Raw genomic sequence first — 71,920 nt, forward strand, 5'->3', positions numbered from 1 at the left:
CAACATCATCAAACAGTCCTTTTAAATTTTCTTTCTTCATACTATGTTCTCTGGATGATCAAACATAGATTTTTCTCCAATATATTGGTTTTCTGTGTTTCAATCAATGCTTGAAGCGAATCCAATGTATTCATGTTCTAACTTGAAATACAGATATTGTTGGTCTGATAACAATATATCAGTGTGCTCGGCTTGGGTGGACCTACCTTTGCGATCAAATATGAATGGATTTCCGTTCAGTTCAAAGATATGAAAAATTAGTCATAGTTTATGTTCTGCACATACTACAAATAAGATTTTTTTTCTATGTATATACAATACAGCCATTTGTGATATAATATTTTTTATATGCTATTTGATATTAATGTGAGCTTGATTATGCTATACTTTTGTGTGTACCACATGGGAGTGCATTTTCCAAATGTGTACGCGATTCTTGGTTTCTTGCTTATCGTCCTGAGCCACGCTTTGTAATTTATCACGCAAAACGTTCTTCTTCTATATGCTCTATTTTAGTCTGTGCTTAATAATTTAATTGTATATCATATAATTCCGCCGCAACGCGCGGGGTATTATCTAGTATTCTTAATGAGTGAGACCAGCGTATATGATTCTACTCCGTTTGAAAGTGAGAGAAGTACAAAAATTATTGAGCCATTTTCTTTTTAATATTTGCCTTCATCAGTGGTGGAAGGACGGGGACACAAACGCTTCCCTCACCAACCATGAGTACTTTTTTACCCTTTCAATTTTCTATGCCAAAATAATTTGAGAACTGTCTATGTCTTTCAATATTAGCTATATACCTTGTGCTTAAAGTGTCAAATATATATACACACATACACACACTTTGTCACATTGGATCCAACTAAATATTTTAGTTGCAGAATTTTGACTTTTGCTTTCTCATTTGTCATTCCATGTGTACTCAGTAGCCCGTATTTTTAATTTAGGTATGCACCTTTCTTTTAAAAAATCACTTTGAAAAATTATGAATAAAATCATAGCACTTACAAATAGCATGCAGTATTTAATATCTACAAAATTTCATAAAAAATATGAAGTTTTGTGGTCTGTGAATTTTATTTATTTATGTAGACAATATTTTCATTGTTACAATAAGTCTGCTCAAGTAGTTTACCTTTCTTCCATCTTATTATTGTGCTCATCTCTTTTTCTCTCATAGAATGCATGCATATTGGTATGGGTGGAAATGGATTCGATATAAAAGAGTACAGACTTATTTTCTTTTGAAATGGATACCAATACGAATACGAACTGGATGTGTTAACAAATAGGAATAAGAGTATTACCATTCCAATTTATATAGTGGCAAGATATTTATGATACTCTCGCATATATAGCATATCTAGTTATTTCATTTTATTAAATTTATCTAAAGTAACATGAATTCAAATTAAAATATGCGTAGTTCATGTCAGCATTGGCAAATGCCATGCGCAGGTGCAGTGGGTTAGAATCAAAGAGGAGCTTCATGGTGAGTGCGGTGCTCGATGTGGTGGCTGCAATCGTGGTGATCACCAACTTACTATTTCCTCAATCTAAGGTGATTTCTTGTTGGAATAGAGTAACCAATATACATATATATATGGTACCACGAGCATTTGGATAGAGACAACTTGCACGCCCCTAGGCCTTGTCATTACAATTACCAATGGAATCCTGTTCTCACCATATTATGTGACCAAGAAAACTTAAATAATATCTATTGACCAAGGTTAAGGTTAGGGTGGAAAATCCGGTGGGAAAAGACTTACTAATTAAAGAGATATTCGTATCCAAAGTAATCATTACAACAAGTTCACGACATAGCCCACAAGAGGACTTATATACAACAACGACTCCAATGAGCCAACAATACAAATGTATACAATGCAAAGATACAAATCATACGGAAAACCAAATACGTCCGAGTACAGAGAAGAGTACAAATAGGACTAAGAGTCCTGAAGATAACCGATGGCGTCCATAACCCTGCCCATGCCAAGTCGGAAGGTAACCTCGCTAACGTCGTCGACTTCATTGAACATGTCTTCGTACCTGCCCAGCATTAGTATTGAAACAACAGATGCTACAACAAACAATACACAACCAAGACATATATCCCCTTCGCTCATAACGAAGAAACAATGCACAGGCACTCACACATTTGACAAATTTTAGCCATTTATTGCTAAAGTTGTTCTAACTTACTACGCAAGTTATTAGTATTGAAACACCAAATGTAACTTGTCTATGATCGAGTCATACAGCTCCAAATCGTCCATAACCGCGGACATGGCTTTTCGAAAAGATTTAACCCTGCAGGGGTGTCCGAATGTGCCCACACGCACGTTCAACACCAAAAGCAATGGCAATAAGGTGGAGCATCACGAATCACACTTTCGTTCACGACAACAAAGTCTAGGAAGCCACCTAACTAAGTTAAACCTGTGACGAAGTCTGGCCAAATATCCGAGATAGACCTAGCTGTTTGCGAGAACGGCCTTCGCGGGAAAGAGCGCACACATGGGAGAATAACCCACTTCAGCATGCGATAAACGCGCAGGACACAAACCTATACGTGCGTACAAGAACAAAGGGATACAAGGCACACATTGGCTTCCCCAAAAGTAAAGAAGGAACAAGATTGCATACACGTAAGAACCAAAAGGAAACATCGCGAACTAGTTGTGGCCACTGGACAAAGCTGTAGAATCCGGCAGTGGTCGAGGGAGTCCCACTATCCCCACATGTGGTTAGAGCGCTCAGCCTCGAAATAGATAACAAGAACTCGGGTCCTAAGTTTCCAGGAAACAAAAGTGAGCTCTCATAAAGCCAAAGGATATGACCCACTGATGCCACCGCTTAGCAATTAAACAACTAAAGTAACCATGATACCCTTCAACAGATTATAACCATGTAGCATGTAACACAATCCCCAACGGATAACCTGATAAGATAACTATGACGACATCAATAACGGTAATAAGATGTATCAACGGTACTAAGCATGCCTACGACTCGCAAGGCAGACCCGATAACCAAACAACAGCTTTAGGAGGGATGTGGTGGCAGTATGGGCTGCTTAGGGTAAACAGGTGGATAGGACACGTGACAATAACGCAACTCAAGGCTAGAATAAGCATAAACCAAAAATAGGTAAAAGCCCCTGGGGAGGATAGGGGAGGGAAATGCTTGCCTGGCAAAGATTGTCGAGGAACATCCACAGAACTTGTCGTAGCTCGCATCAACTCAATGTCCTATCCAAGAAGAAGCAAAATGCTACAACAAACAATGGATGCACAACTTACTACTACAGCAAAAGAATCAGCATGATCAAGATATGATATGCATGGCATGACAACAATGATGCAATGTAACTTATCCAAATTAAGTGGAATCAGAATCACGACAATTAATTATTAGGTTTGAGTTGTTTTTCTACCAGCAATATTAAATGTTGATTAGCATGGCAAGACATGGCATGGGTGAGCTACACAAAATTAAATGGAACCGGGACAAAATAACAAGTTTCACACATTCCATATTTAATTATTAGGTGAATCACTATTACCCACGGACAACCACAAGATATGCGATGCGATGTAACATGTATGATTTTGATGCAACAAAATAGATGCCACATGTATAAAATAGGGTAAAATAGGGATAGGTTAGGTTCACACTTTTCGGTTTGGGAAAGGAAGTAGACGACTTCAGGTTCAACATTATTCAGATCCGGGAAGAAGTCCTTGAGTCCATGATGGAGGCCTTCGGGTTTCCGGTTGCGGTTGTCGGTCTCCTTCCCTGGCGAGGCAGCACTTGGCATGCGCATCTTCGGAAGATATCGTTGATGACAAAAACACCGGGCTACTGTTGCCGTTTGCGTGCACCTGTCCAAGGGGACACTACTAGAAAAAGGCCTAGCCACAATATCCCTAGCAGTGGAGCACCATGGTAGTGGTGCGCAACTGCTATATAGCAGTGGCACACCACTTCCAGGTACTCCACTGCTAGGGAAGATAATAGTAGCGCACCATGGGAACCATGCGCCATTGCTATTTTTTTCCTGATCACCCCCTACCCACAGGCTTACCAGTGGCGGCGCACCATGGCATGGTGCGCCACTGCTATTTGAGATAGGAGTGCGCCACTAGTAAGCATGGGCATGGGTTTGAAAATGGGCAAAATTTGACCCCCTTACCAATGGTGCACCATGGCATGGTGCGCCATTGGTAAGGGGGGCCAAAATTCTGCCCATATCCCCCCCCCCCCAAGTGGATTGCCTTTTTAGTTTTGAAGAAAATAAAAGAAAATGATAAAAAAAACTCAAAAAAATAAAATTCTTCAAGATGTATATTTGTTATGTCATCTAGTTGTAAGGAAAATTAACAAACATGAATTTCGACTTTTTTTGCAAAATGGCGTCATGTTTCGGTAAAATGACTTTTCTGGTTGCATACGGCCTCCGATGAAAACATTTTTTATATGAAAATGTATCTACGGAAAATTTTGCATCCGATTTCAACGGCCTTCAGCCGTTTAGTGATTTTTTACATTCCTCAAAATCGAAAAGAAAACAAGAGTTTTTTCAGGTTTTAGTTTTCAGGCAAAAAATTAAAAAAAAATCTTAGCAGTGGCGCACCAACCCTTGTGGTGCGCCACTGCTAACCTTCCCGCCTCCAAAATTCGAATCTACCCGCACCTACCCCGACTACCCTCCTATATATCCACCTCCCTCCTCCACAGATTCCTCTCCTCGTCCTCTCCTCCATCCTCTTCTCCTCCATCCTCTTCTCCTCCTCCTCTCCTCCATTCTCTCCTCCTTCCTCTCCTCCAACCACTCCAGCCTCCTCTCCTCCAAGCACTCCGGTGACCCTCCCTCCTCTCCGGTGGCCCTCTCCTCCATCCTCTCGTCTCCTCCATTCTCCATTCTCCATCCTCTCCTCCATCCTACATCCTCTTCTCTCCTCTCCATCCTCTCCTCTCCTCTCCTCCCTCTCTTCTCCATCCTCCAAGCTCTCCCATAGTACAAAACAAAAAAGAGCAACAAAATGGTGCTAGATGAACGGGACAAATAATTTGGAAAACAAAAAAAGCAAAAAACAAGCAAAAAAAGCGAAAATATGGTGCTAGATCCAGATCCAAATCCAAATCCAAATTTCAAAATTTTACTAGTGGCGCACCTTTTTTGGTTAGTAGTGGCGCACCCTTTTTGGTTAGTAGTGGCGAACCAACGTGTTAGTAGTGGCGCACCATTTGGTGCGCCACTGGTATATGGATTACCAGTGGCGCATCAAATGGTGCACCACTACTAACACTTACCAGTGGCATGGTAGTAGTGGCGAACCATGGTGCGCCACTGCTAACCCTTTTAGGTGCGCCACTAATAGGCATTTTTCTAGTAGTGGGAGGCAGGGGATCGAGTGGCGCTGGTGGTGGTGCGCATGCAGCGTAGGCAGGCACGAGGCGGATAGGGCATGCACGCAAGCGAGCAGAGAGAGGCCGCAGTCGCAGGTCAAGAACCTGCAAGAGCGCCGGCAGTAGGGATTGAGCAGGGCGGGCTCCGGTGCAGGGAGGCGGTGCTCTGATGACCAGAGGAGGAGGAGGTCGCGCGCGCTCACGCACATGGCTGGAGCGAACGGGGCTTCTGCGGGGAGGAGCTCGAGTTGGCGGCGGTCGGAGAAGGGGATGCGCGGGCGACGGTCACGAATGGGAGACCGGAGGTACTGCTGGGCTAGGTCACGTGCATGCTTGTGCATAGAGGAATGACATGTAGAGGTGCTCTCATGGGTGCTCAGGTCGAGGGCATCCTTGTGGTGGCGCTCACGCTGCGGGACGGCGTCGTCCGGCGGCAAAATTGAACAGGAAGGCGGGGCCACGGCCAGTAGCGGAGAGGTTGGACGGCGTCGTGGCATCGCGTGACCAGAGGATGGGGCAGTGCGGCTAGAGGTGCAGGGAGGAGAGCAGGAGGGTGGCGAGGAAGAGGTCCGGCGAGCGCTGCGCGGCGGCGACCGGAGACTAAGGAGGGCGTCGCGGTTGAGCGGGTGGGGAGAAGGAGTGGATGAGAGGTGGGAGGACCAGAACAGAATTAGGAGAAGGTGGCGGGGCCAGAAGCAAAAGGACCGGCGGCGGGGGTGGGAATGCAAAAATGCGAGGGAACCCTAGGGTTCCCTCAACCGGCTGGGCCAAATTGGCTGCGCACGCATGGAGGCCGAGCTGGGCTAGAAGAGGAGAGGGAAGGACTGTTTGGGCTAGGCTTGGTCCGGTGGGGATCTCTCCCCTTTTTTTATAAAACGTTTTCTGTTATTTTATTTGCAAACCCATTTTGTAAATTGATTTTCAGTAAAAGGAAAAGAGATCAGAAAATAATGTTTTAATTTGAGACAAGAAGAGGGAAATAATTTTATCGATCAAAAAAAATAAAGTTTAACAAAAATAATTTTGGGATGCAAAATATGGATGATGACATGATGATGTGCAAAACAAAAACAACAAGCAAATCTAATAATCAATCATGGCTCGTTTCTGTGGATTCAAGTTTGACATATTATTTTATTATTATTATTATTTAGCACTTGCTTTTACATTTTTTTTTTTGGGAAACAAATGCACATAAAGAAGTTTGCATGTGATTTTTTTCTGTAGAGCTTGCTTTTGTATGTTTTACCGGGAAACAAATGCAACCGGCCAGGAGCCGAAAATCATTTTTTGGATGCAACACAGACTACAAGCAGTTTTCGATAAAGAAAGGGCCTACCTCCCGGCGTCTACATTTTTTGATGCACACAGCCATAACTTTATTGATCAATGTCAAATAGCGTACAAGGGCAAACAAAATGATAAGACTCAGCGGGGAAACTTATAACCCAGCCTACCACCTGATAGACAAAAAAAAACAGACTATAAGCATGACCACCGAAATGACCAACCAAATTAACATACACAATCAGTTTGAGCACCCTGAAAGTGCATAAGCTGGGTACAAGCAAGCAACATCTACTTGCCAGCTAGTGGCCACTATAGGCACCAACAACGTACGTGACGACTTGATTAATTGTAGCCAGCCACAAGGGTCAAGCTGCACTTTCACACGCTTCAAGCACCCCAGGGGAGGGACCTATCGTTGTTAGACAACGAAGGGGTGCTGCTGTTCGGCTTCTTGCGAAGGAAAACATCAGTGAGGACAGTCTTGGACTGCAGAGAGGCCTTCACAATCGCTAACCCCTACAAATGCATTATGGAAAAAACACAACACGTGATTGATGATTTCATAAATAAAATGAGAACGGAATATGCATGTGGATTGAGAGGCAGTGATCAATGACGAATATATGCATGGTTACCTCCTCGTACCCGATCTGCACGGTCTTCTCCTGGAGTGCGCTAAGGTTCCTTACTGCGACGGTGTTGAGCATCGCCATGTTGGAGATGTTCGACATGGGAAAGATCATGAGATCGTCCGTCACCGTGTACGTCGCCATGCCGCCCTGCACGAACCCTTTGGCTTCTTGGGTAACAGTTCCGGATGACACATACCGGGAATCATAAATCATCTGGCTTCCACAGGCAGGGCAGCGAGCACCTCTGTCGTTCGTCACGTAGTTTCGGCAGCTGCTGTACAAACCACCACGGTCACATCTATAAAAACTCTTCGGAGCCGAGGGCGGCCCCGGCAAGCATAAGAGGGAGCTCTTGGGGCTCGCCGCAGGGGATAGCACGGTGGGGCAGAGGAAAGCCTCCTTGGTTGCGCCAGGCTCCATGTAAGGGTCGCCAAGCTTCTCGATACTGGCGTAGAGGTTGGCGATGCTGCCGACCATGGACTCCATCCCCAGCAACTTCACGGCTGTGCCGGAAGGCATGGCGAGGAGGGAGAAGAGGAAGTCGACCGTGTCCTTGCCGGCCTCCGCGAACACCACGCGTGGGCGCGGCGGGCTGGAATCGACGAGGAGCTTCATGGTGAGCGTGGTTGCTGCCATGATGGAGATCACCAAATTGCTATTTCCTAACGCTAAGCTTATTTCCTGGTGGAAAGGAGTAACCAATATATATATATATATATGGTGCCATGAGCATCTGGATATAGACACGGCGCACCCCTAGGCCTTGCCACTACAATTTCCATGGGAATCATGTTCTCACTCTATCGTCTGACCAAGAAAGCTTAAAGAGTATCTCGTGACCAAGGATAAGGTTATCTACTCGCAAAAAAGAAATGGATAAGGTTAGCGTGAAAAGAATTTTTTTCAAACAGATAGAGATCCGCATCCAAAATAATACAACATTTTGCTACAAAACATCACAATATTAATCGTGACAGTAAATTTTCGGTAGTAATTTACCATCAGTTCTTCTAAATACGGGAAACCAGCATATTGGATTCTACTCCATTTGAATGTGAGGGAAGAACCAAAACTTAATGAGTGAATTTCATTTAAGTATTCTCCTTTATGAGTGGCAAAGGGAGGTGGACACCGATGATCACCCTGTGAGCCATACATATTTTTACTCAAATTTTTTGCTTCACCATAAAAATTGTGGTTGCAGCTATAGGTGAGCTTGGGCTTGGGTGTTGAGGTTTCATCTATATCCACCTTCCAACTGCCCTACAAGGCTACAACTACAACGATATAATAATTATGGCAAAAAAATAGGGCTATAAAATTGTTATAGAAATTTATAACTATAATTCCACACGTGAAAATTATATTTGATAGATATAATAATTTTGTTATAGAAATTGACCATATTTTCTTCTTTATATACTGATGTGCCTTTCTCTCTTAGAGTATATGATTCTATTCCATTTGAAAGAGAGGAAACGGACAGAAAAAAGAGGTGGTTTTCTTTTTTCCTGTGCTCATCCGGCTTCCTTCCCAAGATGTTATTGTTCTATTTGCAGTTGGGCGAACGGCACAAAGGACTGCTTTGATTGTAATAGGGAGGTTATACATGATGTGCTTGGCAGATCCGCTCATGCTTGTCGCTGAGCACACGCAGAAGACGTGTGCCGTCTGTATGAAGACTCTACCTTCGCCCTTTGCCCTTTGCCAGAAGTTCATCAACTTTCATCCAGATTCTTGATGCTAGCGCTTTGTTATTGCCAGATCAAACTATTTTGTACAGCTCACAAAAAATGATTTTTTGAAACAAAAAATTACTAGTCCACGTAATATAAGAATTTCCACACCCACGTTGTCTTGCAATAAAAGAATTTCATATGATTAGTGAATGCATCACAGGTTACATGCATGACCAAAATGGTGAACCTGTTTATATTTAAAACAAATATGGATTAATCTACCTGAATGCATCATACACCACACTAATTTGCATAATTCGCTAGTATATCAAAATCTCTTAAACTGAAATTCCGGTCGTGTCATTGAGTCCACGGTTTGAACCTATCCTGATAACTTCATCATATATGCCATTTAAGTTAGTTGGTTATACTACCATGCACACTTTACATCATTCACTGGGGCATATTTATGGAACATCATTTTAGTAACCTATCCATTCATGGCTGTTAAGACCCTCTCATGATGTAAAAGTTTGTGGAAAGAAAGGTGGGAAAAATAAAGTAAACAAAAAGGAAAAATGGAAAGAAAAGTGAAAATCTTAAGAGAAGTGCTATTTTATCACCATATCTTCTCTTTCTTAATAGATGGCCACATTTTGCTGGTCTCTCAGCGAGCCACGTCACCACATCACCGGATTAAAAGTTTTGCTCCCGCATTGCATTGTCGCCCGTCATGTTCGCTGGTCGCTCTTCCTCTTCCTGGCCTGCACGATAGGCCCACTTCAGTATACCTTCGTCCCGTAAGACAAACTGGGCCTAACATGCTCGATCCAAAGGCCCGCTACGCCCCCTCTTTCTCCCGTGGAAAAGTCTGGCTGTCGTTCGTCTTCAGTAACGCTGCTCGCTCCACTGCCTCCGTGTTAATGATCCTCCCACTGCGACCTACGCCCTCCTCGCTACAAATGCTCGTGAAACCACAGCATGATGATCAGCATTCATCGGTCATCATTGCCTTTTAAATACACAAGAAACTGCTAGGTTTTACTGATCTGGTGCCGCTCAGATCATGGTGGTCTCCAGGTTTAAAAAGCTCCCATGTCCTCCATTGATCCGGCCTCTCGCCGTGAGCTTCACTGCGCCTTGCATCGCCTCATCTTCCCCGCTCTACCCTCACCTTTCTCGTCGATCTTTGCTTTACCCGTGCACGGTCGCCGTTAACACCAGTCGCGCGTAGCCGCGCACTCAATCATCCTAATGCAGCCACCACGAGCTGTGTGCAAGATGTAGGCGAAGTCAAATCGCTCTCCAGTGCGGACATCCTTGCAATGATTGGTCCCTCAACCGAGGCGTGCACGCGGTGGACTGAATTTGAGCAAAGACTATATGGCTTCGGTCCCCATGATCGTCTAAACTTCCTGAAGGCGCACGGTCCAATCCTGTATAGGTGAGATTGCATCTGCTTGGTTTTGGTTAGAATCAAATTTATTCATATTCGTTAGTTATGCTTTGGCTGTCCTCTGGTGATACTAATGGTTCAGACTAGATGTACACTGCAGGAGGTGTAGCTCAGTAGCTGTCTCAGATTAATTGCTTCAATCCCGGTAATACACCTTCGTCATACTCAACTGCTTCTTCTTGTCCACCTACAATGGCGCTTTCCTCTCCCTGATCCGGGGCACCCCAAGGTTTATATTAATTCCTAAATTAGATTGGAAAGCTAATGTTCTGTGCTCTTCCTTTGTGAGCAAAGTGAAAGAGACGTGCACATATCAATTGCCGGTAAGGTAAGACATTGTAAGTTGCCTTCTTTAACTTCAGTCTTCCTTTCTAGACCTGCATATCCACATTATCCCTGCTCTTGGCATGACCGTCTGATGTTTGCTTGCCACAACCAGTTTGGTGAAGCATGTGATGAATGTCATTTCCCCTGTGCATCTGAACGTATGATTTGTTCCATCAGTTCGCAGTGCTTGGTTACCCCATTTCCCATTTTTTGTGGGTGCGTTGTCTTGGAAAATATCTCGAATCTTCGTAGGTAAGTTTTATTATTCTTTTGCCAATTTATCGAACAAATATAAATAAACGGAATACCTTTATTGGTGTACTCCGGTGTAGGAGAGGACATCAGTTTAGGTTAGCTGCATCTGATTTTTTGGTTTCGCGTTCAAGCACGATAGAGAAGATAAGCTACCTCGGATGGAGGCTGCATGTGGTAGGTTCTCAACTGGAATTTTTCTGACGTAAACTAACTGGAATTTGGGTGAGTGCGTGTGCATATCTTTATCTTCTTTGCCGGTAAAAATAATAAGCTTACTGTACCAGATGGAGTATTAAGTCTTCGTACCCTCTTATGTTACTATTTGGTGTTAATATACCTCTGTTAATTACCCAATTTCTTCATCTTCCATCTGAACCCGCAGACAAAATAGGCCGCAGGCCAGCAACTACAAAAGTCTGTACAATCCGTTGTTTGTTTAGGACAAGAGGCAAATCTGCTTCACACAAAAATAATACCGTCAAATGAGCATGGATGCCTCATAACACTCGAGTATAATTGGGAGAATATGTTGAGTTGGTAGACTAGATTAACAATTAGAAATTATTACTGTACTTTTGAAACAAAAAATTGTAACATATAATATTTTCATCCTTTCTGTCATTTGTATCTCGATCTATATGTAACGTTGACTTTTTGTTACAAGTTGAAGCAGCCACACTGAAATTTAATAATAATAGGTCAGGTGATATGTTCCTTTTTATTCCCTTCCAATGTATACCTTTATATATTCATTTGATCCTATTTGATGCCATTTTTTACGGCATCTATCATGTGCCTTATTCTTTTCAGCTCACAGATATAGTTTGTCAAAATTGGCATATTTTCACTCAAACTCGCAATCGATCTATTAATTAAAAATTCCCGCAGCAACGCGCGGGGCCTTCATCTAGTATTCTTAATGAGTGAGACCAGCGTATATGATTCTACTCCGTTTAAAAGTGAGAGAAGTATAAAAATTATTGAGCCATTTTCTTTTTAACTAGTTGTTGTGGGTATACTTCATGGGTGTACCATCGACAGTGCCTAGATCCGGCAAGCCCGGGTGGCCCACAGACGGTGATGAGGCATGTGGCCCATCGGGCGGCCCAGTTGCTGTAGATCATGAAGGAAGAAGTCCAGCCCAGGATCAGCAGGCCGGATCCGTACCGACCTTAGGAGTAACCCGGATCCATGGAGGCCCATGAGGAACCCGGATCCAGTACGACGTGTATGGAAGGCGGATCCGTGACGTGCACGGCAAGATATTGTACCGTAGCTAGGCTATCTGTAATCCGGCTAGGACTCTCCATGTAAACCCTAGATCCGAGCGCCTTTATAAGCCGGATCCCGGGACCCCTAGAGGGACAACCACAACTCATTGTAACAACGCGAAAGCGCCCAGATAATTCCAGATAAGCAGCAGTAAGCCCTGTCACCGTGCAGGTGTTCCGAAGCTGGGTAACTCGCGTACCACCGTCCCGAGAGCACTCCGCCCTATGGCCCCTACTTCTTCTCCCCCTCGTGAGGATCCCTCCTCCGGGGTACCGTCGATTAGGCAACGACAGTTGGCGCCCACCGTGGGGCATGTGGCGTACGGAGGCCGGGAACCGGGAGGGTTCCGCCATGGGAAGCTACGACGACACCATCGCTGTGGGGCGCGTCCTTTACGCCGGAAATCTGCCGATCGTCCCTCCGGATGAGTGCTGGATTCCGGCTAGGACAAACCCCGTCAAGCTCTCCATCGTCCCAATTGGCGGCATACACATCTTCATCGGGGAAACCGTCGATTCCAACGGAAACCCACTGGTAAGTAACGCAGACGCGACCGCCGCAGAGCTGGACGCTGTCGCGAAGATCCGATCTAAGACGCAGGAGCTTCCCAAGGAAGATTCCGCCTTGGATCTGGAAATTTCAAAGCCCACCCAATCCGCCCCTGAGCAGGAAACAAAGGTGGAAGACCAATGCAGATCCGCCTGGGTCTCCCAGGTGTTAGAAAAGCAGAGGTGCCACTTCGTACACTTCTTGGCCCATACCGCCGGAACCGCCCCTCAAGAAGACGGAGCTGGTCCTGAGCAGGAAGAGGCACCGGAACACAACGTGGATCCGGATCAGGCTGAGCTTGTCGGAGAGAGCGAGACTCCGGTTGAAGAGTCGATTTTGGGCAACCTGAGCCCAATTTCCGGAGATACCCCCTCCATGGAGTCTGATGACTTCGTTCGCAAGATAAGGGAATACGGATACAGTGATCAGCCAGAAGTCGACTCCGCCCAGCCAAAGCAGGTCCTCGCAACGATAGCGGCGCGAGGACAACTGGATCTGAAGAACCAACCAGCCAATCTGACCCTCAACCATCCCAACAAGGATCTCCAATGTCTCGGGTACGACCCCAAAGGGATTCTTCCTCGGAGAAAATCCTGTCAGCAGAGGAGGTGGCCGCGCGAGCAGTTCTTAACACACCTATAACCCCGGGCGACGCCGCAGATCTGGAGGCTCTAGAAACCACCAGAAAGGAGATGCTGGCCACAGCCAAGAAGCTCGCCGATACCGAAGCTGCGTTAAAGGTAGGGAGGGCAGATCATGCAGCCTGGGCGGAAAACTTCGACAGACAGGACCGCGAGATTGCTGCCACACTCGAGCAAGTCAAGAGCATGAGGGCTGAGTGGGAAGTAAAGATGATCTATGCGCAGGCGGAGGCCGATCGAATTGTTAGAGAAGCAATTCCGCCTCGCAGGATACCCTTCAACACGCCCGCAGAGCACCAGCCGCTGGAAACTCCAAAGGACAACATGCTAAAAGCTGCGGAACTACTGCAGAAGAAGGACGAAGAGGTCGATATCAACTATCTTCGCACACTCGTCGCTTCAGCAATGCAGCAGCAAAGCAAGGCGGATACTTCGCGCAGGTTGGAATCCAATCCGGATATCTGTATATCTACCGCGCAGAAGGACGCCCGCGCTGATCGGCGACCCGATGACGAATCACACACCGGATCCTCGGAGCGCAGAAGGAAAGCCAGGGAACACCCAAATCCAATCCCCGTACCATCAAAGATGCCACCGTCAGATCCAAGAAAGGGAAAGGATGCGATGTACTCTGGATGAGACAAATACCGCAACCCCTCTCCTCCGCCCAACGGTTACCCGCGACCCCCTCGCCGCCGTAGTCCAGCCGGAAACACCAGGCCCCCAGGGCATGGTGGGATTGTTATCCGCGACAACGTGCTGCCAAGAAACAGAAACAGGGAGCGCTCGCCGGAACCTCGCCGGAACCAGAACATTGTTCATGAGCCCGAGCCCAGGAGGAGTCGGAATGAGGACCGCGGTCCAGAACCTCGCCGGAGCCGGGACCCAGAGCCTCGCCGGAGCCGTGATCCGGAGCCTCGCCGGAACGACCAGGGCAGCCAGCGCCAAGGCGAAGGCAGCCACAGGAGCCGGAGCCAGCACCAGGAAGGCCGAGGAGATTCAGATGGCGGAAGCAAGAGGTCAGACCGCCCACCTCGCAGGTCTCCCTCACCACCACCTAGCGGTGGCGGCGGAGGTGGAGGCGGAGGCAATGGCCGGAGATCTCGCTCTCGCTCAAAATCTCCTCGCCACGGCTCGCGCGACGCGCGGGACCGCCTTAACGAGTACAGAACCGACTACATTGGTCCGAAGTGCTTTGGCAGGATGATTCGAGAGGAACCAAAGCCAAGGATGAACCTCAAGCTACCCGGAAATCTGAAGCATTATGATGGCACCGAAAGGCCGGATACCTGGATTGAGGATTACTATAATGCTGTAACCTTCGCCGGAGGAACCCCTAACATCGCCTGCCGCATGCTTCAGTTGTACCTTGTAGGTCCAGCCCGGATCTGGCTCAGCGACCTTGAGAAGAACTCCATCTTTTGCTGGTTCGACCTGAAGAACGCTTTTGAGAAACACTTCAGGGGCACCTACAAGAGACCTGCCACAACAAGCGACCTGCAGGCATGCATCCAGAAGAAGGGCGAAACATCGAGGAACTTCCTCACCCGATGGTTGGCATGCAGAAACGAGTGCGAGAACGTCGACAACCGCACAGCAATGCACACTTTCATTGGGGGCTTGCAGCGAGGAGGGTTGCTGCGACACAAGCTAACTTGCATGGTCAATGCAAATCAACTGACGTTGGACGACATGATCACCATCGCCAGCGACCACACTGCCGCCGATGACGACGCAGGCGGTGACCTCGCAGCCACAGCAATCCCCCTGCATCAACAAAAGAAGAACCGTGACAACGGCGGTAGCAGCAGCCATAAGCGCAAGAACCCTGATGACCAGAAGAGTGGCGGATCCGAGATGGTCGCCATGGCGTTTCAACGCGGAGGTCCAGGAGGCGGAAGAGGACGCGGACGCGGAGGCGGAGCCGGCAGGGGTCAGCAGCATACCTCCGAGGTCACTGCAGCCGGATCCCGCGCCCCGCAAACCTATGAGGAGTACAGAGACATGCCCTGCCTAGCCCATCTAGATCCGGTTACAGGGAAGTCCACTCATACCAACCGCAACTGCAAGTGGGTCAATGATCTAAAGAACGACCCGGAGGCCGGATACAAGCGCGCCCGGAAGCACCGCCCTCGCGGAAAAGGTGGCAAGGGCAAGAACAAAGACAAGGAGGACGATAGTTCCGAGGCGATGGATGAGGATGATAACTCGCCAGATCCCAAGGCAGGAGCCGCAGGTAAATCCAATCCATTCGACAAAAAGAGCGTGGGGGCTTACCACACTTTCCTCGGAACCCCAACAGTACGTGCCTCCAAGTCAGCTACCCGGATCCTGAACGCCATAGTTCCGGCTGTGCCGCAGTACGTCAGGTGGTCGGAAATTCCGTGCACATTTGATCGGAAGGATCATCCCGCAATTGTGCCAAAGGAATGCTACGCCTTGGTTGTAAGTCCCCGCATAGACGGGTATGACTTCTCCAAGTGCCTCATGGATGGCGGAGCCAGCTTGAACATCATGTACCTGGAGACTCTAGAGCGGATGAACCTCACCAAGGAACAGCTCAAACACAGCACCACTGAGTTTCATGGTGTGGTTCCGGGTAAGAAGGCAAACTCCCTCGGCAGCATCACACTTCCCGTGGCTTTTGGCGATGTTCATAATTTCCGCGAAGAGAAGATCACGTTTGAAGTTGTGCCCTTCAAGAGCTCCTACCACGTCATCTTCGGCAGGCCCACCTACCACAAGTTCCACGCAAGAGCGTGCTACATCTACAACAAGCTCAAAATTCCGGGTCCTAAAGGTATGATTACCGTATCCGGAGACTACAAAAAGGCTCATGAGTGCGAGTTAGGCGAAGCCGCCTTCGCAGAGTCTGTGATATCCGGAGAAGAGCTGAAAGGCTACAGAGCCGCGGTGGATCCGACCGAGATGCAGACCACCAAGAAGCAGATCTCCGAGCAGAAAACCTCCTTCAAGCCCGCGATAGAAACCAAGAAGCATGACCTCATTCCAGGTGACTCTTCCAAGCAGGTTTCAGTCGGAGCCAACATGGACCCCAAATAGGAAAGCGCTCGTCGAGTTCCTCCGCGCTAACATGGATATCTTCGCATGGCAACCTTCTGACATGTCCGGAGTACCTAGGGAACTCGCCGAGCACTACCTCAACATAAATCCGGGGGCCAAACCAGTGAAGTAAGCTATGCGACGCTTTGGAGATAAGAAGCGCCGCGCCATAGGAATGGAACTAGCAAAGTTACTAGAAGCAGGTTTTGTAATGGAAGTTATCCATACCGATTGGGTCGCAAATCCCGTCCTTGTACCCAAAAAGAACACTGAAATACTAAGAATGTGCATCGATTACTCTGGCTTGAACAAACATTGCCCGAAGGATCCGTTCCCCTTGCCGCGCATTGACCAAGTCATTGATTCGACGGCGGGGGCGGAACTTCTGTGTTTTCTTGATGCGTATTCCGGGTATCATCAGATCCGGATGAAGGAATCCGACCAAAAGGCGACTTCATTCATTACCCCGTTCGGTACTTACTGCTATGTTACTATGCCCTTTGGTTTGAAAATGCAGGTGCTACCTACCAACGCATTTACGATGCAGCGGTGCTCGAAGGACCAAATTGGCCGGAACGTGCACGCTTACGTCGACGACATCGCGGTCATGACCCGGAAAGGATCCGACTTGATCAGCGACCTCACAGAAACCTTTGACAACCTCCGTAGGTACAAGATGATGTTGAATCCGCTGAAGTGCGTCTTTGGCGTGCCAGCCGGAAAACTCCTTGGCTTCATAGTCTCTCACAGAGGCATTGAGGTTAACCCGGAAAAGATCAAGGCAATCCTGTGCATCAAAAGGCCAACTTGTCTCAAAGATGTGCAACGACTAACTGGTTGTGTTGCAGCAATCAGTAGGTTTGTTAGCCGTCTTGGCGAGAAGGCGCTACCTCTGTACAAGTTGCTGAAGAAAACAGACAAATTTGTCTGGGACGACGCAGCTGACGCAGCTCTTCGAGGGTTGAAGGAAATTCTCACCTCCCCACCTATCTTGGCAGCTCCAGCAGAGTCAGAGCCAATGCTCCTTTATCTGGCAGCTACCAACAAAGTCATCAGCCTCGTCATCGTGGTGGAGCGAAAGGAAGAAGGTCATGAATATGACGTCCAAAGACCTGTCTACTACATTAGCGAGGTGCTGACGGAGTCAAAACAAAGGTACCCTCACTTTCAGAAGCTAGCCTATGGAGTGTTCCTGGGTAGCCGGAAGTTGAGGCACTATTTCCAAGAGCATCCAGTAACAGTCGTGAGCAAGGCTCCGCTGTCTACAATTCTCAACAACGCTGACGCAACAGGACGTACGGCTAAATGGGGCATCGAATTATCCGCCTTCGACATCGCTTACAAGCCCAGAACTGCGGTTAAATCCCAAGTCTTGGCAGATTTCGTCGCAGATTGGACAGAAGCTCCGGATGCAAGTCTGGAGCCGGAACCAGAAACATGGATCATGCACTTCGACGGATCCAAGCAGCATCAAGGCTCAGGAGCCGGAGTCACCCTGAAGTCCCCTACCGGAGAAGAACTGCAGTATGTTCTGCAGATCCACTTCGAAGCTACTAACAACATGGCGGAATATGAGGCCCTACTACACGGTCTGCGCATCGCTAAGGAAATTGGGATCAAGCACATCATATGCTGTGGAGATTCCGACCTGGTGGCACAACAAGTAGCCGGAACCTGGAACGCCAGAAATTCCGTCATGGCGGCCTACAGAGACGAAGTTGATGAGCTCGCCAAGTGCTTCCTCGGATACGAAGTCAAGTACGTCAGAAGAGACGACAACACAGCGGCAGACATGCTATCCAAGCTCGGATCCGGCAGGAAACAAATTCCGCCTGGCATTTTCCTGGAGCATCTCCGGATACCCTCAGTTAAGGGCGCTAACCCGGAAAACCCAGAGGTGGCAGTGTCTCCGGCTAGGGAAGTGATGGCTATCATTCCGGCTTGGACACAGCCTTTCCTGGATTACCTCATCGATCAAAAGTTGCCAGAGGACGAGGTCCTCGCACGACAGATCGTCAGACGAGCAAGAACCTACACAATAGTTGATGGACAGCTCTACAAACGAAGTGCAGCAGGGGTATTTCTTAAATGCGTCTCCAATCAAGATGGCATTGAAATCCTCAGAGAGATCCACGCAGGGGATTGCGGGCATCATGCCGCTCCCAGATCACTCGTTGCAAAAGCTTTTCGGTTAGGTTTCTATTGGCTTACAGCTAAAGAAGACGCTGATAAAATAGTCAAGACCTGCCGAGGTTGTCAGTACTACGCTACTCAACCAAATGCTCCAGCCCAAGAGCTGAAGACCATACCTATCACCTGGCCGTTTGCGGTCTGGGGGCTCGATATGGTTGGTAAGTTAAAAAGATCATCTCCTGGCGGTTTTGAGTACCTCCTGGTCGCTGTTGACAAGTTCAGCAAATGGATCGAGGCTAAGCCAGTGAGAAAAGCCGACGGTGCTACGGCACTAAAATTCGTCTGCAGCCTCGTGATGAGATTCGGCATCCCACACAGCATAATCACAGATAATGGCACAAACTTCGCTCAGGGAGAGTTAAGGGATTATTGTGACACAATGGGGATCCGACTGGACCTTGCATCGGTGGCTCATCCACAATCTAACGGTCAGGTTGAACGGGCTAACGGTCTAATATTATCAGGAATTAAGCCGCGCCTTGAAGAACCGCTGCGACGAGCAGCCGGAGCTTGGGCTGACGAGTTGGAAGCTGTTTTGTGGAGTTTACGAACTACCCCTAACAGATCAACAGGGTTTACCCCATTTTTCCTGGTATACGGATCCGAAGCCGTGCTTCCCTCCGACATCATCCACGACTCACCGCGAGTTTCCGCCTACAATGAAGAAACAGCTGACGAGGCCAGACAGCTATCTGTGGACCTGATCGAGGAAGCTCGGAACTTAGCTGACCAGCGTTCCGCCATCTACCAGCAGAAGCTCCGACGCTATCACAGTCGTCGAGTTCGGAAACGCTCCTTCATGGCAGGAGACCTGGTCCTCCGCCTTCGACAGGTGAAAGACCATAAGCTGCAATCTCCATGGGAAGGACCCTTCGTCGTTAGCAAAGTGCTTCATAACGGGTCGTACTACCTTGTTGATTTCCGCGAGCTAAGGGATAGACCTGCTAACTGGCACCGGAAACGCAAGCGTGAGGATCCGGATGACATCTACGATGAAACAGATCGCCCTTGGAATATCGCACAGCTACGTCCTTTCTACACTTAGCATATTTTTTCCGAGTTATAAACTCTGTAATAGTTATACATGATCAATGAAATAAAGCTTATGGTTCACTCTTTGAGTCTTTTACCTCCTTTACTTGTTCATTTTAGATCGTGTATGTTTTTTCCGACTAAAACCGCAGAGCTGGATATTTCCGCCTAGGCGTGTATGAAAGTTGTGATTTTCAAAATCGTCCTTTAGGACGTAAGCTTAAGTTTTCTGATTAAGTTGTTATCTGTTGCGAACTCGTGGATTCCTAGTAGCGATTTCCGGCACCTATGCTTGGGGGCTTGTTTCCGCGGTTATGGACGGACTGCCATTGGGCTTCGTCGCCGCTGGCGAGCGTTTCCGGCTAAGGTTTTCCGGCTCGTGGAAGGTCAAGCGGGCAAGCCGGAAAATAACGAAGTCAGCACTTGCTTTCCGACACAAAACGAAACATGCACATAATATTTAACGGATAGCAGGATAAGTGTTTCTGCCCCATGCATAATCGTTTCGTTCCTAGCTACTTAAGAATTTAAAGTCTTATTACAAACCCTCGCTGGGGCCAAAAATGATGCATTGTTTTTCCCGCAGGAATAAAAGTTTTCACTCCCCCTTAGCCGGAGAAGTCTTGCCCTCTGGATCCTGTTCCTTGGCGCCTTCGGCCGGAGAAGACACGTCTTCTTCAATTTCTTTCTCTTCAGAAGCAGCGGTGCTGGTCTTGGGTTCCTCTTGGGGAGCATCCTTGGAGCTGGTCCAGGTAAACTGGGTTCCGGATTCCGCAGGTCGCGCCTTCGCCTCGAGTTCCTCTTGAAGTTCCGCTTCTAAGGGCTCGTCCGCAGGGAGGACGACCTTGTCGTAGAATTCCTCGTGCCGGATCCTGCGCGCGATACGGGTGTCGTAGCCGCTCACTGCATCAAGCAGCGCGCCGACATCCGCATCCGGAGGAACGCCCGTGGTCACTTCATCAAGTTCAAGACCCGGAGTATGTGCTAGGCACATGGTCAAGGCCATTGCAGCTGCGCCTCGGGCTGAAGATGCTTGCAGATCTGTCACCAGCTCCGGCAGAACATCCATCTTACCAATAAGCTTGCGCACGTCGCAAGTGCGGCTCCTCTTGATGTTCAAGTTATAGCATATCTTGCGGGAGGCGGAGATGAGATCTTTGCAGTCATCGCCCGCGAGTTGCAGAAGGTCGTCCCGCGGGAACAAATTCCGGCGCCGTTCCGGGTACCCAAGCGGCTCTGCATAAAAGATAATCAGGATATAAGCATGCAATTTGAGCGCAAAGTAAAAAAAAAATCGGAGCAAATATCTTGATAAGGTTCTGATATCATACCCAAGATGTTCTCATTGAGCAAGTCCCAGTGCTGCTCCGCCGTCTCCATATATTTCCGGAGTCCATTGAGCTCTTTTTGCTGCCTCCTGATGGTCTCGCTATCAGCATTCTTTTTCAGCTCCAGCTCGCCCTTTTCCCTGATATGCTCGGAGTTTCTCTCCGCCAGCTGCTTTTCGGCCTGCTCCCTTTTAAGTTCCGCCTCCTTTAGTTTCGTCTCCAGCTCTTGGTACGAGGAGCGCAGGTTCTCAAGTTCAGACGAAGCTGTTGCAAGGGAGGAGGATGCGCCTATAATAACATAAGTTAACAGCAAATCTAAAGTCGGAATTTGGTTAATGACGAAGAAGGCGGAAACCAACCTTGGGCGTCCGCCAGTTGTTTAGCCAGTTCTGCATTTTCATCCTTCAGGGTCCGGATATTTTCCGCCTGACTCAGAGTAACGCGGCGCTGCAGGGCAATGTTCTTGTGCAGCTCGTAGTGCAGCGCCTGCTGTTCCTGTAAAATTTAAACAGTGCAGGAGTAAAAATTCCGCCTGTAGAAGTGGTTTCTTTTAAAGCATCATTGCCGGAACTTTTCCGCCATAATGCTTGGGGGCTACTAGTCCATTCTAAAAAACTTTCCCGGAAGTAATCTTTCTCTAAGCATCTAAGCGCTAACTACTTTTTGAGTTTCCGCCTACATGCTTGGGGGCTACTGGGGAGTACCTTTTGCTTGCAGATAAGTTGATCGCAGAACTGGCCAACGTTTTTCTTGAAGTCCTGGATTTCCGATGTCCTGGAATCAGGCTTCCCCCAGGCGTTGTTCAGCATGGCGTTGAGCAGGTCTTGTTCAAGCTCCCACTTCTCCGCTTCAGTCAGCTTGTTGAAAAACTTAGTGGCATACGCCTTGGGGGTGGAAGTGGTGTCAGCCGGATCTCCAAAGTTCTTCGGAAAAACGACCATGTCGCCAGCGCCCTCTCCAGCTTTCTCGGAAGAAGTTACTTCAACCTCTCCTTGGCCTTGTTTTTCCGCCTCTTCTTGGGCAGGGCCTTTGGCCTTAGGATCTTCTTCGCCCGCATGCCCGCTGCTAACCGGAATTATTTCCGGTGGAGTGTTTGCGGCAGGTGGGGGAGATGGATCAGCCTGAGGGGGCGACGGTTGGGGAGTTGGGTGGGAGACGCTTGGTGGAACTGGAGTAGAGGGACCAACAGCCGGAGATTTCTTCATGTATTTTGTGATGGGCTCCTGGCTGGTGGTCCGCGTGGCAGCGGTTTTCGGATTCCTGCAAACAAGTGAAAGGGTTTAGACAAGAGATAATTTCGCTAAGTTAAAATTGCGTCATGCTCGGAAACTTACGGGGCGCCGGGGATGATGGGGTGTGTGCCCTGGCCAGCTGTCGAGAGCATTCTTAGACGCGCACGCTCCGCTTTCCTTGAGTCTAGCGGAGGTGGTTTTGTCGTCTTCGGCTTCTTGGCGGAGGCCTCGCCGCTAGCTCCGGCTTCAGAGCCGGAAGCTTTGGCGCGGGGACGCTTTGTAGGTCGAGGGGCCGCCTTGCGGGGTGCCTGGTCCTCTTCCTCCTCGTCGTCTTCCGGAGCCTCCTCCGCCGTGTCGCCGGTGACGGGGACGCGAATGATGGTGCGGAAGTTTTCCTCCGCCAAAGTGTTGAGCTGGAAGGAAAATGAACAAGAGTTAGAGTTAAACATCAAAAACTTGGGAAGTTTGAAGCAACGGAAAGAACAAAGCTTACCGGAGGACACTGATCGTTCGTGTAAATATCCTTGAACAGTTCCGGGACCTGTTGGCCCCTCGGAATCTTCACCAGCGTCTTGAACCTTCTCTTCAGAGAGTCGGCCGGAAGATCGTGGCGGGTAACCCGGAGAAGATCATCCGCCCCAGTATAAGCGCACATCAGGCGCGCGTTGTAGCGTAGAGGCTGGATTCTCCGGGAAAACCAGCTAAGTGTGAGCTGGGCTCCGGTCAGTCCGTCGTGGACTAGCCAGGAGATTCTCCGCGCGGCCTTCTCCAAGATCGGAGTCAGGGCGAGTGAAGGGACGAAGCTCCAGCTTGCAAGTTCTTCCGGAGGTTCGTTGACAAACTGGGGCAGGCCTTCGTGGACTTCCGGGACTGAAGCATTCTTCTCATAGAACCATCCGGCATTCCAGTACCGGACGGATTCATGCGAGTCGTGGGGAGGATACATGCGGTTAGGGCGGAGCATAAATGTCATGCTTCCGCAGTTCACCATTGCTTTGTCCTTGGTTTCTTTCTTCACCCGGAAAAAGAATTGCCACAACTTGACATCTGGCCGGATCCCAAGATGTCCTTCACAGAGAGTCACGAAGTTGGACAAGAGAAGGTATGAATTTGGGCAAATGTTGTGGGGCTGGAGCCCGTAGGTGTTGAGGATGGAGAGAAAAAATTCCGAACAAGGGAGTGAAAGTCCGCGTTCCACCCAAGCCTTGGTCATGACAATTTCTCCGGCTACGGCTTGGGGACGTCGGAGTCACGAGTGAAACCCCAGTGTGTGGAGATCATGCCCTCGTTCTGGAGCTCTCTAAGCTCCACGTCGGTGGTCGCGCAAGGCCACCATTGACCCCGTTCTCCTTCGCGGATCCGGGCCTTGGACGCCCTCTTGTTTTCCGCTTCCTGCACCTTTGCTGCCATCCGAGCTTGTCCCTCGAGTTCTTCTTGGAGCTCTTGGAGGGTAGGGATCCGGCCTGGAGCGGTGCTGGAAGATGCGGAAAAAGGTTGAGCTAGTCTGATGTCGGAAACATACGGTGGCAGGAATGATATGGGATCCGGGCATATGGGTTCTATTTGGTTGGGATCCGGGCTACTCGAAGAGCTACCAGTACAAAGTGACGATTCGAGTGGCATGCTTCCGGCTGCACCCATACAAAGTGTTTGAGTACCCGGATCACTAAGTCTATCTTCTACACTAGGTTGTCTTCTACAAGGCCGGCGTACTTACCGCTAATGGCGCGGTGGCTCGACGGAACTCCGGCGAAGATGAGGTCGCCGAACTTGAAGGAAATCGTCCCGCGTGACCACGAATCGGCGGCGGAGCGAATTTCTCGTTCAAACGTGGGCATCTTGGCGCGAGGGGAGCCTTGGTTCGGCGGCGCGCGAAGTTCACCGTGGCGAAGCTCGCCGGAATCGAGATCTGGCGGGCGGAGCGGCGCGAGGAGGAAGACGATGTGGTGAGAGGGGGTGAAAAGAATGGATTTTTACCGGGCCGCGGAGTATTTATAGGCCGCGCTCGGAGATTCGGGATCCGGATCCAACGGTGGAAACTGAACGGTCACGCCGTTGGATGGATGACACGTGTTTAGGTCAACTGCGGTAAAACGACGTGGAGGTAACTTAACCCTGCACTCCCGAAAATTCCGGCTGAAGATTTGCATCTGCGAAAATTTAGCGCGGGAAATGAGGAAGTTGTGCGCGGGAAATGTGGAACTTCCGTTGTTAAGTATGATCTGAAGATGAAGGATTTCCGGAACCGTTTGAGTCTTTTAAGATTCCGGGTAATTCCGTGAAGATAAGTTGTCTCTCATTCAAGCAGGGAGTAACCCGGAAATGTTCTTTGGAACGTCGATGGATGAAGTCCCGCGGGATGGGAGCATTTTCCGGCTATAAGTTGAAAAAAGAAGAAAATGCAAAGTTGGAGCTCTTCAAGTTTCTCCGCGTTACCAACGTTTGCCGAAGATCATGATGGACCAGCAAGGCGGAAACTGCAGGCGAAACTCGGAGAACTCTGGGGGCTACTGTTGTGGGTATACTTCATGGGTGTACCATCGACAGTGCCTAGATCCGGCAAGCCCGGGTGGCCCACAGACGGTGATGAGGCATGTGGCCCATCGGGCGGCCCAGTTGCTGTAGATCATGAAGGAAGAAGTCCAGCCCAGGATCAGCAGGCCGGATCCGTACCGACCTTAGGAGTAACCCGGATCCATGGAGGCCCATGAGGAACCCGGATCCAGTACGACGTGTATGGAAGGCGGATCCGTGACGTGCACGGCAAGATATTGTACCGTAGCTAGGCTATCTGTAATCCGGCTAGGACTCTCCATGTAAACCCTAGATCCGAGCGCCTTTATAAGCCGGATCCCGGGACCCCTAGAGGGACAACCACAACTCATTGTAACAACGCGAAAGCGCCCAGATAATTCCAGATAAGCAGCAGTAAGCCCTGTCACCGTGCAGGTGTTCCGAAGCTGGGTAACTCGCGTACCACCGTCCCGAGAGCACTCCGCCCTATGGCCCCTACTTCTTCTCCCCCTCGTGAGGATCCCTCCTCCGGGGTACCGTCGATTAGGCAACGACACTAGTTGAATGTCCGTGCGTTGCTACGGATCTCACTTAAATTTTATACAGAAATAATAATGTTTTTCTTTAATAAAATTATAAAAATCGACATCATATGCATAGAAAACAACAACCTAACATTTATATCTTAAGACTGTGTAAAATGGGCAAATAAAATAAAATATACATCCTCAATAAAGTTTGTTCATTTTTTCATAAATGTGTATATTTCGTGCAATGCCACACCAATGTTGCTTTTTTGTATCTTCTTCGCCCATTGTTTTGGTGATTATATACTCATTATGCATTTTTTTTTGTATCTTCTTCCCTATCCTCAGCATGCACAAGAAGGGGCACACCTTCTTCCTCATTTCATCCCTCTCATTTCCATCGGCTTCTGCTCTTCCTCTTTTAACATAAATTTATGTGATTGTTTACGCTGATCATGATTAGAACTTCACACACCAAGTCACATGTAGATGTGCAACCAAGAAGATTATAGCGCACCACCTCGAAGCTCTAGTACCTGCCGACACCAAAGTCGAAAAGCACACCTAGCATCTGGCATCCACACCACGACGTGCTAGCTTTATGCATAATGAAGGGTAGCAAGTATATACTCCGTTAGTGATGGTACTTGGCAAAAATAACTACATGAAGTACCGTATTTTCCACAGGAAATCTTTGCATAAGCATTTTGTGAAGATATCCAATACAAAAATTATTATTATTATTATACCATCAGAAAAATAATCTCAAAAATTAAAATATACATGTTATCGATATTTTCTTGAATGCCCTGGATACTGGTTGATAAGTTGGGTCTTAAATCTTTCAGAAAGAGTGTCCCACTATTATTAAAGTCCAAGGATTTAAACATTTATGTAGCTCGCGATATAGCTTCATTAGGTAAGATCACTTCAAAAGTAATATAACAGAATAAGTGTGCAGATTTATTATGTAATGCAGGACTGGACTATCAATAAAAAAAAGAAGCTGAGTTTTAGTTCATACCACTTGAATAGCTGCACAGGAATCTTCTTAGCTTGTTCATCACACTAATATCACGTTTCTTTATCTAGGACCAATTCATCCTAATTGGTCCATGGATGACCCGTGTGCATAGTGAATAAGATCTGAGACATCATACACACAAAACTGGATTTATACAGAGTAAGCAGTGCAATATTTTGCAGATGAGCAAATCGAGGTGTAAAACAGCGATGCTAATAAATGGATAGATGAGTTTAAAAGAAAAGACAGAAAAGTGTCAGTAGTAGTAACACTTTTTTTTTTGGCAATTTAGCAGCATCCCTGTAAGTCTGAAAAAGAACACCAGACATAATGAGATGAATTCAGAATAGCTTACCGTTTGAATAAGCAGAAATTTCATACATTTGGAAAAGCACATTTTTTTCTGTGAAGTGACCGACCAAGTAGCCTGTAATGGAGTAGATCCATGTAATTACCAATTCCAGCCCCCGCTCAGCCGCAAACCATTGTTTGTATTCCTGTCATTTCTCTCGTAGATGTGCTATACTTCTTCATCCTGCAGTAAAAGAGAATGGATCAACTAAATTGTATCCTCACATCACAACCCCAAAAGTTAAATCATGCACATCCGCTCAGTTATCCGATCTCCTGAACTCTTGACACTATCACGAAGTTGCCTCGGGGTCGTCAAGAAAATGATGGGAGCCGATGGCAAGCGGCCTGCCAGGGCAAACGAACTGTGTGGCGGAGCGGATAGCAAGCTTACTTGAGGACCAGATGGAGACAGTGTCATCAGAGGCAGAGAAGCTCCTCTATGTACTCTGTGCCGAGGTTCTCCAGCTCTATCAAACTATCACGCCCTCCGAACGCCGTATGTCGACGGCCTTCGACTTCTGGGTCGATGTCGCGGCCATGGCCGGCCACCTGTGCATGGAGTGTTCGATTCAAATTGAGCCATGGCCGGCCATCTGACCCATGAATGCACATATACAGGAACGGTGGGCATCCATGACCGATGCTCACCCTGGATCGCATGAAAATGGAAAAAAATAAGTACAATCCCATCTTTTAATATGGCATATCATACTAACTACGTCTAGGCTATTCATGAGGAATGTGTAAAAATCAGTATTAATATTCTTTTTGATGATGGGATGTTAAAATGGCGATTTTTTTTTAAATAATACGAATTAATTATTTAATTCCAGGACTATCACGCGTTTTCAAAAATCTCCAAAAGTGTGACTCGGTCGGCCTGCCGCAGGCCGATCGGACAGCAGCACACCGACTGGGTGTCGGCTGCACGTCCACCCAAACTGGTCAGACTCGTTGGTCGATAGCTGACCAACTGGACAGCTAGAGACCAACTGGCCTCCTACAAACCAACTGGCCTGCTAATATCTGATTATTTGCATGAATGTATTTTGCTTCGTTTGCACGACGCTTAGGGTTAGCTGAAGACACTTATGGCGCCATTTTTAAACGTTACAACATACTGATACATAGTTCATACATAATGTCTGATACATAGGTGATGCATACATAAATGCCTGATACATAGATACATAAATGTCTGAGACTATGGACGGCGTCTGGGGTTTCGTGGGGCTGGCGTAGCACGGGGTGTCCAACCAAACCTGTCCGGGGCCCTGGTTATGCGAGCAGGGATCCAGGACCCGGACTCGGGGTCGTACTGCGTCTCCTGTGTGGGCTCTGGTGGAGGAGTCTGCATACCGACATAGTTCTGCTGCGTGCTGTAATAGTCCATGTGCTCAGGATCCTGATCACTAGCTCCCCATGAAGGATTGGACGCAGTGTGCTGCGTGTATCCTGTGCCACGAAACATAAGTGATGTCAAACTAAGTGGAGTATAGTCTATATGAAACACAATAGCTAGAATATTACATACCCTGCGTGTATCCTGCTCCTCCCATGAAAGGGGCCTGCTGCTGCTGCCACTCGTCGAAAGCAGCTTGCTGCTGATAGTCACCGAACATACCGCGCTGCTGGTACTGAAAGTCGTCGACGGAAGGAGTGTGGTGCTGCCACGACGAACCTCCTGCCCGGTCAGGAGGTGGTGGTCTGAGTGTCGCCGTCGGTGTGAGACGTGGTCGTCGCTGCTGCTGTGTGGAGGGCCGCGGTGGAAGGAGGTGGCGCCGAACGACATCGGAACTACGGCTGCACGTGATAGCCGAGTAGATCCCGCGTAGCTTGTCCTTCATCCTGTAAGTCTGCAGTCAGCTGACCCTGAAAAATCATGGTAGCACATAAATTGTAGAACCCAATAGATAAACGACAAGTATGATGGTGGAATAGAAAGTAGTACGTACCGCGTGCTGTCGACCGCCGGCTGTGGACTGAGTCGGGTACATATCGTGCATAGACGCATGAGGCGCCTCGGCTGGATCAGTCGGCGGGATGAGGCGCACTCGCGTGGCTGCAGTGTACCTCTGCAGATATGCGTCAAACTCCTGTGGATCAAACTGCTCATCGTTCGGCCAGACGTGTGTTGTCGCACCATCCCACTCAGCAACATACGAGCCAACGCGCTGAAGCCACCATGTCGAGGAGTGGTTAGTACCCTTCCTGTTGTACCTGCAGAAAATAATTGTGTTAGTTAGCCGAACCATGATGAACAATCTTAAACTTAGCGACGCTCAGAACTTACTTGTGGACGTAGGCAGGGAGAGGTGCTATCCAATTGGATTAGGGTTTACCCTTGTGGCGTGAGCAGCCTCTCCAATTGTAGCAGCACGAACAACACGCAGCAGCTCAGCACCAGCACCAACCCGCAGCAGCAGCTGAGCCCCTTACACCACCACCAACCTCCACCACTTCATCACCATTGCTGCTAAACAGCACCACCAATTGTCTCCAAACCCTAACCATCTGTAGATCAGGCTTCCCTCAACTAATAGCAACAAAATGGTGAAGTTTTGGTGGCTAAATCAGTGGAAATCTGAGAAAAACAGAGTGTTTTTTCGAGCTGTTCTTCATGCTCCCGTCGAACAGGGAAGAGAGGGAGGAGAAAGGAGGAAGAGGAAAGAAGAGGCCGGGGCGACGCGTCTGCGGGCGGGCAGGTAAGGCCATGTTGAGGTCGGGTCGCTACCGACCGATTGGTCAGCAACTGCCCGACAGGAGCTGTCGGCTGCCTGCCCACCTCTTCCACTATGTTGTACTGTAAGGGAAGGGGTGCCAACTCCTCTTCCACTATGTTGTACTTTATTAAAAAATCCGAGAACGAGGCGGGAACATATGGCGGGAGAAAAGAGTGGTGGCGGGAGATAGTGACGGGAGATACGGGCGGGAATTTTTTTACCGAGTGTGCCGTAAGCGGGAGATATGTGTGGGAAAATATTTGCCAAAGAGGTGGGAGGAGTTATGTGCGGGAAAATATTTGCGGAAGAGGTGGGAGGAGCCCTAAACTAATCCTAAACGTAACCATGCAAATATTCCTAGCCCGGTCGGTCGATAGCTGACCAACTAGTTTCTATTAGGCCGATCGGCTTGTAGCTGACCAACCAGGCCTGTTGTCTGACAAGCCAGCGGCGGCCGGCACCCTATCGGTCTACTACAGGCCGATCGGCCTGCGGCAGGCCGACCGAGTCACACATTTGGAGATTTTTGAAAACGCGTGATAGTCCTGGAATTAAATAATTAATTCATATTATTAAAAAAAAATTCGCTGTTAAAATGAGGTACAATTCTACCTTTTCGATGACAATACTGAACATGAACGCTGAAGTCGTTTTTTCCAATTTAGAATTAGATCTTTGGAATTGAAGTGAAATTAGATCTAGTTACAGAAATTCGCCTAAATGTGGGATATGAAACCAGCTCAATAATTTCAATTGTAGTATTAAGCAATCTAAGAATACGTCCCACCTCTCACCTCATGTGCTTAAACGACTTGTGTGGTTGGCACCTCAGTGTCGTCCAAATGCAAAGCGTGCCTAGTTCCCTTTGTTCCTGGAGCCTAGGCAAATACCACCATGATAAATAGAAAGGTCTCGCCAAACTGCAACCTTTCATCTTGACAAGATGAAGCCGGAAGCACAAGAAATACCCAAAACCATGTAATCTGCAATGTCAGATTTCAGAAGTAACACCGGTAGCACCAGATTTAGAAATCGAGCAACATGACAATTGATCAACATCACATGGATGTAGGTGTTCACTACCTTAAGAAGTAAAACTAATTAATTTGGCTACCACTTCTACACGATGATATTGACTACAACCCTGAGGAGGTCACGAGAAACTCACGCATGGCTACGTGCTAAAAAAGTGCACTGGTTCTATCAATGAAAATCATCAAAAGATTACCGAATTGGGATTATGAAATTGTTGTTATAAAGTGATCCCTGATTCTTCCTTGTCAATAGTTTAACCTTCAATATGCTTAATAAGTGAAATCAATACGATGAAAATAGATTCAATCTGCAAGGAGAAATTCCCATAAAGGGGAATTTTAAAAGCTTCAGAGAAATTTCAGCAGTAGATTAATAGATCGGTTATTCCCAAAATTTTCACCAATGCAAAAAAAAGCTTACTGGTTGGAAATACAAGCTTACTGTTTTTTTCTCTACACTCTAGCTATGAATGGCACAAGAAAGTACTCACAACTTTGTGACGAATTCAGTATCACCCACATTCCATTGAGTACCAAAAAGTAGCATCAGTCCGTGGTTGACGAACTGTACCTTACTTTGGTTATCGACACCCCTAGTGTGCGCCCGCTCTTCTTTTTCACCATTCCTCCTTCATGTCCTATGAAATTGACAACACAAGCTCACATAACAGCTCATGAGGAGGCCACATGAAACGTACACATATCTAGGTGATCACATGACATGCATGCCATGGAGAAATGGATTCAAATTGGCGGAGAGCTGGTTCATGGCTTGAAAATGCACAAACCGAATATGTCTCTTCTGCATTTTTTTCAAACAGATGACATGCATGAGGTTGCTGCCTGCTGGGTTGGTTGGGAAACAGAGGCCGTGGATGCAGAGGAGGCGGGGAGGGAGTTGGAGAGCGTTACGATCAAAGTGCGCCAACCTCTTATTGACCTCATCGTTGACCTCTTTTCGTATCATGGCCAACAGGTTGGAGTCGCAGACGGCACGTCGATAGCTAGCAACTCTGGCCGGCGCCCCATCTCCTCGAAAAGCTACCGCTGAGAGGGGAACCAAGCCACCCTCATGCGCACCTCCCGGTGGCAGAGTTGCAGAGCAGGAGCGGAGGCCGGGAACCGGCTCGAAGCAGGAGTTCACATCAGGGGGAGCGGCGTAGGCGAGGGATTGGTACGGGTTCTCGGCATAGGTGGCTGGTAGTGGTGCCAAAGCTCTAGGGGTGGCGGCGCCAGTTCAAGGGTTGTCAGGGAGGGCGAAGACCACCAGCCTCCTCTGTACCTCACCGCAGCAATTCCTACGCAGTGGCGAGTTCTCCGCCCCTGCTCGTGCGCGAGCACAACATGGTGGCCGGCTGGCATGCGCGTACTTCCTTGCATCCTAAGCGTCGGAGGAGCGGCAGGCAGTGGGAGGGATGGCCGGCGAGGTGGGTGGTACGAGACGGGGTGATTAGATCGAGAGGGAGATTTGTATTCCGGGAATGACGTATGTGACCGGCAAGAAAATATTTCCTAATTATTTTTTTGATTAGCATCCACAGGGATACTTTCCTAGTTATTTTGTATCCTAGTCACCGTGAGGGAGAGGAGCACCAAGTCAGGAATATAAAATATCATCTCATACCATATCCTTGAGCGTGATTGATGTTACCATAAATACCTTGAGCTCTAACTTGATCGGACGAAGCTGAGATAGGGAGAATAGATTAGAGGGTCCAGATTGTTTTAATGACGACCACCAAAGTGCGTTGAGTGTCAAACGACCAACTCCCATTTAATAGTAAAGATATTCACTTCGTTAGTGGTGGAAGGATGGGGACACAAATACTTCCTTCACCAACCATGAGTATTTTTTTACCCTTTCAATTTTCTATGCCAAAATAATTTGAGAACTATCTATGTCTTTCAATATTAGCTATACACCTTGTGCTTAGAGTGTCAAATATACATATACACAAACACACACTTTGTCACATTGGATCCAACTAAATATTTTTTGTTGCAGAATTTTGACTTTTGCTTTCTCATTTGTCATTCCGTGTGTACTCGGTAGCCCATATTTTTAGTTTAGGTATGCACCTGCTTTTCTTTAAAAAATCACTTTGAAAGATTATGAATAAAATCAGAGTGCTTACTAATAGGAAGCAGTATTTAATATCTACAAAATATGAAGTTTATGGTATGTGAATTTTTTTATTTATGTAGACAATATTTTCATTGTTACAATAAGTCTGCTCAAGTAGTTTAACTTTCTTCCATCTTATTATTGTGCACATCTCTTTTTCCCTCATAGAATGCATGGATATTGGTAGGGTTGGAAATGGATTAGATATAAAACAGTACAGACATATTTTCTTTTGAAATGGATACCAATACGAATACGAACCGGATGCCGTAACAAATAGGAATAAGAGTATTACTATTCTAATTTATATAGTGGACAGATATTTATGATACTCTCGCAAATATAGCATATCTAGTTATTTCATTTTATTAAATTTATCTAAAGTAACATGAATTAAAATTAAAATATGTATAGTTCATGGCAGCATCGGCGAACGCCTTGCGCGGGTGTAGTGGGTTGGAATCAAAGAGGAGCTTCATGGTGAGCGCGACGCTCGATGTGGTGGCTGCAATCGTGGAGATCACCAACTTACTATTTCCTCATGCTAAGTTGATTTCTTGTTGGAATAGAGTAACCAATATACATATATATGGTACCATGAGCATTTGGATAGAGACAACTAGCACGCCCCTAGGGCCTAGGCCTTGTCATTACAATTACCAATGGAATCCTGTTCTCACCATATTATGTGACCAAGAAAACTTAAATAATATCTATTGACCAAGGTTAAGGTTAGGGTGGAAAATCCGGTGGGAAAAGACTTACTAATTAAAGAGATATTCGTATCCAAAATAATACAAAATTGTGCTACAAAGTATCACAATATTATTGGTGACAGTAAATTTTCAGTTGAAATTTACAATCATTTTTTCTTAATGCATAAGACCAGCATATATGATTCGACTCCATTTGACTGTGAGGGAAGAACCAAACCTTAATGGGTGATTTTCATTTAAGTATTCAGGCGGAGCTACGTGAGGGCCGAACTGGGCCACGGCCCGCCCATGATTTTTCAAAAAAAGGCCTCTATACCTATGTATTGTTGGCCCAATTTGGTAGAACTGGTACAGCCAAGCGCCCAAGCCACCTAGCGACCAAACATCAAACAATGCCACCAGCCTCGTGCATCTATTCTGGTTCTGGCCGAGCCATCTTGGGTAGTGAGGCAAAAGCCCAATAAGAAAATGGTCCAAGTAGACCCAATCTTTGGTTGCTTCGATGATTGCCGTTGGTAGCATGTACTCCTGCGGAAACTCAATATTTAGTACTTGGTAGGACATATATCTTCGCTAGTCTAGCACCTGTGAATTTCTTTTTCCCCATTTTTAGCTATTAAATAGCATGATATTTTTACTCAAATTGCCTCAAATTATTATTTTTTTACCCAAAAAATCCCCAAATTTTTAGTTATTCAATTAATTTTGTTTTCTCTATTTCTGGCCCGCCCAACTTTTCCGTTGTAGCTCCGCCACCGAGTATTCTCCCACATCAGTGGCAAAGAGAGGTGGACACCAACGATCACCCCACAAGCCATGAATATTTTTATTGGAATTTTTGGCATGTGTAGGTGAGCTTAGGCTGTCTGTTGAGGTTTCACCTCTATCCTCCTTCCAACTTCCCAACAGGATACAACTACAAGGCTATAATAATTACGGCAATAAATAAACAAGGCTATGATAATTGTTATAGAAATTTATAGCTATAGTTCGACCGGTCTGAAACGAAATATCTTAGAGCTATAATAAATTTGCTACAGAAATTTACCATATTTTCTTCCTGATATACTCCTCTCCCTTTCTCTCTTGGGGTATAAGATTCTATTCCATTTGAAAGCGAGGGAACGGTTAGAATAAAGAAGTGGTTTTCTTTTTGATATGCTCTTCGGGCTTCCTCCCCAAGATGATATTGCTCTATTTGCAATTGGGTGAATGGCTCAAAGGACTGCTTTGGTCTTAATAGCGATAGTATACATGACTAGCACATTGCCCGTGCTTCGCTACGGAATCAGAATATATTAAGGTATGATTTTTTTGAATATATTGCCAAATTGCACATGATGTAATATTATCTAGGATTGGATGGTATTTTCTTACCCTGAACAATGTTTAGATAAACCTATTTTATTTCTAATATATTCCTCCTCGAAACAGGTTTTCGCCCCGCTATATTAATATAGCACACACCGATACAACATAGTAGCCATTGTTGGGGCAAGCAACACAAGCACACCCAAAAGAAAACACAAAAGAAAGAAAAGAGAAACTAATGTCAAACGGGTCAGATCAATGAAAACGGGAAAGCCTGGCAACCCCTGCGCCCGCCGGAGAATTCCCACCGCGCTCCTGGCACTCTAAAGCCCCGCATACCAAGCATCACCTTCAAGAAGGGATGCAACGACGACGCCGCTGCTGCCCGGAGTGGTCCTAGGGTTTCCCCCGGTACGCACAAGGACAAGGGAACAAGGCTTCACCCAACGCCCTTCAAGAAGGAAGGGTGGCGCCTGCGGGCGTCACCGCGTCGGTGTCAGCAAGGCCGACAGGGATTTCTCTCGACCCTTGCGACCCCGCCTCGGACGCTCCATCGTGCTCCACCACACTCGCCACCCACCACCATGCGCCACCAAGGCCTTGCAGGCACCCCCGCCATCTCACTGTGACCAATGAAACGGGGTCCGCACAGACAGGAAGGGCCAACCGGGAGCAGGAGGCAGCACGTCAGCAACCACGTTGGAGGGAACCACCTCCACCACCACCTGCGGATACCAACCGGACGCATCGACCGGAACAAACCAGGCCCACCTGGCCCAGCCAAGCCCAAGCGGGCTCGTGAAGTTCCCGTCTCCACGCCGCAGCGTACGTGTCGCCGACCTTGCCGCCCCCAACTCCAGCCGCCCCTCCGTCCGCCAAGAGGAGCACCGCCAGGCAGCGAGCCGGCCCGCCCGAACTCAGCCACGGCCAAGGAGCCGTGCCACCTCCTTGTCACCACCCGCCGCCTGGAAGGATTCGCCGCCGCCGGAATGATATGAAACTGAAATAAAATTATTTGACGCGGCTTTTTTTTCTAGATTATCCACAGAAGCTTTGATTCGAGCATTAGACAGAATCAGCCAAACTAATGATGAAGAACTCATTCATCAAGTAGGTTTGGATGGTAAGCACGGTCCATGTAGGGGCGCCGCCTTCTACGTGTGGCGGAGCCGCTACCACACTGGTGGGATCTCGCACAGCTGTGTCCCGACGCTGACGGTGGCGAGGATCTCCACAAAGCAGAGAGCCACAGACGCAACATCGACAGGATGTCCACGGAGGCACTCAGGCACGGACGCGATAGCGCCAGGATCTCAATGGATCTGCAGCCGGCCGACGGCGGGACATGGGCGTGCTGAGACCTGAGAGGCAATCGGAAACTTTTTTCTTTGAGGCAGTCACATCGTGCTCGATCGTGAGAGCCGATCGTCGTGGAGTTCCATTGACTGTGCATGGATTGCTGTTCAATTACTACTGGGCTTTGCAATCTTGGTTTTTTATCGCTACATAGGAGGCCTGGGTGGGAATACACTTACCGCTTTGGTTCTTCCGATCGTAAGCGCGCGGGAGACCACAGACGGGATGCGACCTACGACGTACCGGTCGTATTCAGATTTAATAGTAAAGATATGCTTGGAAGATGTGCTCCAGCATGCCGCTGAGCACACGCAAAAGTCATGTGCCATCTCTAGGAACACTGTACCTGATTGGAATATCTCCTTCACCCTTTGCCAGAAGCTCATCCTCAAAAGTATATACCTGTGGAACCATTGTCAAGAACACCACCAGTTGGGATTGCAACAAACATCAGGATTTTTGAAAGAAAGATGAGGTTCTCCAACATGGTGATCTTCAATATTGCCCTCCTGGTTCTATCCTCAGGTACCCTGTAGATATGAAAGGTTTTATCCATTTTAAATGCACTTCAAACTAGTTCCGGTCCATACATCCAAAGATGTAGAAGTTATACAGATGTGTCACTCTATAACATTTGTTTCCTACTTATTATATTGACAGATCTTATGACAGAGGCCAAGTGTTTTTCTGGGACACTTGGCAAAGTAATTTTTTAAAAATTTCCTTTTCTTTTTTGTGTTAATTGTGATGTAAACCACCTTTTTGAGTTGATCTTTTGCCTCTCTTTCCCGCCGCTTTTGTCGGATTTTTTTCCGGCAATAGATTTGTAGGGTAGTATGAGGCCAAGATCCGATGGGTAGCACACAAGGGACACAACGATGTATATAGATTCGGGCCCACGGATGAACATGGGCAACAACCCTACTCATGTTTGGTGGTGGTGTTTGATTGATCTGTGAACAACTGTGCTCAGAATATTGGGATGTGTTTGCGGTTAGAATGGTTTGTCTAGTAGTGGTGTTCTTCATCTGCCTTATATGATATGGCCCGATGGGAGTTACATGTCCCCTGTTAATGCGTGTAATGACCGGAGTCCGTTACGTGGGATCGTGTGTAGCGGCGTGGCCATGATCTGGCACCCCGTTATGGCCATGATCAAGATGTTTCGGCATGCCGCGACTCCGTCTGGTCCTTGGCTCTAGGTTGAGCTGGTTCTTGTGGAAGATGGGCTTCCTTTGGCGGCGTGGCCGATCCCAATCGTCCAAAAAGGCCTGGGCTGACAGTGCCCATTCGGCCTACTCTGTGGACAATATTGCCTTCATCTGGTATTGGGTATTCCATATACTCAACAAGTTTCTCCTGCCCTCTCTTTCATGCCCTTTCTTTCCCATCTCTCTATCCCTCTCTCTTTCTAGCCACTCCTTTCCAGCCCCTTTCTCCCACCCTCTCATTCATGCCTCTCTTTCCCACCCTCTCTTTCCCACTCTCTTTCCTGCTGCTCCTTCTTGCCACTTTCTCCCGTCCTCTCTTTTCTGCCCTCTCTTTCCCGCCCTTTCTTTCATTCCTCGCTTTCCTTTTCTCTTTCCCGCCCTATCATTCCCTCTCTCTTTTTGGCCGTTCCTTTCTTACCCTCTCTTTACCTCTCTCTTTTCCCTCCGCTCCTTTCCTGCCCTTTTTCTTCTTCCATCATGACCCTATATATACCCCCTCACCCAGATGGTGTATTCCATCAGTGTTTTAGGTTATCCTTCTGTTAGTCAAATAACTTGGTAAAGTGAGGACTCTCTAGGGGGATGCCATCTTCTACATACAAGAATTGAATGACATACCCCAGGGAGTTTCTCATGGTACAATCGTATTTCACCATGATGTCCTCCATGGCCTTCACGAGCCTCCGTTAAATATACCCAGATGTTGTGTTGCATCGGTGTTTTGATCTCCATCTTCAACGCACCAACGTGATCTCCATCACATGGCGCCTATGTCCTTCGGCGCCACCATGATTGCCTCCACCACGTGTTGTAACTACAACTATAGCTAACTCATAGCAATAAAGTAATCAAATTACATGGCTTTGAATATTGGCTCGCAGGCCATACAAAATATTAAAGACAACCATATGGCTCCTGCCGGTTGACATACTCATCGAAGAAGTCGTGACAAAATTTACAAAACATGATCATCTCATACATCAAATATATCAAATCACATCTTTGGCCATACCACATCACATGTCCTGAAAAACAAGTTAGACTCCTCTATTTGTTGTTGCAAGTTTTACGTGGCTTCTATGGGTAGAAGAAGAACCGTTCTTACCTACGCATCACAAACCACAAACGCTGATAATACAATTTGCTTATTAACTTTAGTGAGGCCACCCTTTGCAATGATAGTTTCAACTATAGTGCGAGAGACAGACATCCGCCAGCTGCTTATGCAATACAAGTTGCACGTCAAGCGCAGAACTGGTCTCTCGTAAGTGTACGAGTAAAGTTGGTCCGGGCCGCTTCATCACACTATCCCGCGAAACAAATCAGTACATGCGGGGAGGTAGCAACAAGAAGATCAAACGCCAACAAAAACCATTGTGTTCTACTCACACAAAACATCTACGCATAGATCTACCTCTGATACCACTGATGGGATTCATTGCATAGAAAACAAAAAAAATTCTACGAAGAATGAACAAAAGTAGATATAATCTTCAAGAGCCAAGATCCAATCTACAAGATGCAAGTAGCGAGAGAGAGATTTAGATCTACGTACCCTCGTATATCGCTAAGCGGAAGCGTTTATAATGCGGTCAATGTAGTCGAACTTTCTTTGCGATCCAATCCGGCCAGCGCTGCAACGGGCAGCACCTCCGAGATTGTCACACGTACAGCTCGATGAAAACACCTTCTCCTTGTTCCAGCAAGCGGGGAGATGTGGTAGATGGGATCTATTCTAGCGGCACGACGGCGTGGTAGTGGTCGAGAGTTTTCGCGGACAGGGCTTCACCTGTTCGCGCAGGGTGGATGAAAGTAGGCAAAAGGAGGCAAAACGGAGGCAACAGGGGGCGGCCAAAATCTGGTATTCCGCGACATGCCGGACCTCTCCTTTTATAGGCGCATGAGGCGATGGGCGCGCGAGCCACGCAACGCACGGCCTGGGTGTGAGCATGCGCGTCCCTGGCCAACCCCTTATCCTTTTTTTTTTTCTTTCTTTCCTTTTCTTCTTTGCCTCCTTTCTTTGATAGTTTGCCCATATGGGCCCTTTAGTTGCCCCATTAGCAAAACCCCTCATGGACTACTTTTAGCCTCATATTTCTTTCTATTAATTAATTCAATTAATTAATTAATCATTAATCCTCTTCCCGAAACAATTCCACAACTCTCCGAAACACTTTCTTTAATCCCGAAACTACCCATAGCAACATCGAAACCTTAAGTGTGTTACCCTACGGTCCGAGAATGTGCAGACATGATCGAGACCCCTCTCCGATCAATAATCATCAATGGGATCTGGATATCCGTAACGACTCCTACATATTCATCGAAGATCATTGATCGATTGAACCTTGACGTTCATTACACTATTCTCTTTGTCTCGCGATATATTACTTGCCCGCGATTAGATCATCGATATCACCATACCTAGTTTAATCGCATTCCCGGAAAGTACTCTTTACTCGTTCCGTAATACAACATCCTCTGTGGCTAACTCTTTAGTCACATGCTTGCAAGCGATGTAGAATGTGCATCACCGAGTGGGCCCAGAGTATATCTCTCCATCACGTGGATGAACAAATCCCACTCTTGATACATGCAACCCAACAAGTAACTTTCAGAGATACCTGAAAGACACATTTACGATCACCCTGTTACGAAGTGACGTTTGATGCCCATAAAGTATTCTTCCGGTACTAAGGAGTGGCATAATCTCATGGTCAAAGGAATTAGTTTACAACGCGAATGAAAGCTCTGACAATTTAAACTAAGTGATTGGATCTAATTGCTTTGGTAACTTGGGTGTGACCATTACATCATTCTCCAAATGATAGGACCTCGCTATTAAATTAACAACTCATGTCTATAGTCAGGAAACCATGACTATCATTTAATAAATGAGCTAGTCAAGTAGAGGCTCACCAGGGACTCCGTGTTTGTTTATTGAACCACACAAGTATTATGTTTCCGGTTAATACAATTCTAGCATAGGATATAAACATTTATCATGAACAAGGAAATATAATAATAACAATATTATTATTGCATCTAGGGCATATTTCCAACACGACCTGCTCTTCTGCCATGACCCACACCGCGTATCGAGAACGGCGGCAGTGACCTAACCCTAGCTCCCGCATCTGTCGTAGCACTACGCGGGGGAAGGGGTCGGGGGATAAAGGGAAAATTAAATCGAGAGCTCGCCGCGCGCACAGTAGCACCATCCATGGAGCGCACGCCCTCAATGCAAGGCGCAGCCCTCTGGTGCGGTGGCGGCGGGCGCTCGGGGAGGGGGCAGTGTGTACGGGGAGGTCGTGATGTGGTGCGGTGCCTGACTCTGACTGCCTGGACTGTGGCTTTGGACGAAAGAAAACCAGAAAAACCAAAGGAAAACCGATGCAGGCGAGGTGGACGAAAAAAACGACGAAGTGGAGCGATTGGCAGGAAACGGAATGCTCTGATTCTTTTTAGGTAGTAGAGATTGTTTCTCTTATTCTAAATAATTAGTTTCACTATTTTTTTGTTTCCTAGTGTATAATTATTTGTTTCCCACTGCATAATTAGTCGTTCCTTCATTCAGAAAGTTTTGTTCCTCTTAATGTTCACAATTAGTTCCACTAATTTTTTTGTCCCCCAGCGTATAAATTTGTGTTCCCCACTATATAGTTATTTGTTCCTTTATTCAGAAAGTTTTGTTCCTCTTACTCTTCACAATTAGTTCCTCTAATTTTTTTATTCCCTAGTGTATAATTTTTTTGTTCCCCACTATATAGTTATTTGTTCTTTTATTCAGAAAGTTGTGTTCCTCTTACTCTATGGTTGTTCCTCATATGCCTCCAAGTTGTTCCGTTTCACAAATGGTTTTGTTCCCCTCAAGCTATGGGGTTGTTCCTGATGTATCTCAAAGTTGTTCCTCACTATAAATGAGTTTGTTTCTTCAACCTATAGGCTTGTTCCTCATTATAAATGGTTTTGTTCCCCTCAAGCTATGGGGTTGTTCCTTATATGCCTCAAGTTGTTATTATAAATGATTTTGTTTCCCTCAACCTATGGGGTTGTTTCTTATATGCCTCCAAGTTGTTCCGTCCTACAAATGGTTTATTTCCCCTGAAGCTATGGGGTTGTTTCTGATATGTCTCAAAGTTGTTCCTCACTACAAATGGGTTTGTTCTACTCAACCTATGGACTTGTTCCTCATATGTCCCTAAGTTATTCCTCATTATAAATGGTTTTGTTTCCCACAACCTATGGGGTTGTTTCTTATATGCCTCAAATTGTTCCTTATTATAAATGGCTTTGTTCCCATAAACATATAGTGTTGTTCGTCATATTTCTTCAAGTTGTTCCTCACTGGAAATGGGTTTGTTCCCCTCAACTTATGTGGTTATTCTTTATATGCCTCCAAGTTGTTCCATTTTATAAATGGTTTTGTTCCCCTCAAGCTATGGGGTTGTTCCTCATATGCCTCAAAGTTGGTTTTTACTACAAATGAGTTTGTTCTCCCTATGGGCTTGTTCCTCATATGTCTCCAAGTTGTTCCTCATTATAAATGTTTTTGTTTCTTGTAGATGAGAATTTTTATTCCTCGTGCAGACGAGGTTTGTTCCTCGGGCGCTAAAATTTTGTTCCTTGGAGATTTCATTTTTGTTCTTCTAAGATTCTTGTCACAACTATAGTGGAGACTTTGTTTCTTTTGATCTACATGTTTGTTTCTCGTCGGTTTGTTTCTCAAGCTTTAAAATGTTGTTCCTTGTGCATGTAGCAACGACACTAGTTGGGGATGGGCAGTAGAGTTTGCATGGCTTTTTCTGTGCTGTTTTGGTGATTTTTTACCAGGTACCATATGGCCCACCTGACCCATCCATCGACAACAGATTGACACAAAAAGAATTTTCTCAACTACCACTGGTAGAAAAAGGGGCTTTAGTCCCGGTTCGCAACTGCCATTAGTCGCGGTTGCGCAACCGGGACAAGCTAAGCGCGACTAAAGGTCCCCCCTTTAGTCGCGGTTGCTTGCGAACCGCGACTAAAGGCCCGTCCACGTGGCCGCCAAGCATCCGTCGGGGCAGAGGACCTTTAGTCGCGGTTCGCCTGGCCAACCGCGACTAAAGGCCTCCGCGGGTTTAGGGTTTTAGCCCCCCCCCCCCTAAATCTAGTTTCTTTTTAGTGTTTTATTTCTTTTATATTTTATTTTGTGTTTTATTTTAATTTTGAAGAAGTTTCAGTACACATATTCTACGCTACTATATACATGCATATGAATGTACAATTTCAAACAAGTTTGAAATTAGAAACAAGAAGAATTCAAGAGGAATATACAATATATATTCAATCTCGGATGACCATATACAACTTCGAACTTCCATACACAATTTACGCCATCAGAAGTTCTTCGTCCTCGTAATAGTGTTCTCCTTTAGGATGGAGGACTTCCCTCATCAAAAATCCTGCTAGTTCCTCTTGAATTGGTCGGAAGCGAGCTTCTGGACTAAGCGTCTTACGGAAGTTATTCCTCTTGACGTTGTTATCCGACGGCCTCCGCTCAGAGGTGTATCTTCAGATGAACTCACAAACATAGTATCCACATAGATTGGTCCCCGGTGGCTGAATATCCCCAGACAGTAAGACTCTAAATTCTAGCTCTTTTTTGAATTCACCGACCATTTGATCTGAGAACCGTCTCCAAACCCTACAGGGCAAAGAAAATTAAATGAACAGGGAGTTATTAGTTACTTCATATTAGGAAATAAACGAAAGAGGCTGATCGATATAGAGCGAAAATGATTGAAAATAATTACCTTTGCAGCATATTTCTCATGTCGACCCAAAGTTTTGGATCCATATTCAGAGAGTCCATGATGAGAACTCTGGAGGTGTGAAATTCAATTATGAGCAGAATCCAGTGGAACCTACGGACACAATACATGCACAGTCTTGCATAACTCATCGATTAGATATACCATGCATGGAGTAAACAACAGAGAATGTGCTCAAGACAGAAACACTCACCCAAAATGGTAAGGGAATAGAATTTGATTTTTGAGTTGCTGCTTTGTAAGAAATTCCCACAGGTCTTGCTCCACGTCGCGGGGGTGTCTTTCTAACACATATCCATTAACGATATGTGGGTCAATGAACCCAACATCATGGATGTTCCTTTTTTGGCATTCCCCAATCTTCATTCTGCATAATAGCGTACACAACAATATAGTTAGGACAATATATATAGTGCAGGCAATGAACAAGATGAGGTAGAAATAAATCACTTACAGAACGTAGCAACTGATGATAGATTTGTCGAGCTCGCGCAGATTGAACAGCTGGAACAATTCACTCATATGAACTGTTACATAGTAATGTTTGAAGTGATGCTCATGTCTAACTTCCGCATAAATATATTCTTTGCCGGCGTTATTTTTTATGTAACCCTTGTACCAACGTAGCAGATTTTGCATTTGTGCTGGTAGATCCTCTTCCTGCGCAGGCTCGACGAGAGGCCCATTCGGCACATATGTAATTGCTAACTCACTCATTGGCGCCTCCTCAAGGCTTAACACTGCACGAAGAGTCATACCGATCTCGGCCGCTTTTTCTCTGGCACCCGTTACAGTCATTCCCTGTGCTGCCACAGCTTCTATGATAGCGGGGTCCATTAGTTCAGCATCCGGACCAGCGGCTTTCACTATGAGCGGGGGGATCGATTGTTTATTTTGTTCCCCGAGCTGGGCAACTTGTTTCCCGCTTTTTTTACTTTCTTCTTTCTCCTCCTCCAAGGCTTTCTTCTCCTTCTCCGCCAAGTCTTTCTTCTTCTTCAATATGAGTGCTTGCCTACGAAGTTCACGTCCATAGTCGTCAGGCATATTCTTCTCGGCTTGGGACGGTGTGCTCAAAAATGACTTAGCCCACTTCTTTTCCTTCTCAGTAAATACTGGCTTGGGCTCAGGCTCTTTTTTCGCCTTCATATCCGCCTTCCATTTCTCATACTGAGTAACCGCGGCCAATTTGTTTTCATCTTCACTAAGTTCCCAAGGCCTTGGGAGGAGAGGCTTCAGTGATGGCTCCGGTACCTTTGTGGTCTTAGGTACATAAGGGTCCGGGTTAATAGTCCAGGACTGCTTCTGCTTCTTCGCCGGAGGTGGATTGGGGGGCGGCGTACACGCCGGAGGCGGACTGGGGGGCGGCGTCTGCTTACCCGCCGGAGGTGGATTGGGGGGCGGCGTCGGCTGACGTGAAGGAGGTGTAGGTGAACCACCACCACCACCACCGCCACCACCACCACCACCGGAGGGGGGTGGACTTGTTAGCCTTGGTGCCTCGCCTGGAAACACTATGTACTTCTTTTTCCATAGAATGAACTGGCGCTTGAGATCTCCAAGTCTTCTCTCCCCTTCGGGTGTAGCAATGTCAATCTCCAGCTCCTCAAACCCTTGGACTATTTCATCCACCGTGAAACGAGCATAGCCATCTTCAATGGGGTTATTGTGGTGGAGTGCTCCAGGTGTACAGGGTAAAGCACTGCCGCTAGCTACCTTCGTGGAACTGATACGTCTCCAACGTATCTATAATTTCCGATGTTCCATGCTTGTTTTATGACAATACCAACATGTTTTGTTCACACTTTATATCATTTTCATGCATTTTCCGGAACTAACCTATTAACAAGATGCCACAGTGCCAGTTCCTGTTTTCTGCTGTTTTTGGTTCCAGAAAGGCTGTTCGGGCAATATTCTCGGAATTGGACGAAATCAACGCCAAACCTCCTATTTTTCCCGGAAGCGTCCAGAACACCGAAGAAGAGTCGGAGAGGGGCCAGGGGGCCACCACACCACATGGCGGCGCGGGCCAGGCCTAGGCCGCGCCGGCCTAGGGTGTGGCGCCCCCAGGTGCCCCCCTGCGCCGCCTCTTCGCCTATAAAAGCCCTTTCGACCTAAAAACGCAGTACCAATTGACGAAACTCCAGAAAGACTCCAGGGGCGCCGCCACCGTCGCGAAACTCCAATTCGGGGGACAGAACTCTGTTCCGGCACCCTGTCGGGACGGGGAATTGCCCCCGGAGCCATCTCCACCGCCGTCTTCACCGCCATCTTCACCGCCATCGCTGCTTCCATGATGAGGAGGGAGTAATCCACCTCCGAGGCTGAGGGCTCCGCTGTAGCTATGTGGTTCATCTCTCTCCCATGTACCTCAATACAATAATCTCATGAGCTGCTTTACATGATTGAGATTCATATGAGTTTGTATCACAATTTATCTATGTGCTACTCTAGCAAAGTTATTAAAGTAGTTCTATTCCTCCTGCACGTGTGTAAAGGTGACAGTGTGTGCACCGTGTTAGTACTTGGTTTATGCTATGATCATGATCTCTTGTAGATTGCGAAGTTAACTATTGCTATGATAATATTGATGTGATCTATTCCTCCTACATATGCATGAAGGTGACAGTGTGCATGCTATGTTAGTACTTGGTTTAGTCTGTTGATCTATCTTACACTATAAGGTTACTTAAATATGAGCATTATTGTGGAGCTTGTTAACTCCGGCATTGAGGGTTCGTGTAATCCTACGCAATGTGTTCATCATCCAACAAGAGTGTAGAGTATGCATTTATCTATTCTGTTATGTGATCAATGTTGAGAGTGTCCACTAGTGAAAGTGTAATCCCTAGGCCTTGTTCCTAAATACTGCTATCGCTGCTTGTTTACTGTTTTACTGCGTTACTACTGCTGCAATACCACCACCATCAACTACACGCCCGCAAGCTATTTTCTGGCACCGTTGCTACTGCTACTATATATTCATACCACCTGTATTTCACTATCTCTTCGCCGAACTAGTGCACCTATTAGGTGTGTTGGGGACACAAGAGACTTCTTGCTTTGTGGTTGCAGGGTTGCATGAGAGGGATATCTTTGACCTCTTCCTCCCTGAGTTCGATAAACCTTGGGTGATCCACTTAAGGGAAAACTTGCTGCTGTTCTACAAACCTCTGCTCTTGGAGGCCCAACACTGTCTACAGGAAAAGGAGGGGGAAGTAGACATCAAGCACTTTTCTGGCGCCGTTGCCGGGGAGGAAAGGTAAAAGGTACTCACACTCCGGATCTCGGCTACTAAGCTATTTTCCGCCATTGTAAGTACTCGAAGCTATTTCCTTTAGATCCTGCAATTGCAACTTTTTGTTTCTTGTTTACACTAGTTAGGCATAATGGAAAACAACAAAAAAATTGGTGAGCTTTTTAGTCTTTTTCCTGATTTAGAATTGTTTGATGCAAAAATTAAAAAACCTATGGAACCTTATTTGCATGCTAGTAGTGATGTTATTAGTATGAATGCAATTACTGCTAATGCTATGGAGAAGTCTAAGCTTGGGGAAGCTAGTTTTTGTGATCTTTTTAGCTTCCCATCTTTAGTGGAGAAAATTTGTTCTGATAATGCTTTATCTCCCATATGCGATAACTCTAATGATGCTTCTGATATTTTGAATCCACCTGCTGAAAGTATTCAGTATAAAATACCTATGAAAATTATTGAACGTGTTATGGACAACCACTATAAAGGGGATGGAACTGTCCATCCTAGAGATCATTTACTGTTTTTGCACGAATTATGCGGGTTATTCAAGTGTGCAGGTATCTCTATGGATGAAGTGAAGAAGAAGCTATTCTCCGTTTATTGCCCTGGGTAAAGCGGCACATTGGTATAAATTGTTGGAGAATAGACATTCTCTTGGTTGGGAGGAAATTGCATCTCTCTTTTATTCTAAATTTTATCCTCCTCATGAAGTGCATATTGATAGGAATTATATTTATAACTTTTATCCTCGTGATGGAGAGAGTATTTCTCAAGCGTGGGGAGATTGAAGTCACTAATGCTCAAATGTCCCATTCATGAGCTCCCCCGTAATGTTATTGTTAATAATTTTTATGCGAGGCTTTCAGGACAACACAAGGACTATCTGGACGCGTGTTCGGAAGGATCTTTCACAAGCAAAGAGGTTGAAGCTAGGTGGGATCTTCTTGATCGGATTGAGGACAACGCTGAAGGATGGGAGAACGACAAAGGTAAAGAGTCAGGTATAAATTATGATTATGAATGCATTGAAGCCTTTATGGATACCGATAAATTTCGAAATATGAGTGCTACTTACGGTCTTGACTCTCAAGTTGCTGCAAATCTTTATAAATCCTTTGCTTCTCATTTTGAATTGCCTAAGAAGAATTTTGATAAGTATCATGAACCTTTTAAAGCGGCTTGCATGAAGAATGAAATTGTTGTTAATTATTGCAATAAGCATGCTCAAACTCCTAAGAATGATATTTCCTATAAGCATGTTAATTTTTGTGGAATGCATAGACCTTGTGGAATTAATCAAATCGAAGATGAATATTGTATCCATCATACTAATGAAAAAACTAGAAAGTGGTTTAGGGCTCTAGATGATCTTGGTGAAAAAGTTTGTGCCCTCTATCCTTTTATTTGTGAAGTTTGCCATGAAGTGGGTCATTTTAATTTTCAATGCTCCTCCAATGATAATTTGAACCCAATGAGTGCTGCAAATTTGTATTGTGATGATGAAATTTCTCCTAATCAGCATGATAAACTTACTTTATTTTTGAGGTGTGAAGAACTATCGAGAAAAATCTCTTTGTTACATATGAGTGATCTTGATATTGATGATGTCCTGCATGGGTGTTTTTCTTATTGCATTGATAATAGCCATACAAATACTTACATACAAAATATTTTAGAAGACGACACTTTGCCAAAATATGATAGGACCGCCATGTGTTTTGAACTAATTAATGAAAAGGAGGAATCCTTCCAAGTTTCTTCTATTGTTTCTGGAAGTAAATCAGGTTATGCGGACAAGCTACCCTTCAAGCCTCTTCCTCCTAAAGAAGGAAATGAGGAGAAGGAAGAGAAGAAGAAGAAGAAGGGAATGAAGAAGAAGAAGAAGAAGAAGGAGAATAAAAAGAAAGAGGTAACGGCGTATCCTCGCGCGAATGGGATAACGCTAGGTAACCGTAAGTATGTTGCTCCTAATGATTATTGTGATAATGAATCTGAATACGATGATCTTCCTATGCCCTTTACATACATTAGCAATCATGATTTGAATGAACACACTACTTTTGATATTGCAAATCTCTGGGAAACTAATTCTGAAAATGATGATAATAATTGCCATAGTGTCAGAGCTATCCATGCTTCCTCCCATAATAATATAGAAAGCTGTAAGCTTGGGGAAGATGTGTTTGAAAATCCTTTTGCTACTGATCATTATGTGTTTGATACATCTCCTTCTAATAACAATGATGGTATGGTCATAGATAAACCGACTGTGAAAGATAACTATTCTATTTCTTATGATGACACTGTGCCTCCGATCTTTGATGATTATTATAAAGAATGCTATGATATAGGTTATAATTATCCTTATGAAACTTGTCATAGTCATGATTGGATTACCAAAAACAATTCTTTTAATATGCAACGTGTTTACCATGTTCAAATTCTTGATAATAATCTTGCTCCAATTACTATTAATGAGAATAACTCTTCTTATGCCAAAATTAATGATACTTCTATGCATATGAACCATGATAAGAATGTTTTAAGTGATGGGTATATTGTGGATTTCATCAATGATGCTACTGAAAGTTATTATGAGAGAGGGAAATATGGTTATATGCATCTTAATAATATTAAGTTTCCCCTCTTTATGTTGAGAATCTTGAAGTTACTCGTGTTTTATCCTCTTATGCTTGTCACTTTGTTCTTCATGAATTCATTTGTGTACAAGATTCCTCTTCATAGGAAGCATGTTAGACTTAAATTTGTTTTGAATTTGCCTCTTGAAGCTCTCTTTTGCTTCAAATACTATTTCCCGCGAATGGATTATTAAAACTGCTGAGCCCATCTTAATGGCTATAAAGAAAGAACTTCTTGGGAGATAACCCATGTGTTATTTTGCTACAGTACTTTGTTTTATATTTGTGTCTTGGAAGTTGTTTACTACTGTAGCAACCTCTCCTTATCTTAGTTTTGTGTTTTGTTGTGCCAAGTAAAGCCGTTGATAGAAAAGTAAGTACTAGATTTGGATTACTGCGCAGTTCCAGATTTCTTTGCTGTCACGAATCTGGGTCCACCTCCCTGTAGGTAGCTCAGAAAATTAAGCCAATTTACGTGCATGATCCTCAGATATGTACGCAACTTTCATTCAATTTGAGCATTTTCATTTGAGCAAGTCTGGTGCCATTTTAAAATTCGTCAATACGAACTGTTCTGTTTTGACAGATTCTGCCTTTTATTTCGCATTGCCTCTTTTGCTATGTTGGATGAATTTCTTTGATCCACTAATGTCCAGTAGCATTATGCAATGTCCAGAAGTGTTAAGAATGATTGTGTCACCTCTGAACATGTGAGTTTTTGATTATGCACTAACCCTCTAATGAGTTTGTTTCGAGTTTGGTGTGAAGGAAGTTTTCAAGGGTCAAGAGAGGAGGATGATATACCATGATCAAGGAGAGTGAAAGCTCTAAGCTTGGGGATGCCCCGGTGGTTCACCCCTGCATATATCAAGAAGACTCAAGCGTCTAAGCTTGGGGATGCCCAAGGCATCCCCTTCTTCATCGACAAATTATCAGGTTCCTTCTCTTGAAACTATATTTTTATTCGGTCACATCTTATGTGCTTTACTTGGAGCGTCTGTATGCTTTTGTTTTTGTTTGTGTTTGAATAAATGCTTGTGTGGGAGAGAGACACGCTCCGCTGGTTCGTATGAACACATGTGTTCTTAGCTCATAATATTCATGGCGAAGGTTGAAACTGCTTCGTTAAATTATTATATGGTTGGAATTGGAAAATGCTACATGTAGAAATTGGTGTGATGTCTTGAATAATGTGATACTTGGCAATTGTTGTGCTCTTGTTTAAGCTCTTGCATCATATACCTTGCACCCATTAGTGAGGAAATACATAGAGCTTGTTAAAATTTGGGTTTGCATGAGTGGTTTCTCTAGAGTCTAGATATTTTCTAGTAAGATGTTTGAACAACAAGGAAGACGATGTATAGTTTTATAATGCTTGTAATATGTCTTTTATGTGAGTTTTGCTGTACTAGTTCGTGCTTGTGTTTGCTTCAAACAACCTTGCTAGCCTAAACCTTGTATCGAGAGGGAATACTTCTCATGCATCCAAATCCTTGAGCCAAACAACACTATGCCATTTGTGTCCACCATACCTACCTACTACATGGTATTTTCCGCCATTCCAAAGTAAATTGCTTGAGTGCTACCTTTAAAATTCCATCATTCACCTTTGCAATATATAGCTCATGGGACAAATAGCTTAAAAACTATTGTGGTATTGAATATGTAATTATGCACTTTATCTCTTATTAAGTTGCTTGTTGTGCGATAACCATGTTCACTGGGGACGCCATCAACTATTCATTGTTGAATTTCATGTGAGTTGCTATGCATGTCCGTCTTGTCTGAAGTAAGAGAGATCTACCACCCTATGGTTAAGCATGCATATTGTTAGAGAAGAACATTGGGCCGCTAACTAAAGCCATGATCCATGGTGGAAGTTTCAGTTTTGGACATATATCCTCAATCTCATATGAGAAAATTATTAATTGTTGTTACATGCTTATGCATAAAAGAGGAGTCCATTATCTGTTGTCTATGTTATCCCGGTATGGATGTCTAAGTTGAGAATAATCAATAGCGAGAAATCCAATGCGAGCTTTCTCCTTAGACCTTTGTACAGGCGGCATAGAGGTACCCCTTTGTGACACTTGGTTAAAACATGTGCATTGTGATGATCCGGTAGTCCAAGCTAATTAGGACAAGGTGCGGGCACTATTAGTATACTATGCATGAGGCTTGCAACTTGTAAGATATAATTTACATGATACATATGCTTTATTACTACCGTTGACAAAATTGTTTCATGTTTTCAAAATAAAAGCTCTAGCACAAATATAGCAATCGATGCTTTCCTCTTTGAAGGACCATTCTTTTACTTTTATTGTTGAGTCAGTTCACCTATCTTTCTCCACCTCAAGAAGCAAACATTTGTGTGAACTGTGCATTGATTCTTATATACTTGCTTATTGCATTTGTTATATTGCTTTGCATTGACAACTATCCATGAGATATATATGTTACAAGTTGAAAGCAACCGCTGAAACTTAATCTTCCATTGTGTTGCTTCAATGTCTCTACTATGAATTTATTGCCTTATGAGTAACTCTTATGCAAGACTTATTGATGCTTGTCTCGAAAGTACTATTCATGAAAAGTCTTTGCTATATGATTCACTTGTTTACTCATTGCATTTACATTGTTTCGAATCGCTGCATTCATCTCATATGCTTTACAATGGTATGATTAAGATTATGTTGGTAGCATATCACCTCAGAAATTATCTTTTATCGTTTACCTACTCGAGGATGAGTAGGAACTAAGCTTGGGGATGCTGATACGTCTCCAACGTATCTATAATTTCCGATGTTCCATGCTTGTTTTATGACAATACCAACATGTTTTGTTCACACTTTATATCATTTTCATGCATTTTCCGGAACTAACCTATTAACAAGATGCCACGGTGCCGTTCTGTTTCTGCTGTTTTTGGTTCCAGAAAGGCTGTTCGGGCAATATTCTCGGAATTGGACGAAATCAACGCCAAACCTCCTATTTTTCCCGGAAGCGTCCAGAACACCGAAGAAGAGTCGGAGAGGGGCCAGGGGGCCACCACACCACATGGCGGCACGGGCCAGGCCTAGGCCGTGCCGGCCTAGGGTGTGGCTCCCCCAGGTGCCCCCCTGCGCCGCCTCTTCGCCTATAAAAGCCCTTTCGACCTAAAAACGCAGTACCAATTGACGAAACTCCAGAAAGACTCCAGGGGCGCCGCCACCGTCGCGAAACTCCAATTCGGGGGACAGAACTCTCTGTTCCGGCACCCTGCCGGACGGGGAATTGCCCCCGGAGCCATCTCCACCGCCGTCTTCACCGCCATCTTCACCGCCATCGCTGCTTCCATGATGAGGAGGGAGTAATCCACCTCCGAGGCTGAGGGCTCCGCTGTAGCTATGTGGTTCATCTCTCTCCCATGTACCTCAATACAATAATCTCATGAGCTGCTTTACATGATTGAGATTCATATGAGTTTGTATCACAATTTATCTATGTGCTACTCTAGCAAAGTTATTAAAGTAGTTCTATTCCTCCTGCACGTGTGTAAAGGTGACAGTGTGTGCACCGTGTTAGTACTTGGTTTATGCTATGATCATGATCTCTTGTAGATTGCGAAGTTAACTATTGCTATGATAATATTGATGTGATCTATTCCTCCTACATATGCATGAAGGTGACAGTGTGCATGCTATGTTAGTACTTGGTTTAGTCTGTTGATCTATCTTACACTATAAGGTTACTTAAATATGAGCATTATTGTGGAGCTTGTTAACTCCGGCATTGAGGGTTCGTGTAATCCTACGCAATGTGTTCATCATCCAACAAGAGTGTAGAGTATGCATTTATCTATTCTGTTATGTGATCAATGTTGAGAGTGTCCACTAGTGAAAGTGTAATCCCTAGGCCTTGTTCCTAAATACTGCTATCGCTGCTTGTTTACTGTTTTACTGCGTTACTACTGCTGCAATACCACCACCATCAACTACACGCCCGCAAGCTATTTTCTGGCACCGTTGCTACTGCTACTATATATTCATACCACCTGTATTTCACTATCTCTTCGCCGAACTAGTGCACCTATTAGGTGTGTTGGGGACACAAGAGACTTCTTGCTTTGTGGTTGCAGGGTTGCATGAGAGGGATATCTTTGACCTCTTCCTCCCTGAGTTCGATAAACCTTGGGTGATCCACTTAAGGGAAAACTTGCTGCTGTTCTACAAACCTCTGCTCTTGGAGGCCCAACACTGTCTACAGGAAAAGGAGGGGGAAGTAGACATCAGGAACATATGCCCCCCACTGGAAAATGCAGATCACATTCTTTCATCTCCTTTACATCATCCACGGGGTAGTGAGGCTCCGGTGCACGAATCTCGATCGTCGGTGCATTAGCACCAGCCGAGGTAGCACCAGCCGGGGCCAGCAAGGGTGCATTAGCACCAGGCGGGGCTTCCGTGGAAGCCACACTGCTTCTCCGCTGCTGGCTACCGAGATCTTCATGCGGCCCTGCAGCAGCCGATCTTTCTTTTGCTAGATCATACACCATCTGCTTCAGGTCATGGACTTCCGATGCCAACTTTCCCATAAAATCTGCATTCCGATCCGTCTTTCTCTTACGGCTTCTGTAACCGTACGGGTCATTGTCCTGGGAAAACCCGACGGACCACGGAATGGCGCCTTTGCCTCGTACACGTCCACCGTGTTCAGGATTCCCGAGGGCTTTTGTCAGCGCGTCATTCTCTCTATTGAACTTGATCTTCCCCTCTTGAGCATCCCTCATTGCGTCAATAAGGGCTTGGGTGGGTTTAAACGCTTTCTTCCGGTGAACACACACCCCTGTCTCCGGGTCTAGCGATCCCCCATGCCCGTACCACCAGCTTTTGGCCCTTGGGTCTCATCCCTCTGTACCTAGAGGGATTCCTCGCACCCTCAGGTCGTTCTCCATCTTCTCCCACTTAGGCTCCAAAAGGCGATACCCTCCTGGTCCCATAATATGATTGTACTCTTTCTTAGCCGCATTTTCCTTATTTTTTTCGATGTTTCAATGAAATGCTCCGATTTCTTTTGCCTCACAAATTCTGGCCAATCATCTTTCAGTTTCTCATATTGTCCTTTGAAATCCGGAGTCTTGTTCTTGTTGACATAGTCACGGGCTAGATTTTGCTTGAATTTCCGGAATGCGTCGGCCATCTTATGAAGAGCGAACTGTTTGACTAGCCTCCTCCTCTCACGTCCATCCGGAATCTCGTTACCGAATTCATCGACTTTGTTGTATTCCGGAGGTAGAACGAAATGTTCCATAAGCTTTCTCCAGCAATCTTTTTTTGTTCTCTTGTCGACAAAACTGAAACCAAGACGTGCCTTCTTTGGCTCATTCCATTCCTGGACGGTGATCGGGACGTTGTCTCTAACAACGGCTCCGCATTGGTTGATAAACTTGGTGGAGTGCTTTTGGGGCTCCAGCGGCTTGCCGGTTGCACTGACAACCTCGATGGTATATGTTTCTCCTTGTTTCATCATCTTGGTTGCGCCACGCTTTGACGCCGTACTCGATTGTTTCGACGATCCGGCCGAGGGCTAAAATAAGAAAGAGAGTCGCGCGCGTTAGTACACATATTTATTCAAATCAGTAAGTTTGTATCACCAGAGGCTCAATGGATATATATACCTCGCCGGAGGTGGTTGCTACTTGCAATTGAAGATCGTCGTTTATCGATGGTTGACCTCCATCGACAATGTTCGTTCCTTCGTCATCACCTCGCTGACGACTTTCATCTTCACCGTCAAAGTTCAGATAAGAAGAAATATCCTCTTCTTCATCTTGTTCGGTCGGCACATAAGGAGCATCGCCCTTTATGATGTCCATTATATGTTCTTCAGCATCCGGATCATAGTTGTCCATAATCGGGTCAGCTCTATCGTCCGCCATATGTCAGTCCTGAAAACATGTAGTAAAAACTAATTAATTAAGTAAACAAGGGGGCGGTCGGCGTGTTCGAGGAAGAAGATGAAGTGAACCGCGCGGGCGCGCGAAGTTTTATAGGCATTGAGCTTTAGTCGCGGTTGGGGGCACCAACCGCGGCGAAAGGGGGGCGGTGGCGGTGCCGAGGACAACACACATAGGGGCCTCCCTCGCCGCCCCCTCTCGATCCAAAAAAAAAACATCGCGCGTATACGGAGGGGGCGACGAGGGGGCGCGGCGCACAAAGTTGTGCGCCGCCCCCTCGCCGCCCCCTCCATATACGCGCGGTGGTTAATTAAGTCAAAAATTTTAAGTCAAATTTTTTAAGTCAAATGTTAGTTAAGTTAACTCTCATAGTTGAAATATAGTTCTTTTTTTTATTTATTTTTTCTTCTAAATTAAAAAAAAAGATAGAGATTTTCTAAATTATTGTTAATTAAGTCAAAAAATTTAAGTCAAATTTTAGTTAAGTCAAATTTTAGTTAAGTCAAATTTTAGTTAAGTCAAATTTTTTAAGTCAAATTTTTTAAGTCAAATTTTTTAAGTCAAATGTTAGTTAAGTTAACTCTCATAGTTGAAATATAGTTCTTTTTTTTATTTATTTTTCTTCTAAATTAAAAAAAAGATAGAGATTTTTAAATTATTGTTAATTAAGTCAAAAAATTTAAATCAAATTTTAGTTAAGTCAAATTTTAGTTAAGTTAATTTTTTAAGTCAAAATTTTGTTAAGTCAAAAATTTTTAAGTCAAAATTTTAGTTAAGTTAATTTTTTAAGTCAAAATTTTAGTTAAGTTAATTTTTTAAGTCAAAATTTTGTTAAGTCAAAAAAATTAAGTCAAAAGTTTAGTTAAGTTAATTTTTTAAGTCAAAATTTTAGTTAAGCTAAATTATTCTTAAATTAAAATTTTTGTTAAGTTAATTTTTGTTAATGTATTTCCACGTTTTTGTTAAATATAAGTTAAAATTAAAAAGAACAAAAAAAACAAAAAAAATGGGCCGGCGCCCTCTCTCTCCTTTCTCTCCTCCCTCTCTCTCTCTGCAGTGGCCCGGCGGCCGGACTCCCTCTCTCTCTCTCTGCAGTGGCCATGGCGGCGCGGTCAGCCGGCGCGGCGAGAAGATCGGGGCGGCGCACGGGGATGCGGGCGCGAGTCGTACGGCGGGGCGGCGCGGTCGAAGGGCGGGGCGGCGGCGTCGTTGGCGTCAGCGCCGTCGAAGGGCGGGGCGGCGGCGTCGTCGGCGGCTCGGGCAGGGCGTCGCTGGAGACGTTTCGCGCGGAGAAGAAGAGATGGCCGCGGCGGTTCGGGCGCGAGCTTTTATCGCGGTTGGCCTCACCAACCGCGACTAAAGGTCTTTTCGGCGCATTTTTGGTTCCCGCGCGGAACCACCCTTTAGTCGCGGTTGGCAAGCGCCTTTTTTCAGAAAATTCAGAAAAATAAAAGTAATTCATTTCAAAATCTTAAAAATACAAATAATATATCAAAAAATTCAGAAAAATAAAACTAATTCATTTCAAAATCTTAAAAAATACAAATAATATATCAAAAAATTCAGAAAAATAAAACTAATTCATTTCAAAATCTTAAAAATACAAATAATACATCAAAAAATTCAGAAAAATAAAACTAATTCATTTCAAAATGTTAAAAATACAAATAATGCATCACAAAATTCAGAAAAATAAAACTAATTCATTTCAAAATCTAAAAAATACAAATAATACATCAAAAAATTCAGAAAAATAAAACTAATTCATTTCAAAATCTTAAAAATACAAATAATATATCAAAAAATTCAGAAAAATAAAACTAATTCATTTCAAAATCTTAAAAATACAAATAATATATCAAAAAATTCAGAAATATAAAAATAATTCATTTCAAAATCTCAAAAATACAAATAATATATCAAAAATTCAGAAAAATAAAACTAATTCATTTCAAAATCTCAAAAATACAAATAATATATCAAAAAATTCAGGAATATAAAACTAATTCATTTCAAAATCTTAAAAATACAAATAATATATCAAAAAATTCAGAAAAATAAAACTAATTCATTTTAAAATGTTAAAAATAGAAATAATATATCAAAAAATTCAGAAAATTCCAATTTCTTCCCTCGTCTATCTTCCCGCCTCATGTCTTCCCGCCCCCGCTTCCCACAAGTTCTTCCCGACCATGTCGTAGGGCGTGTGCACCGACGACATCTTCGAGAAGCTGCGCCACGGGAGATGCTTTGTCTTGTTCCTCCGACAGGGCATCGTGCGCTACATGCTTTATCTCATCGAGCAGTGCGTCCACCCACGCGTCCTTATCCTGCCGACAGCTTTAGTCACGGTTGCACCCTCCAGCCGAGACTAAAGCTTACCCAAACGTCCTTATCCCACCGACAGTTTTCTTAGATGACACAAAAACCACCTTTAGTCCCGGTTGCACCCACCAACCGGGACTAAAGCTTACCCAGACATCCTTATCCCACCGACAATTTTATTAGATGATACAAAACCACCTTTAGTCCCGGTTGCACCCACCAGCCGGGACTAAAGATTAGATGACCAGCTCTGGATTCCTCTTCTTCCCGCCATTTCTTCCCTGTCTTCCCGCCTATTTCTTCCCGCCTCTTTCTTCCCGCCTCTTTCTTCCCGCCTCCTGTCTTCCCGCTCCCATTTTTCCCACCATTTCTCACTACATATATGTAGCCCGGCTTGGCCAGCATTATCACATCTCTACAATCTCTCATCACTCTCTCATGGCTTCCACCGTACCCACTCTAACCTACCAGCAGGTGGAGGAGCTTTGCGCCTCGAACTACCCTTGCCCACTGGGCTACCGCGTCCCCGTCGGCTGGAGCCTAAGCGCCGGAGGCGTGCCAGTCCCTCCCGTCCCTCAGGGTACTGCGCCGGGCGGCCATCACGAACCACTACTACCTCGACCTTACGCCGGAGCAGCGGATGAATCCCCGCTGGCATCCTGATAACCAGCATACTTGGGACGCCTTCTTCATCAATCGGCGTGACAGGGCGCTCGCCAGGTATGAGGAGGACGGTCTGCCTCCTGGGAACTTCCACGAGGCCGGCCGTCGGCTATGGTGGTACGGCCGGACTCTACAGAGCGTCCTGGACTACATCACGGCCGGCGATATTCCCCGCCTGTGATACCCTCAGTTCGAGCCACGAGCGCCGCCCGACGACAGCGACGACGACGGCAGCGACGACGACGGCGGCAACTTAGAAGGCGACGACTACCAGTACAACGGCGGCGACTATGAAGACTACGAGTATGCATATTATACGCCTAGGCAGGAGTATGACTAAGTCACTCCAAATTTCATGTATCATCAGTGGTATCTCGAATCAATCGAATCATTCGAAAATGGACACCAAACACATCACAGATAATATAATTCACATGATCCATTCAACAAAGTTTGGTACAATAAATTATTACACATCATTTCTTCCCTTGTGTCCCTGCTTGCTTACGATTGTGCCGTATCCATGGAGCATCCTCATCATTTAACTTAATGCTTGGGTCGGTGTTCACTTTGAAGGGTGGAATTTCACCAAACATATTATAATCTTCTGACATGTCTGTCTTGTCCTCCACTCCCACGATGTTTCTTTTCCCTGAAAGAACAATGTGGCGCTTTGGATCATCGCATGATGTACTGATCATTTTCTTATCTTTCTGTTTCCTCGGTTTGCTACTCATGTCCTTCACATAGAAAACCTGAGCGACATCTTTGGCTAGGACGAATGGTTCGTCAAGGTAACCAAGATTGTTGAAATCCACCATTGTCATTCCGTATTGCTGGTCCACCTTTACCCCACCTCCTGTTAGCTTGAACCATTTGCACCGGAACAAAGGGACCTTAAAGGAGGGTCCATAGTCAAGTTCCCATATCTCCTCTATGTAACCATAATATGTGACCTTTTGCCCATTCTCGGTTGCTGCATCAAAGCGGACACCACTGTTTTGGTTGGTGCTCTTTTTATCTTGGGCGATCGTGTAAAATGTATTCCCATTTATCTCGTACCCTTGGAAAGTCGTTATAGTCGAAGATGGTGTCTTGGCCAACATGTACAGTTGATCTCCAACATCATTGTCATTCATTAAATGTTTTCTCAACCAACTGCCGAAAGTCTCCATGTGGGCCTTTCTAATCCAGGATTCAGGCTTCCCCGGGTTGTCCGAGCGTAAAATATTCTTGTGTTTCTCAAAGTACGGAGCCACCAAGCTGGAATTGGTCAGAACTGTGTGGTGTGCTTCGGTCATAGAATGGCCGTCCATACATATCGTTGATTTCCTTCCGATCGTGCCTTTTCCACTTAGTCTCCCATCGTGCCGCGATCGAGGAAGACCAATCGGCTTAAGGTCAGGAACAAAGTCAACACAAAACTCAATTACCTCCTCATTTCCATAGCCCTTGGCAATGCTTCCTTCTGGCCTAGCACGGTTACGAACATATTTCTTTAATACTCCCATGAACCTCTCAAAGGGGAACATATTGTGTAGAAATACAGGACCGAGGATGGAAATCTCTTCGACTAGGTGAACCAGGAGGTGCGTCATAATATTGAAGAAGGATGGCGGGAACACCAACTCGAAACTGACAAGACATTGGACCACATCGTTCTGTAGCCGTGGTAGATCTTCTGGATTGATTACCTTCTGAGAGATTGCATTGAGGAATGCACATAGCTTCACAATGGCTACTCGAACATTTTCCGGTAGGAGCCCCCTCAAAGCAATCGGAAGCAATTGCGTCATAATCACGTGGCAGTCGTGAGACTTCAGGTTTTGGAACTTTTTGTCCGCCATGTTTATTATTCCCTTTATATTCGACGAGAATCCAGACGGGACCTTCATACTGCTCAGGTATTCAAAAAAGATGACCTTCTCTCCTTTGGTAAGAGCGTAGCTGGCACGACCTTGAAACCATTCCGGATGCCGGTCATCAGGGTCTTTCAAACGTTGCTGGTCCTGCCGTGCTTCCTTTGTATCATTTGTCTTCCCATACACGCCCAAGAAGCTTAGCAGGTTCACGCAAATATTCTTCGTAACATGCATCACGTCAATTGCAGAGCGGACATCTAGTACTTTCCAATATTCTAGCTCCCAAAATATAGATTTCTTCTTCCACATGGGTGCGTGCCCGTCAACTCCCTGCGGAACTGATTGTCCGCCAGGACCCTTTCCAAAGATGACTTTCAAATCCTTGACCATATCAAATACCTCCGCACCAGTACGTTCCGCAGGCTTCGGCCGGTGATCTGCCTTGCCGTTGAAATGCCTGCCTTTCTTTCTTACGTTATGATGTCGGTGAAGAAATCAATGATGCCCCAGGTACACGTTCTTCTTACAATTTAGCAAATACACACTTTCAGTCTCATGTAAGCAGTGCGTGCATGCATTGTATCCCTTATTTGTCTGTCCCGATAGGTTACTAAGAGCAGGCCAATCGTTGATGGTTACGAAAAGCAACGCTCGTAGGTCAAATTCCTCTTCTTTGTTCTCATCCCACACACGTACACCAGGTCTGCCCCACAACTGTAAAAGTTCATCAACTAATGGCCTTAGGTACACATCGATGTCGTTGCCGGGTTGCTTCGGACCTTGGATGAGCACTGGTATCATAATGAACTTCCGCTTCATGCACAACCAAGGAGGAAGGTTGTAGATGCATAGAGTCACGGGCCAGGTGCTATGGCTGGAGCTCTGCTCGCCAAAAGGATTCATGCCATCTGTACTTAGACCAAATCTTATGTTCCTTGCGTCAGCTGAAAAATCTTTGAACTCTCTGTCGATCTTTCTCCATTGCGTTCCATCTGCGGGGTGTCTCAACTCCCCGTCCGACTTACGGTCCACTTTGTGCCATCGCAACAACTTGGCATGCTCTTTGTTCCTGAACAGACGTTTCAACCGTGGTATTATAGGAGCATACCACATCACCTTGGCGGGAACCCTCTTCCTGGGTTTCTCGCCCTCAACATCGTCACCAGGGTCATCGCCTCTGATCTTATAACGCAATGCAGTGCATACCGGGCATTCATTCAAATTCTCGTATTCACCGCGGTAGAGGATGCAGTCGTTAATACATGCATGTATCTTCAGAACCTCTAAACCTAGAGGGCAGACAACCTTCTTTGCTTCGTACGCATCAAGGCGGGCAACTCGTTATTCTTTGGAAACATATTCTTCATCATTTTCAGCAAATTTTCAAATCCCGAGTCAGATAGACCTTCCTGTGCCTTCCATTTCAGCAAATCCAGTGTGCAGCCCAGCTTTTTCAGACCATTATCGCATCCGGGGTATAGCGACTTTTTGTGATCCTCTAACATGCGATCCAAATTCTTCCTCTCCTTTTCAGTTTCGCAGCCTCTCCGTGCATCAGCAATGGTCCGACCAAGATCATCAGCGGGCTCATCACGTGCCTCTTCTTCACCTTCCCCTTCACCTTCCCCTTCACCTTCCCCACCTTCAGCATCCTCCATGAAAGTATCACCGAAATGATCAAGATAGTTGTCATCGATGAAATCATCCCCTTCTTCATCTTCTTCCATTATAACCCCTCTTTCTCCATGCTTGGTCCAACAATTATAGCTTAGCATGAAACCCTGCCGAAGCAGGTGCAGGTGAACGTCTCTTGAGGAAGAGTAACTCTTCTGATTCTTACAGCCAACACATGGACAGATAACAAAACCCCCTGCTTGTTCGCATTAGCCACTACGAGGAAATCTTTCAAACCCGTAATGAACTCGCCGGAGAGTCGGTTACCGTACATCCATTGCCGATTCATCTGCATTATTATTATATAAAATATATAATTAACCATCATGCATTTGTTAAACTAACTAGCTAGAAATAATAGAAAAAACAATGAACTACACACATGCATATTTTATCAATGACACATGAAAGGTTCAAGTTGCTAACCGCGATCGAGGAGAAAAAATAAATGAGAAAGCTCAAGTGTGGCTCGGACACTTCATATCATATTTGTTTCATGCTCTCGGGCATTTCATCGAACACCTTGTGTGCATAAGAGGAACCAAAAGCAAACCCACCACCCCTTGTGAACATTGTGAAGAGAAATGGCATCAAATGGCTAAGTGAAGTGAGCTGAGCTGCCTTTTATAGGGATGGGCCTTTAGTCCCGGTTGGCCTGGCCAACCGCGACTAAAGGCCTTCGGGCCAGGCCTGAGGACATTTAGTCGCGGTTGGCCTGGCCAACCGCGACTAAAGCTCCTCCCGTCCACCAGCTGGCCACCGAGCGCGCTGGGCCCAGGTCTTTAGTCGCGTTTCGCCTCCCGAACCGCGACTAAAGACCCCTTTAGTCGCGGTTCCTATATTTTGGGGACTAATGGGGGTGGACGGAAGCCTCTTTTTCTACTAGTGTACTCCCTCCATTTTAAAATAAGTGCCATAAGTTTATCTTGATACGGATGTATCTATAACTAAAATAAATCTAGATACATTTATATCTAGACAAAACTGTTACACTTATTTTGGAGCGGAGGTAGTAGCTAGCAAGCATACAGCGGGCAGCTATATATTTATCTGGTTTAAAGATGTCCTTGGAAAAGCACGTGGGTTCTTTTTCCTTTTAGCTATAGCTGGATTTCCACGTACAACACGTATATGTGTGCACGTACACAGCTCGCTGGCTGAGTATCAGGATCAAGTTTCCGTGCAAGTATAGCAAAAGCGAGCTAGCTTAGCTGTTGGACTGGGAGCAAGGAAAAAAAAAAGATGCAGCAGCGAACTAGAGATTCCCGACTGTGAATAGTTGCGGTAGTCGTACGGTTCAGGAAACAGACCAGCGGTGTACGTCAAACCCACCAGTTTGTTCCCAGAGGTAGCATAAATGGGCTGACAAAGATCAAGCCCATCATTGCCGATCCTTGAGCGAAACGGAAGGAAGGTGGCGCGCGAGCGATAGGGAGGAGGACGAAATCTCTAAAAAAAAAGACCAACCTTTGCAAAGGGACGCAACTCGCTCCGCAGGCGATATGTGGCGCGCTGTGGTACCAGAAAAATCCAGAGAAGTGGCATCCCTGCTCGCCACGTGTCGCGAGGGGAAGCAAGATAGAGATGAGGGAGGAGATCGAGAAAAGGACATGTGAAGGGTGGGTTGTCCTAGTTTTTCCTTTATTTCTTAGATTCGTTTTTTTCAAAATGAAATATCTTGAAAACCTTAAGCCTAAATTACTAACCGTTTTCACCTTTGAGACCCTCCTGTTGAGATCTTCAAAACTAAATCACATGTTAATAGGTTTCGAGATATTTTTTTTCCGTACTTCCCACACTAGTATGGTTGTACTCGTGGTGTGTACATAACTGCACTCGTGCTTGAACTGATAAGTACCTCTGTTTTTATTATTTTTTGTACAGTTTTTTCCTTTCACTCGGTAACTGTACTTGTTCATGTGTGCGGCTGTACCTGTACTTACTCGTGTGTGCGACTGTAACTGCTCGTGTTCGCGACTGTACTTCTGTACCTGTACTTGCTCACGTGCGCGATTGTACCTGTACTTGCTCGTGTGCGCGACTGGTACTTACTCGTGTGCGCGACTGTAACTGCTCGTGTGCGCGACTGTACTTCCGTAGCTGTACTTTTTTGTGTGCGCGATTGTAACTATACTTGCTCGTGTGCGCGACTGGTACTTACTTGTGTTCGCGACTGTAACTGCTCGTGTGCGCGACTGTACTTCTGTACATGTACTTGCTCGTGTGTGCGACTGGTACTTACTCGAGTGCGCGACTGTAACTGCTCGTGTGCGCGACTGTACTTATACTCGCTCATGTATGTAACTGTACTTGCGCGGAGGTGTGCTCACGCGGCCGGACATACGTGGCTGTACGCGCGTGGACGTAAGTACCAGAGCTGCTCTCGTTTCTACTCGCGCGGGCGAGCGTGTCACGCGGGGCTGACACGTGTCAACCGTAGTACGTTTCGCGGGACGGATCGGACCTTTAAGAAGGTCGGTCTTTTTCTAGTGGTACCCAACCATACGCCACCGCTAGACAGCGCCCACATGGGCCAGAAGACCAGCCCCGCCTGGGCCTGAAAATACCCAGCGATGTCGCCGTTGGCTAGTACCTGCCTCGGCCTTGCCAATTTGGGCCGCTCTACAGCGCCGCCGCTTGCCATCATAGAGCATGCCGATCTGAGCCAGCGCTGCTCATACTTTTCTTTCAAGTCGTATGTTTTTTTTAAATCTCATCTCACTATCTCAGGCTCCGGTTGAGTACTGTTGAGATATGAATCGAACTATCTCAGGCTCCGGTTGAGTACTGCTAAGATATGAATCGAATATGTGTACAAGTAGTGATATAATTAAATTTGTAACTAGTGGTGGAGTAGAATTCTGTAACCTGGCCTATTATTTATATATAAAGGCACCAGAAGTAGCCAAAATAGACTAGAATTAAGTTGTAGGTTAGACATAAAATCGTTCTTGGGACGGTCCACGGGCGCTGGACCAGCGTGACGTTTCAAGATCTGATATGTACCTATATACCTCGGCGGGCCTATCGTTGACGTTACTATGATAGTATCGCATGCCCCGCAGATGTAGGCATTGATCGCTGAACCGCGTTACCAAATCTTGGTGTTGGGCTGTGATTGCTCGTTCTCCTTGATAGATCGATTTAGCGCGTCCGATGTTAACATGTGGTATCAGAGAAGGTTTGGAGGTTCAGAGGTTGCAGATGGTCGATCAAAACAAAGACGAAGTTGGGCTGCTGATCTATCGCGGGCGATACGTATGGAAGTCATCGACGTGTGCGGCGCGCGGTTTTTTCTGCGGTGAAGCAGTCGGATGGATTGATCGCGGAAGCTGCTGAACAGGCGGCGGCGCATGCAAGGTTGTTCGAGTCCGGATCGAGTTGCAGGCCAGCTAGCGGCAGGGCAAGCCTGCGTGCAAGCTAGGCAGCGGCGCACGTAGCGAAGGCAGCTGCGGCAGGGACCCGGCCCAGGCATGCAGGGCCTAGGTGGACGAAGGAGCCGGCGGTACGTGCATGCGAGCAGCTGCGTGCAGCGCGCAGCTAGCGATGCGTGGTTCAGACTGATTGATGCGTGCCTGCTAGTTCAGTCTTGATAGTTAGACAGGTGGTCATCTAAGTATGGAGGGTGAGCAGTGTTGGCCAGTATCAGGTTCATGATGGTGACTGTCTATCGAGGCCGGGAGATGGACTAGAGTTGACCATGAAGAATCTGCTAAAGTGGATGAGACAATTGCGAATTTGACTGAAAATGACTTAAAGCAACGATAAAATTCTTTCAAGTTTTCAGACAGGCAGTCAACAATAGCGAGAATGATGAGTTCAGGTAACTCGCATATATGACACCTAATATGTGAGTTGTTCATTTTCACATAGATCAGAAGAAGCTACCAACATGACGATGCAATGGTGTTGTCAGATATGGTGACTTTATGATCGAAGTGTGATGGCATTAAACGAATACTCCGGAGAAATGGGAGCACAGAACAAGAGCGTCAAAGAGCTTAATTTTCGTGGAAGTATTAGTGAGGAAGGGGCTACAGTTGCAGGTGGAATCATGTGAAGTCAAGGGAGTAGTAGCGGAGCTCATTATTAATGGTTCAAGTTCAGGTATACAGATATTTGTGCATAGCATCTTTAAGATGACGAAAGTTATATTCGCCAAGGTGGAGATTGTTGAGATATGTGTTTAATATGTGTATGAGTAATGTGACAATTGGACTTGTAATTAATGGAAGGTTACGTGTTAGTCGAACTCTGTAACCTGGCCTATTATATGAAGGCACCGAAAGTAGCTAAAATAGAGTAGACGCAAGTTATAGGTTAGATATAAGATCGTTCTCGAGACGGTCCGGCGTCCGTAGAAGGGGCGCTGGACCGGCATGATGTTTCAAGATCTGATATGTGTCTGTATACCTTGGTGGGCTTGTAATTAACGGTACTATAATAATACCTGGGGAGGAGCACCCGTAAAGCATCCCTTGCAGATGTAGGCGTTGATCGCTGAACTGCATGACCAAATCTCGGTATCGTGCTATGATTGATTGTCCTCAATAGATTGATTTAGCGCATCCGACGTGAACAAGTACCTTATCCGGTTCTATAGACGGCACTCGGATGCAGCACCTGCGTAAACACTTGCACGGCAGCAGCAGATAACACGTTAATTAGTTTTTCAAGGATTCAGTGTTACAGAGATGGTGGAAAAAATCTGTCATACATCACCGATCTGCTCCACGCTCACTTTTAGTTGTCCTGGAGGTGGTTTCTCAGACCGAGGGGCCTGAAGCAAAAGACACCTGTATTTCGGTATATAATCATCAGGATCCGGACATGGTTTCCACCTGAAGACCTCCGAGAACGGACTAGGTTTTGATGATTCACCACCGCCCAAGAGCAAAATTCTCAAGCAGGAAGGAAGCCCTGCCTTCATGACTGTCAAGCCCGGCCTCCATGGTTACCGGTGTTAAAAAACTACATCCATATTGTATGCCCTGCGAATTTATCATCTTTAATTTGCTACCGTAAATATAGAGTGATCGATAGCCAAGTTATATGTTTATTGTGTTGTGAACATGACATAAGGCTCAGGTCGAGTAATCTTGTCCGCGTAATTGCAACAGTACGGACAGTTCTAAAGGCGGCGCTTGGATGCTCCGGTCGAGTAACAATTACACGGCAGCACGCATAGCACGTTAGTTAGTCTTTCTTTCAACGACTCAGTGTTAGGGAGGCGGTGGGAAATATCTGGCATCAGATCGCCTCTCTGCTCCACGCTCGCTTTCAGCTGCCCCAGTTTCTGGACATGATCTCCATCAGGATCCCAATGCTCTCTCTCTCTCTCTCTCCGACATGGTTTGTCCTAATAATCAGCAGCATCTAAATAATAATTAACTGGTGGTGCTCGTATGTGTGTCGGATGGATGTTTTCTTTCCCTGCATGGTATTTGATGGAAACTGACCGTAAATAATTGATCTTGGTTGATTTGCAAAGGAAAATGATTGTATCCCCCCGGGGGATCGCTTCCTTCCCAACCTCCGCACGCAGCGTGCGACGCGTGTCCCCCGGGGCCCACCTTATCGCTTCATTCCTCCAATCCTTTCTTCCCCACGATACGTGAGAGAACAGAGCCAAGCGCGCTCCATGGTCGATCTCGCCGATGCGCCGCCGCCTGAGCCCGACCCTGGTACCCACCCCCTCACCCAACCACAGCGCACCTCACTGGCGGTCCCCATGGATGCCGCCCCGAGCTCCGGCTATCGGCGGGGTGTGGCAGAAGGGCCCCAGACCTTTTTCACGATGGAGCGACCGAAGGAGAAGGCGAAGGAGCGGCGGGACGACGACGGGATGGACCGGCGGCGCGACGACGACGGGATGGACCGGCGGCGCGACGACGACGGGCTGGACCGCCGGCGCGACGACGACGGGCTGGGCCGGCGGCGGGCGCAGAGCGAAGTGGTCGAGCGGGAGGAGGAGGCTGCGGGCGTGCCTCCCGGCGGGCGCAGAGCGAACGGGGTGCATCCCGGCGCGAGAGGCAACCTCATCGACGGGCAGTGGAGCGCGGCCCGAAGCGAAGCTAGCAGTAGCGGCGGCGGCGGGGAAGTGCGTTCGTGTGTGCTGAGCGAGAGGAGATGATAGGATGGATTGGTTTTTTTTTTTGCTACCTCAAAGTGCTACGAAGCCACGATGCTACAATAGTATATTTTTTTGCTACAATTATTAAAACTGTTTTGCTACTTTTGGTACAAAATTATGCTACAATTTTCCGACGAGTTTGGGTTTGCTACGATTTTCCGGCGGAGGGTGGATTTTTGCTACCATAGGCATAGGGCGTTGCTACTAGCAGCTTGTGGCGTTGCTGTCCTGGACGGACGGAGTTGCTGCAACCTCGGACGGCGTTGCTGTCGGCTGCAGGCGATGTCTCCGTTGATGTCTTAGAGGATTTGCAGCATATGAATAAAAAAATTTGCTACAATTTATTTGCGGTTTTGCTACATCTACGTAATATGTTTGCTACGTGGTCTCCGGCGAGGTCTCCGGCGAGCCCAGCTTTTTTATTTTCTTTTCTGAACGAACCGTTTTTTGCTTCAGTCATTTGCTGCCGGGGGTGATTTTTTGCTACCGAAAGATATTTTTTTGCTACATACAAATCTAACCGTCAGAATGGTTGATCCGACGGCTGGGGACCCGGGGGCTGGGGAATCAGATCCCCCGGGGGACGCCCAGCAGTTTGCAAAGCTTTGCTGGTTTCAAAAGAAGAGGCACATCCGCACAACACACCGCCAAACCCAATTATTCTGATAGTTATCCCAAATTCATAAGCAGGCTCACCCATCTCGAAACGCAACGGATCACCAACCAAAGAATAACAAACGCATACCGTTCTTAAATTTATACGTACACACGTAAGGATGGATGAGAGTAGCTAGCTAGCTAGCTAGCCAATGGCGGGGCCTTCGACGACCTTGTCGTTGGAGTCGACGAACACCCTAACTCGGTTGCTGCAGTAGTCCATGGTGACTACGGAATGGGACGGAATGACGACGTGGACGCTGGCATCCGGCCTGTCCTCCAAGATCTTCTTCTTGGCCTCCGACGACGACAGACCCACCACCTCCGGCCACGACTTCTTCGCATCGGCCGGAACCACTACGGGAAAAATATTTTTTGCCGTGTTTGTCCACCTTTGCCGTGTGTTAAATACCGCGGAACACAGTGAAAAAGACTTTGCCGTGTGTGTCTGCGAGAAGGCACACGGCAAAGAAAATAACACGGTAATAACAAAGAATACACACGGCAAAGATTTGAGACACGGCAAAGAAACGAAAAAACACACGGTAAAAAATTGCACACGGTAAAGAAGTAAAAAAACACACGGCAAAGAGTTGCACACGGCAAAGCAGTGAGCCATGTGTCCCCGCTCGTTGCATTTGACAGAGCCGTCACGGCCCCGTTTTCTTTGCTGTGTACCAAAAAATACACACGGCAAAGAGGTGGCTTTGCCGTGTGTATTACAAACACACACGGCAAATATCTGCGTTTTGATTGGTTGAAACCATAGTCCCACGGATCTGCCTCTTCCACCGTTGGATCCTACAAAATCCAATGGTCTACACCTCTTCTTTCTCTCTCTCTCCCTTGCCCTTTTCCTCTCTCTCCTTATCCTCTATCTTGTCAGGTGCAGACCATGTGGGCAGAAAAATCTTCCTTCTCTCTCTTTCTTCCTGGACGTGAACTTGCAGGTCCTTTTGCTCCTACTCTACCAGCACAGCCACACGAAGGAGACGGACGCTTGCGGCGGCTGACGTGCTAGCACGGCGGCCTGGCGCGCCGGCGGACGAGCGGGCTCGACGGCCTGGAACGCCGGCGGACGAGCGGGCGCAGCGTTCTGGTGCGGCAGCGGACACGCACGGACGCGCGCGGCGACCTGGCTCGGCGGTGGAAATGCCGGGGACGCGCGCGGCGACTGGCGCGCGGCGGCGGACACGCGGGAGACGCGTGCGGCGACCTGGCGGTCCTGGCGCGCCGGCGGACGAGCGGGCGCAGCGGCCTGGTGCAGCGGCGGACGCGCGCGGCGACCTTGCGCTCGGCGGACACGTGGGAGACGCGCGCGGCGGCGGCACGGCGGCCCGCGCGGCGGCGGACGAGCGGGCTCGGCCGCCTGGAACGCCGGCGGACGAGTGGGCACAGCGGCCTGGGGCAGCGGCGGACACGCGCGGACGCGCGCGGTGACCTGGCGTGGCGGCGGACACGCAGGGGACGCGGACGACGACCTGGCGTGACGGCGGCGACGTCTCCGGCGAACATTACTTTTTTTTATTCTCAAATTAGGCTTTGCCGTGTCTATTCTAAAATACTCAGCAAAACTGTTTCTCCGTTAGTTCCCCATGACACCGTTAAGTTAGTTTTTGCTGTGTTCTAGGAAGCGAGGCACACGGCAAACCCTTCGCCGTGTTCCGAGAAGAAATGCACACGGCAAAGGTCCTTTGCCGTGCCGATTTTTGCCGTGTAGCCTTTGCCGTGCGCCGAGACACGGCGAACGCTTTGCCGTGTTCCGAACTGCCTTTGCCGTGTATTTTTTGAACACGGCAAAATCTAGTTTTCCCGTAGTGAACCACCCATTCTTCCATTGTAGTCGTGTTGGCCATTTCGCTAGAGATAGTGTATTTGGTAGATTGGTGGGTGGGAATGCCCTGTACGTGTGCTGATTGGATTTATAGGTCGTCAATGGCGTGTTGTGGGGAACACGTAATTCGTATGGCGTGTAGCCACAAACGGTCAACGCATCACTCAGGTTTCGTGAAGCAGAAATAGTATCAATATTAGAGAATAAACATGCACATTGCCACCAACTCTAGAATTAGTGGGGCAAGACTTAGTGCAGATATATCCACTTGTAAAATACTACTCCCTCCGTTCCATGATAGTCGTCTGAGATTTATTAAAATTTGGATGTAACTACATACTAAATAGTATCTAGATATATCTAGATTTTGATAAATCTCACACAACTTTCATGGCATGGAGGGAGTACAATCAAATGATAGTATAGGCGCCGCATCATTTTCTGAAGCTGATAATAATACAATATACATGCAGCGGTAAGGTTTCCACCAGAACATACATGTGCTCTAGACTTTTCCATCTAGATCAGGTGTTCCACTACCATATCACAATTCGTAGTAGTTTATTTGAGTGGAATTCGTTCTTTGCGAATCAGGTCGTATGCATAGCGGAATACTACACCTAAGGTATTTTTGTCGGGCGCTCGATCCTATTAGGCCATATGCCTAGTGTCTAGAAATAATATTTGGCAAAAAAAAAAAAAAACCGCTCGGCAAACAAGCATCTAAGCCGGAATGATGGCGTGGACGCTGTCATCTGGCCTGTCCTCCAAGATCTTCTTCTTGGCCTCCGACGACGACAAGCCCACCACCTCTGGCCACGACTTCTTCACATCGGCCGGAACCACCCATTCTTCCATTGTACTCATGTTGTCCCTTTGGCTAGAGATTGTGTATTTGGTAGATTGGTGGGTGGGAATGCCATGTGCGTGTGCTGGTTGGATTTATAGGTCGCCAATGGTGTGTTGTGGGGAAAGAGAACAGCTCTCTCCCATGGGGGGCTGGAAATGATAGTAAAACAGAAACGACAATAACTCTGGCTAACGGTAGATTTCTATGTGCTGCCGGTGAACACATAATTCGGCGTGTGTAGCCGCAAACGGTAAATAGTGTGTCACGGGTTACAGCAGAAGCACACGTAATAGAGAATAAACCGACAAACATGACCACCGACGCTACAATTAGTGGAGCAAAAGTTTGTGTAGAATTTTTTGTTGGGCATGCATTATTTTGATTCAGAGGCAGGGATATTGTTTCCATTTATAAAATAATATATTTATTTACTTATAAATAACTACTATCAAATGATGAGTATACGCATTACGTCATCTATTGAAGCTAATAATTATACATGTGCTCCACTACGAGAACATACATGTGCCCTAGATTTTTTAATCTAAATCATGTGTTCCACTACTATATCACACTTCCTAGTTTATTTGCATGGAAGGGGTTCTTTGCGACACCATAAGGATGGTGGAGTGTTCCTAATTTGTAGGCAAAATACTCTTTTTTTAAATCTTATTTTCACCTAGAAAGTACTTGTGTTGGTCACGTTGTTATTCATCCATATGTTGTTATTACAAATTTGAAATATCACAATTTACCAAACAAAATCCAATGTGATAGAAATACAATATTCTTTTGGTAAAAATATGTTACACATTTGATGCTCAGTAGTACTGGTATTCACTGCCAGATATGTTAAAGCCGCACAGGAATCCTCCCCCGTCATGCCTGTTTCACAGCTATATTCTTCATCCTTTTATGATCGTGTTTCTTCTTATTCTTCTTTCTCTTCTCTAATCAATCTCATCCCGTTTTCAGATCCGACACGTGGAGGGCAACTATGTAACACCCCAA

General features: G+C 46.2%; 3 protein-coding genes and 1 long non-coding RNA gene across 4 annotated transcripts; all 4 read right to left on the bottom strand.

Moving 5' to 3' along the window:
* Positions 1–6,740: 6,740 nt before the first annotated feature.
* LOC127341816 (uncharacterized) lies at positions 6,741–8,038 on the bottom strand. Its single transcript, XM_051367751.2, has 2 exons — positions 7,350–8,038; positions 6,741–7,230 (listed from the first exon to the last, which is right to left on the bottom strand). The coding sequence occupies exons 1-2, from the start codon at positions 7,980–7,982 to the stop codon at positions 7,102–7,104; spliced, it is 762 nt and encodes a 253-aa protein (XP_051223711.1). The 5' UTR covers positions 7,983–8,038; the 3' UTR covers positions 6,741–7,101.
* A 3,384-nt stretch (positions 8,039–11,422) lies between these two features.
* On the bottom strand, positions 11,423–22,433 carry LOC139831154 (uncharacterized). Its single transcript, XM_071820513.1, has 4 exons — positions 21,846–22,433; positions 21,501–21,636; positions 21,145–21,429; positions 11,423–11,517 (listed from the first exon to the last, which is right to left on the bottom strand). Exons 1-4 carry the CDS (start codon positions 22,344–22,346, stop codon positions 11,423–11,425), a joined length of 1,017 nt encoding a protein of 338 aa, XP_071676614.1. The 5' UTR covers positions 22,347–22,433.
* Positions 22,434–22,471: 38 nt separating this feature from the next.
* On the bottom strand, positions 22,472–23,582 carry LOC127328294 (uncharacterized). The gene is made up of 2 exons (XM_051354905.2): positions 22,867–23,582; positions 22,472–22,786 (listed from the first exon to the last, which is right to left on the bottom strand). The coding sequence occupies exons 1-2, from the start codon at positions 23,362–23,364 to the stop codon at positions 22,472–22,474; spliced, it is 813 nt and encodes a 270-aa protein (XP_051210865.2). The 5' UTR covers positions 23,365–23,582.
* A 5,051-nt stretch (positions 23,583–28,633) lies between these two features.
* On the bottom strand, positions 28,634–30,089 carry LOC127341826 (uncharacterized). The gene is made up of 3 exons (XR_011751413.1): positions 29,086–30,089; positions 28,748–29,012; positions 28,634–28,664 (listed from the first exon to the last, which is right to left on the bottom strand). It is a non-coding gene; the product is annotated as an uncharacterized lncRNA (long non-coding RNA).
* Positions 30,090–71,920: the final 41,831 nt, after the last annotated feature.

The sequence above is a fragment of the Lolium perenne genome, chromosome 1 (assembly GCF_019359855.2).
Source record: "Lolium perenne isolate Kyuss_39 chromosome 1, Kyuss_2.0, whole genome shotgun sequence".
In the NCBI taxonomy this organism is placed as follows: Eukaryota; Viridiplantae; Streptophyta; class Magnoliopsida; order Poales; family Poaceae; genus Lolium; species Lolium perenne.

What these genes read in the sequence shown, in the direction of transcription:
- LOC127341816 (XM_051367751.2), bottom strand. Translation starts at nt 7,982, where the DNA reads ATGGCAGCAACCACGCTCACCATGAAGCTCCTCGTCGATTCCAGCCCG. An exon ending in TGCAGATCGGGTACGAGGAG is followed by an intron (nt 7,231 to 7,349) that starts GTAACCATGCAT and finishes ATGCATTTGTAG; the next exon opens with GGGTTAGCGATTGTGAAGGC.
- LOC139831154 (XM_071820513.1), bottom strand. Translation starts at nt 22,346, where the DNA reads ATGAAGAAATCTCCGGCTGTTGGTCCCTCTACTCCAGTTCCACCAAGC. An exon ending in AACTTATCTGCAAGCAAAAG is followed by an intron (nt 21,637 to 21,845) that starts GTACTCCCCAGT and finishes TAAATTTTACAG; the next exon opens with GAACAGCAGGCGCTGCACTA. An exon ending in ACAACTGGCGGACGCCCAAG is followed by an intron (nt 21,430 to 21,500) that starts GTTGGTTTCCGC and finishes ATGTTATTATAG; the next exon opens with GCGCATCCTCCTCCCTTGCA.
- LOC127328294 (XM_051354905.2), bottom strand. Translation starts at nt 23,364, where the DNA reads ATGGTGAACTGCGGAAGCATGACATTTATGCTCCGCCCTAACCGCATG. An exon ending in CGAACGATCAGTGTCCTCCG is followed by an intron (nt 22,787 to 22,866) that starts GTAAGCTTTGTT and finishes TTTTCCTTCCAG; the next exon opens with CTCAACACTTTGGCGGAGGA.